This window comes from Podarcis raffonei, chromosome 2 (genome assembly GCF_027172205.1).
Source record: "Podarcis raffonei isolate rPodRaf1 chromosome 2, rPodRaf1.pri, whole genome shotgun sequence".
NCBI classification, from domain to species: Eukaryota; Metazoa; Chordata; class Lepidosauria; order Squamata; family Lacertidae; genus Podarcis; species Podarcis raffonei.
The window spans coordinates 50,901,794-50,955,048 of NC_070603.1; the positions used below are offsets into that span (position 1 = coordinate 50,901,794).

The 53,255-nt window shown below is 42.4% G+C and overlaps 3 protein-coding genes across 8 annotated transcripts; all 3 read right to left on the reverse strand.

Moving 5' to 3' along the window:
- Nucleotides 1–867: 867 nt before the first annotated feature.
- Nucleotides 868–4,484, reverse strand: LOC128407767 (sulfate transporter-like). The gene is made up of 2 exons (XM_053376556.1): nucleotides 3,855–4,484; nucleotides 868–2,943 (listed from the first exon to the last, which is right to left on the reverse strand). Exons 1-2 carry the CDS (start codon nucleotides 4,482–4,484, stop codon nucleotides 1,327–1,329), a joined length of 2,247 nt encoding a protein of 748 aa, XP_053232531.1. The 3' UTR covers nucleotides 868–1,326.
- A 17,204-nt stretch (nucleotides 4,485–21,688) lies between these two features.
- Nucleotides 21,689–32,701, reverse strand: SLC26A2 (solute carrier family 26 member 2). 5 transcript variants are annotated; one of them, XM_053376557.1, is made up of 4 exons: nucleotides 32,624–32,701; nucleotides 26,125–26,301; nucleotides 24,996–25,652; nucleotides 21,689–23,945 (listed from the first exon to the last, which is right to left on the reverse strand). In XM_053376557.1, the coding sequence occupies exons 3-4, from the start codon at nucleotides 25,638–25,640 to the stop codon at nucleotides 22,443–22,445; spliced, it is 2,148 nt and encodes a 715-aa protein (XP_053232532.1). In that variant the 5' UTR covers nucleotides 25,641–25,652; nucleotides 26,125–26,301; nucleotides 32,624–32,701; the 3' UTR covers nucleotides 21,689–22,442. The 5 variants fall into 5 exon arrangements, with proteins under 5 accessions (XP_053232532.1, XP_053232533.1, XP_053232536.1 ...); XM_053376558.1 differs by lacking the exon at nucleotides 26,125–26,301; XM_053376561.1 differs by lacking the exons at nucleotides 26,125–26,301; nucleotides 32,624–32,701 and adding an exon at nucleotides 32,481–32,613.
- Nucleotides 32,702–42,979: 10,278 nt separating this feature from the next.
- LOC128407772 (tripartite motif-containing protein 29-like) lies at nucleotides 42,980–53,055 on the reverse strand. 2 transcript variants are annotated; one of them, XM_053376572.1, is made up of 9 exons: nucleotides 52,439–53,049; nucleotides 49,970–50,065; nucleotides 48,032–48,265; nucleotides 47,907–47,929; nucleotides 46,844–46,980; nucleotides 45,354–45,384; nucleotides 44,273–44,304; nucleotides 43,661–43,729; nucleotides 42,980–43,059 (listed from the first exon to the last, which is right to left on the reverse strand). In XM_053376572.1, the coding sequence occupies exons 1-9, from the start codon at nucleotides 52,997–52,999 to the stop codon at nucleotides 43,040–43,042; spliced, it is 1,203 nt and encodes a 400-aa protein (XP_053232547.1). In that variant the 5' UTR covers nucleotides 53,000–53,049; the 3' UTR covers nucleotides 42,980–43,039. The 2 variants fall into 2 exon arrangements, 1 of the variants encoding a protein (XP_053232547.1); XR_008328889.1 differs by lacking the exon at nucleotides 45,354–45,384 and having other exon boundaries at nucleotides 52,439–53,055.
- Between the last annotated feature and the right edge of the window lie 200 nt (nucleotides 53,056–53,255).

Here is a 53,255-nt window from a genome sequence, read left to right on the forward strand (position 1 = left end):
TAGGTGCCACAACACTAAACACCCGGTTTCTATATTGTGTGGAATGGATCTCCTGATAACATGGTATCTGTAGGAGGCCCTCACATGCAGAGCACAGTGATCAACTAGCTATATGAAGCCTGACGCAATCTTTCCGTTATGCTGATCCCAAACTGTAGAGGGTTTTACACATGAAAACTTGCACCTTGAACTTACCCTGGTGGGTAATTGGTGGCCAATGCAATTCTTTGAACAGAAGGGTAACATATAAATGCAATAAATAAATAACATGAAATATACAGACAAGGGTTTTTTTGGTCTTGTTTTTGATTTCATTAGTGCATGAGAAAAGGAAGTGAAGTACTGCCAGGGAAATAGATGTCAAAAGATAAATTGGAATGTCTTTTTTAGAAAGTAAAGGAATTCCTTCAGTATTCAGATAGACACATCAGATTGCTAAAGCCTTCTGGTGTGGCTTTGTAATGCCAAGATTCGCCATGTACTCTTAATTTAAGACTGATCACTCTCCCTGGAAAATCATCACCCTTTGGCCTCCCACACACACCAATGTCACTCCATTAGCGCTCTCTTGCATGTCTCCATACCTTGCTCCTTTTTCTTTTAGTATCTACCCCCAGCCAATCTCTGATGCTCCTTTCCTGCACTGATGCTTTTGTTAGGCAACAAGCCACTGGGCATCCATGCACAACTGCTACCAGTTCCCAGGATAGCCTGCATGATCTGCATGGCAGACTTGACAATCTGTAGGGTAGCCGATTCCACTAAAGAAAGGCATATAAACTGACCCTGCTTCCTGCAATGCATCCACTGTTGGGTAGTAGGCCTTCCATCTTGAACTCTGTTTATTTGCAAAGCCTGTGTGAGGCAAGCCCAGACACTGAGACCTAACAAAAATGGGAGGGATGAAAAGGGAAATAACCTAAAACAAAACTCTACATCTGAAACAGAAAATCATTTCAAACATGTTTCCTTCTTTCACTCTTTAGATCCATCAGATCCACATAGTATCCAAAGGGAGTAAAATTGTTGTCCCTGATTATGCTAGTGGAAACCCTTATGCCATCGCCATGCAAAGTTAAGTGGTATATAAATTGTTGAAATGAGTAATAGTAAATAAAGAGGGACTGAAACCTTTGAGAAAACTACAGCATTATAATGTTGCTACCATCCTGAGTTTTAACAGTACTCTTGAAAGCCTCTTGGTCTGCTGCAAGAAACTGAATGTCAATGTCCTTTTTAGGTCATTCACAGCTATTGGGCATGTGCACCAATAAAAATAAGTATGAAACCATTTCCCAGTCTTTGCACATTCTGCCCCATCCAGGCCTACAGTTGCCCCTCCAGACTGGGTGTTATTGAGGTATCATTGTCTTCTTCAGGACTAAGGAAAGCATCCCCTGTCACTTTGCTGCCCATCTGCTGAGTTTGGTGCTGTTTCTCTGCAAACTGCACAGCAGCATGTATACTGTGGAAGGACAGCAGCTCCGTATCCTCCATCCCAGTAAGCCAACCACCTGCCTGGAGTAGATGCCGCACAGATGGGTTGCAGTTGGCCAGCAGGACCTGGATGCCAATCTTCTTGTAGTCCTGGCGAGTCTCCTTCAGCACACTGAGGCCCACGCTGTCTACAAACTGCATGGCGCCACAGTCAAGGATTAAAGTGTGCATGTCTATGGCTGGGCCAGGAGCATCTGAAACCGAAACCTTGGCAGCGTCTCTCTTGGTGCCCTTCAGGCAGTTAAACTTCATAGAAAAGCAGCTTTCGTTCTTGCCCAGGTTTGCTTTTGCTTCAGCCTTTCGCCGCAGGGCAGCAACCAGCGAAGGATTCACTCCTGTTTTCTGGAAAAGTGAACTTTTGAAATAGTCCTTGTTTGCGTAGTAAAGGGAGGTGTCGAAACGGAAGATCTTGATATTTGCAATGCTGCTGATCTCTTTGTAAGTGAACTGGTCCTCGTAGATTTCAGAGTCGTTCACCTTGCCGAGGAGCGTGGCTCGGGGCCTCTGGGTGCGGAAGATGATGCAGAGGAGAGAGAAGCAGACGCCTATGAGGAGGCCCAGCTCTGTAGTGATGAGTAATGAGGACAGCATGGTGACCCACCAGATCACGGTGTCTATCTTGCTGATCCGCCACATCTTCGGGGTGTCGGCAAATTTCCGCAAGGCCCCCCTGAGGTTAACGATGGTGATCACCCCCAGGATGCAGGTTTGCAGTGAGTAGAAGAGAGGGGCAATCCACAACAACACCAGGAGCAGCACAAACGCAGATACCAGGCTTGAGATCTGGGTACAGCACCCGGTGGATTCCTTCAGCAGGGTCTTTGTCAAGGCTGCGCTAGAGACAAAGCAGCAGAAGAAAGATGGTACGAGGTTCGCCATGCCAATGGCAATCATTTCTTGGTTGGCCCGAACTGGGTAGCCATGCTTCTTGCCAAATATTTCTGCCAGCGAGATAGTCATGGCAAAGCCGATGATGGCAATGGGCAGAGCATCAACTGCCAGGTTTGAAAGAAGGCTCAGATCCGGTACAGCAGGTTGCTTGAAACCAGTGGGAATGGAGCCACATATTTTAGATTTGTATCTCTTGTTGAAGTTGAAGAAATACGAAAGCAGGGTTGCCGCAATGACCACCAGAAGCTCCATGGGGAAAGGAGCCTTCATTTTGTCTCTAAAGTAGTTGTTGATCTCCTTCACTGGCACAATGAGGACCAAAGCAATCAGGCTGGTGACTAGGTCACAGATGTTGGTGTTGCCAATGTATCTGAATATGTCAACCCATGTGAAGATAAGAGAGCCCACTCCATCGTGGCGAGGGATTTTCAGTCCCAGCAGAAGACTCATTTGGGAAGTGAGGATGGTAAGGGAGGATCCAGTCACAAAGCCACTCAGGAGAGGTTCCGAAAGATATACAGATATGAAGCCCAGTTGGAAGACCCCTAGAAGTATCTGAAAGGGAAAGCAAGTTGCACTGATTAATCTGACTGGGTGAAGGTGCAAGAAGCAAATATCAGCACTTGCATTTGTTCTCTGCTACTCTCTGCTTGTTGTGAGAAAATCTCCTGTTCTTGTATTCTGGTTCACACGTATACATGTAAATCACTTGCATGCTTAACACCTGCCCCACCTTAATGTGTGAACTGGCCCCATTGTAAAGCACTTGAGCTTAGCTGATGTGCCCACTCTGCCAGTGGTGTTTGATCTATCTTACAGGAAAGTTATCACCTGGTGCTATTGTCATGTGCGAACTAGATCCACATCTGTGATCACTCAGAAACTTTAATAAAGGAAGAGGAGGAGGAGGAGGACTTTGGATTTGATATCCCACTTTATCACTACCCGAAGGAGTCTCAAAGCGGCTAACATTCTCCTTTCCCTTCCTCCCCCACAACAAACACTCTGTGAGGTGAGTGGAGCTGAGAGACTTCAAAGAAGTGACTAGCCCAAGGTCACCCAGCAGCTGCATGTGGAGGAGCGGAGACATGAACCTGGTTCCCCAGATTACGAGTCTACCGCTCTTAACCACTACATCACACTGGCTCTCAAGGAAGCCATTCTCTTTGTAACTTCATATCTAATTCAAACTAGAGTTGCATGCAAGTGGCCTCTCTAAGCCACAGAAATTGGAGGGAGGGGGGAGTGATAGGATCATTTCACCAAACTTCTTCAAGAGATGAAGGAATTCTCCAACAGTTTCTCAGGGGTCAGGCTCACCATTAGCCATGACAGTAGCACAGCTTCTCTTTTTCGCTTGCTCCTTTTGCAGCTGCAGCAATAACTGTGTTAGTTTGAATATAGAGTTTAAGCACCCTAAACATTAAGAGAGCACTTGTGTTGTAAGGATCAGGAAGTTATCTTACCTGGTAAAGCCCAACCAAAAAGGTTAAAGCAGTTGCCACAGTGATAGCATAGCAACTTTTGTCACAGACAACTGTCCCATTCAACGTGGCATTCACTGGTATGTCAGTCTCTAACTGGTATCCTGCTAACGTCAGTTGTCGGTTTACTGATTCCCCGATCATCAGGCAAAGGACTCCAAAAGTCCCAATGCAATTGTGGCGTGAGGTAGCCATGGCAAAGTAGATAATGACAGAGAAGAAGTTTGTGTAGAGTCCGTAAATGGGATCCTGACTTGCAAGGAGAGAGTAGGAGATGGACTGAGGGATGCCAACTATTCCAACCAGCATGCCGGAGATGATGTCCCCAAGCAGTTGTTCCTTGATACTGTAGCGGGGAAGCCACTCTACAACAGGAAACAGCTTAATGAAGACAGCAAGGACACTTTGTCGGTTGCACCCAGAATTCTCCCTGGCTTTCTTGATGAACTTCTTGACACTGAGACCCGGAGGTTCATGCTCTTCAAGCTTGACAGGCACATAATGAGAAGATGACTCTGGTGGTGGCATGCTTGGCATATCAATGCTCTGCTTAGGCATCTGGGTAGCAGTGCCATTCTCCATGGCTCCAAGGCAGCTGAAAGAGGGCAGCATGTGCACTATTAACTGAAGGTACTCCACTCATGCATGATTGCAAATGAATTCTTATCCAGCTAATGATGCACTGTTTCATACTGAGCAAGATTACAATCACAGCTCAGGCACGACCATAAAATGAACCAGCACTGATAAACCTTTGGTGCATAGTAGTCCAATCATAAAAGCCATTAATTGGTTGAGACATTAATTATAAGCGAAGGACCTCTGCAACTGCCAACATTACGCCATTATACAAAAATACTGGCCAGATATATTCACAATGACTATGTATGACACCAGCTCATCTTGTGCTACACAAGTGGTTGGAGGATAATATGAAACAGGCTTTTAAATAATCTAAAACTCTCCTTTTGCTTTATCAGTCAGAAACACCTGGAATGTGAACTGACATGCCAGACTGAAGGAAGACTATTCTTGGCATTTAGTGATAATAACAACTGGAAAGCCCCTTTTGGAATTTTTGTGTGGAAAGGGTAATGAATTAATTTGGGATGTCTGGGGTTGAAGACTGGGAAAATGTTGCCTAGCAGAATGAGGAACAGCTGGATATTACCTTGGAATACTGTTGGATACCATCCTGAAGTGAACACACTGAATATTTTGAATAATCTTTATATTGAATAATTATATTGAATAATCTTTACATTGTTGATAGAGAATCAGAAATCCTATTTATTTATTTCTCGCTTCTCTCTTTTTCTTTTTTATGATCTTTCTCTTTCTGTCTTTTCTCTTTTTCCTTTGCTATGCTTTTGCTTACATTTTGTTTTTTGATGTTCTCTATTCTGGGTTAATAAAGGTACCCACAGGAAGGTGATGGTTGGCAGGTGAAAGACCCTGTGGGAGAGGCAGGGAAGGGAAGATCTCTCAGGGTGGAAGCTCCCAGGGAGAGCCGGGAGGGTCCACCCTTTTCTACATGAGACAAGCGTTAATATCTAGCTCTGGGAGACGGCTTTATATTTTATTTTATTCCCTTTTTCTCCTTTTCTTTTCTTTTCTTTCTTCTTTTTTATTTTTATTTAGATTAGTTTTTATTACATTGTATGTTGAAAAGTTTCAGTAAAACCATTTGGCCCATTTTTATCAGATGATTATTATTTTTTGTCTCTTGGAATGATGAGATTTGCAAACAATGATAAGTAAATAGTTACTAATAATCTGTCTTCTGTAAATATTCATAGTCTTAGTGGACCTTTTTGTAATTGTTAGATCTTGGATTACTTGTAAATAATAAATAATAAATATGCATAAATCATAATTTATGGTTAAAGAAGTTGGCACTTGTACACAGTTTTTCTTGCATAGCTATACAGAAAACTTGCAAACCTTTTTTTTTTTTTAAGTTCAAGAAATATCACTTTGGATGCTTACTTCATCAAAACATATAATACTACTCATCCCTGATCTTAAGGTCTTTCTAATAAAACAGAATCACTAAGACACACTTTCTAAAAATAAAATGTTTAAACTTCTACTGTCTGCTGCAATAAAAAAATGTCTCTTTTGTCACTCATTTGGAGCCACCATTATAGTGGACGGCAGTGTATACAGTATATACTGGGGGAGGAGGGACTTTTAAAGAGTGGGTGGATTGGAAAGTACTATACACATGGTAAGTATTATTGGTATAATTCACAGATTCCCAACCCTGTTGAGTCAGGGGACACATCTGGAAATGTAAGAATCTCTTTGGCTCAACAAAAGACGCATTTCACAGAAGAGAAGCTGGCAATGCTCAGAACCCCTCTCTCAAAACAGCAGGTAAAACACCTACACACACCCAAAGCACCTTCCCCAAAGACAAAAATAGGGACAAAATGAGGACAATGTTTTACCAAGGACAGGTACCAGAAATCAGGCAGTGCCTCTGGTAAGTAATTGGTTATGCCTTTCTTCTCAAATGCAAATCACTTCTAGCCTTCAAACCCACAAGCTATCTTGTCCTGGTGGGGAAAATGAAGTAATCAAACCTATACAATCTCCAAACCTGCAGTGTTTGCTTCCTCCTCCTCTCGAACTGATCCCCAATTCCAGCACAAGAAGACAAGTAGAATTTGATCCCCTTCATTCGTCCTTTTATTGCAACTCCTGCCCAGCCACTCCAGAGGTATATTTTGAAAACAAACACCACTTAAATAGAATATTTTTTTATGGGAACCTGAACTATACCTATCATTTATGATTTCAAAAGTTTAAACAGTGGTGGATGATAGGACTGCCATGCTCTCCTGAGCTTGTTGGCTAAACAAAAGGGAATTGCTGGTGCTCAGGCGTCACTTCCCATGCACCTTATTGTATCTTTTCACCAAGGGACTAGGTAAGGGATATTGATAAGCTGATCCACTAGCCAGCACACACGGACTCAATCTGCAATCAATGCTAAGCCAAACCTTGGTTTAGTGCAAATGTGCAAGAGTCTGGGTTCACGGCCCTTTAGACAACCCAGCTGCAGGAACAGGGAACTTGTGGTCCTTCAGATACTGCTGGGACTTCAATTCCCATCAGCCTCAGCCAACATGGCCAATAGTCCACGCGAAAGGAGCTGTAGCCCAATAATATGCCCCCCCCTCAGGCTCCCCACCCATGTCATACTGTAACTTGACCTGTAGCCAAGCTTAAAGCATGAAATAGCAACATACTACCTCCCTTTTCCTCCCTTGTTTTCCCCATGTCAAAATATTAGTTGTAAGTTTCATGGGGTAGCTCCACACACACTGATGGCAAATAAATAAATCACATAGGGCAAACTAAGGTTTTAGAAGTGGTTCTTTGTAGAACCAGGATTGTACGTGGGGCTCTGAATTTTCCATGACTTCATCCATAGAGGGATGTGCAAGTGTGTAGGTGCGATGCCAAGGCTCCACGCCCAGTGCAACTGAACTGGTCGTGTTCCCCTAAATCCATCTCTGAGGAGGGGCAAGCTGGCAAACACTCAAACAGAGACAACTTTCAACCCGCCCCCAGTTGCTGACCTCTGACATGCCTACTTACATCATTTGCACAAAGCAAGATGGTCTCAGTTTCCTAAGTTCAGGTAGGTAGCCGTCTTGGTTTGATGCAGTCGAAACAAATAAACAAATTAAAAAATTGTCCAGTAGCACCTTAGAGACCAACTACGTTTGTTCTTGGTATAAGCTTTCGTGTGCATGCACACTTCTTCAGATACTTCGAAGTGCGCATGCACACAAAAGCTTATACCCAGAATAAACTTAGTTGATCTCTAAGGTGCTACTGGACATTTTTAAAAATTTATTTATTTATTTCAGTTTCCTAAGGTTAGGCTCAAGAATGTCTGGCACATCAGAACTATTGGCCAACAGAAGCCACATGTCACAGATCACTCCATAAAATGTACAATAATAAATACGTTTTTTTAAATATAACAGGGTTCTCACACAGGGTTTTCACACATACCTGATCCAATTGATCAGGTGTCTTCAGCCTTTTTCCAGACCCAGGACCCTCTTTTAACTCAACCATGCTTTTGAGGACCCATTTCTTAATCTTTTACAATAGATTTGCATGATGGTAGTGCTCCTGTGGTGGCCCACTTTGGATCAGGCCAGGACCTACTTGCGGTTCCTGATCTACCAGTTGAAGACCAGTGCAATAGATTTAACTTTACAAAAGCTAGTCAAAGTTCACCAGGGTTATCTGTCATCAAGGACATGTTTGTTTTCAGGGCAGTCTTTTAAAATACTGCTTCTGTGTAACCAGTATAAACTTGCTAAACGATGTAGGTTTCCGTTCTGAAACAAGTTTGTGCAGCGAAGAAACTGGTACCAACTTGAGCACGACAAGGTGAAAGATAGGACTCACTTGACAAAGTGTCTTCTTCAGTGGTATGTTTGGAAATATATTTAGAACAAGCAGGTGACTCAGCCCATTAATGCTTTTGCTCCCTGGGTTGGGTAGTGATGAGGACAAATTTATTATTATTATTATTTATTGAATTTATATAATGTCCTATACCCGGAGGTCGCAGAGCAGTTCACAGAACAAAATCAAAATATACAACCACGAAATATATAATCAAAATAAAAACAACAACCCAATAACTTCTGCCGCCGCCAAAACCCCCCACATTTTAAGAGGGCATAGGATGTCAATCAAATCAACCAAAGACCTGATTAAAAAGGAATGTTTTGCCTGGTGCCTAAAGGTGTATAATGAAGGTGAACTTCCTTGGGGACAGCATTCCACAGACGGGGAGCCACTGCAGAGAAGGTCTGTTCTCGTGTTGCTACCCTCCAGACCTCTCAAGGAGGAGGCACATGAAGAAGGGCCTAAGAAGGTGATCTTAGGGTCCGGGTAGATTCATATGGAAAGAGGCGGTCCTTGTGGTATCGCGGTCCTGAGCTGTTAAAGGCTTTATAGGTCAAAACCAGCACTTTTAATTGGGTCCAGAAACTAATTGGTAGCCAGTACAGTCGGACCAGGATTGGTGTAATATGCTCAAACCGTCTTCCTCCAGTGAGCTATCTGACCGCTGAATTCTGCACTAGCTGAAGTCTCCGAACCATCTTCAGAGGCAGCCCTATGTATAACGCATTGCAGTAATCTAACCTTGAAGTTACCAGCGCATAGATAACAGTAGTTAAGCTATCCCTGTCCACAAAGGAACACCAACATATTTAGATAACAGGAGACAGGGCAGGTGCACATCTAACATATTTCCCCTGTTGAAGACTGACAAGTTATTTCTGGAACTTAATTTAAAACCACCACTTTTACCATCATGAAACATGCCTATCATGGTGAACCTTTTTGGCCTGGCAAGCCAGCTAGTTATTTGTCTCCGACCCTATAGGCCAACATCATTGTCGATCCAGCCATTTCTCCACCTGCCCCACACCTGATGTCACATATTATGTCAAGTATGAGGTAGGTGGTCATGATTGGGGGGTAAATGGCCTCATGGGCAAAAGATCTCTGTATCTTTGGTATCTCTCCCCAATTAAAAGCAATGAAGTTCTCCCCTTGGTCCTTATATCCATTTTATCTAGACATATAATTTGGACCTGGGACTAGCCCTTTTTTCTCCAGCCCACACCATTGTACAGAAAATGGGACACAAAGCTGAAGTTCCCCATTTAGCACAAGTTCCCGTATAGCCACAAAAAGGGACGCGGGTGGCGCTGTGAGTTAAACCACAGAGCCTAGGACTTGCCGATCAGAAGGTTGGCGGTTCGAATCCCCATAATGGGGTGAGCTCCCGTTGCTCTGTCCCTGCTCCTGCCAACCTAGCAGTTCAAAAGCACATCAAAGTGCAAGTAGATAAATAGGTACCGCTCCAGCGGGAAGGTAAATGGCGTTTCCGTGTGCTGCTCTGGTTTGCCAGAAGTGGCTTAGTCATGCTGGCCACATGACCCGGAAGCTGTACGCCGGCTCCCTCGGCCAATAAAGCGAGATGAGCGCCGCAACCCCAGAGTCGGTCATGACTGCACCTAATGGTCAGGGGTCCCTTTACCTTTACCTTTATAGCCACAAAAACCCATTGGGGATGCCAGATGTCAAACTTAGAGTAAAGGTAATCGAGAGTGAAGGTAACTCAAGTTAAAAGGCATCTTAAGGTAAGGGTGGCATCAACAAAGCTGTCTCAATATAGTCTGTTTTGTAATTAAGGGGTAAAGCTCATATAGGCTGCTTATAGTAAAAATAGTACTATGTTGATCCATACTACTACAAACAGGGCTGGCCCCAGGATAAATAAAAGCCTAGGAGGGGCCCTGTGGTCAGCTTTGCAAAGCCAACTATAGGGTTTATAGGGCCTGGCACTGCTGTGATGTTGGGGACCCTGCTGCTGCCCTCTACAAGGAGCCATGCATGTGTGTGTATATCAAGCTGGGGGCCTTGAAGCCAATATATGATGTGCTTCATTTTTTTCCTTACATGGAGATAAGGGAATAGGGACCGGGTTATATCTCTCCTGAGCACCTCCTCCAGATTCCAACCCCCTTCTGGCAGAACTTCTTTGTCTTTCCTCTTCTTCTGGTTGTGGCCTGCTGCTGGCCTTCTCCACTACTCACTCAGTAATGATTCTTCCCTTAAGGCCTGGCTTCACATTACTCCTACACCTTTGCCTGTGGCAACTGCCATGGGAAATAATTCTCCAGAAATCTTAGGTGGCTTTCATTCACCTTGGGTGGTTATTGGTACACACAAGATTCTTACTTTGTGAAGGCCTGGGGCAGCTCAGCTCAGTACAGACACTTCCTGTTTGCCACCCTGGCTCAATGTGGGCAATAGATTAAAAAAAATCACGGCCATTGAGCTCTGCTTGGCGCTTCCCGCACTCCCTGGGCAACCACCCATCTTGCCCACCTGACTGCAAGGACTTACACCAGTGGTTCCCAATTAGCTAATTACTGAGGACCCCCTATTTTTCAAAAGCCAAGCCAGGGATCCCCTACTTTTGAAAATGTTGATAACTCTATGGGAGTTGCCTGTGCAAAGCAATTTTTTGAATAAAATGTGGGGTAGAACCTAATAAGCAAAGGATTTTAGGTATACTAAAAAACAGACCATAAAATTTATATTACCATGAAAAAATGACAAAGATTTTTTGGGGGGGGGGGAGAGAAAATTTTTTTATCAACAAGATAAGTGAGTCCCTTGGCAGGTGATGATGCCACAGACCCTCTGGGTGTGTTCCCCAGAACTCCAGGATTTCCTGGATCCCTAATTGAGAACCACTGACTTATACAAACAGATAACTAAAACTGACTTATACAAACAGATAACTAAAACCACCATTGCTCCATGGAGTGATATCTACCTCATAAATAAACATGGTCCAAGCACATGTAAGTAATGGTTTTTGAAATTAATAAACAAAAAGTGTACATTAATCCTTTGCATTGTCCCCCTCCCCTCAGCTTTTTACCAAGTGTATAATTCTGCAGCAGGAGCCTTCATCCAGACAGAGTGTTTGTCATGTGACTGGCCAACTGTTCAAGGGATTCACAGTCTAAAAAACAAGGAAGCTGGAATGGTGAGAGACTGAAATGGAAGCTTATCCTAAAGCCTGTCTGTAGAAAACATCATCTCTAGAAAACCATATAGCTCAGGAGTGCAATACCTCAGGGACCACATCTTCCCCTATGATTCATCATCAGAGGCCCTTCTTTATGTGCCTCATCCACAAGAGGTCCGAAGGGTGTCACCATGAGAACAGGCCTTTTCTGTGGTGGCTCCTCGTTTGTGGAATGCTCTCCCCAGGCAGGCTCACCTGGCACCTTCATTACATATCTTTAGGCGCCAGGCAAAAACATTCCTCTTCTCTCATGCTTTTGTTGGCTAATTGAGCAATCTCTAGCCTTTTAAACCAGAGAGTGTTATTGTTTTTCTTTGTTCTATGGTATGTATTTTTGTGTTTTTATATTGTAAACCTGATGAAGGTGTTAGCAATTTCACTCCTCCGATGCTACAGATGAGATTGTTGTAAATCACATGCCTGTCTGCAATGAGTCTGGGAAAGGAAGACAGTCTTATCTCTTCCGCTGCGGGTACTATTACACTGTACTTTCGCTTTTTTATTTCTGTTTGTTCTCTCGGAGCTGGAGAGAACAGACGCCATTATGCTTTTGTCTGTACAGTGTGTAAATAAATAGTAGATTAGCTCTATGATGTCTCACTCTTCTTGCTGTGTTATGCCAGAAGACTAGTGTACATATACCAGCTGGTATATGTTGCTAGCAAGCACACTGGAAGAGAAGGGAGATGCCTTTTCCAGAGCTGCGCGTACCGGAGGACGCTCAGAGGGTGCTTGAAGGCACCCCCAGGGCATTTTTCCAACAGAAGTGAGGTATAGAAATTTAATAATAAAGAAAAATAATACTTTGTATTTGCCCAAAGTGGGGTTTTTATGTGGAAAATTATCCAGGTATGCAAAGGAAAGGGAAAGGGCGTTTCCCAGAGGATTTTACATATATTTAAGGGACACAGATGGCGCTGTGGTCTAAACGACCGAGCCTCTTGGGATTGCTGATCGTAAGGTTGGCAGTTCAATTCTGTGCAACATGGTGAGCTCCCGTTGCTCTATCAGCTTCTGCCAACCTAGCAATTCGCAAGCATACCAGTGCAAGTAGATAAGTAGGTACTGCTGCAGCGGGAAGGTAAATGGTGTTTCTGTGTGCTCTGGCACTCATCACGGTCCTCTGTGTGCCAGAAGCAGTTTAGTCATGCTGGTCACATGACCTGGAAAGCTGTCTGTGGAGAAATGCCAGCTCCCTCAGTCTGAAAAGTGAGATGAACACTGCACCCCATAGCTGCCTTTGACTGGACTTAACTGTCCAGGGGTCCTTTACCCTTAGCTTTACCTACCTACATATATTTAAATGTACAAAGCATCTAGAAAGCCTGTGTGTGTGCAAAAGCAATATTGTCCATATTATTAAACACCTAATATGGGATTTGTGATGTCACAGAGATTAATTTGAAGAAATTTGGGGAGTCAGTATATATGAATTAGTTCTAATGCCCACTAGGGAATAATGTTACTAATTAACTGTGCATAAATTCTGTGTCTAAGAATATTATAGACTAAGGGTGCTTCCAGATTGCCACTATTTCGGGGTGGGATTCCATCACATCCTAGCAAATTCAGGCTGCACCATTATTTTTATGGTTGAGGATTGGTTTTCAATTGTTTTTGATGTTGCAACCTCACCTGGGAACCCGATAGTGAAGGGCAGGCAAATAATAATAGTAGTAGTAGTAACAACAACGATGATGGTGATGATTTGGAGCTCTTGTGAAACAAACTGGCTCCCTCCTCCAAAGACTGGGTGTTTGCCATCTAATCTCTCTGCAAACAATTCACGCTTGTCTGAAGCAGCCTAAATGTGCACACCTTTATTCTGTTCTGTATTTGAGCTGCATATCAAAATTGGTCATGTCACTATGGAGGTTATGCAGTTACTGAGTTCTTGATATACTCAATAGAACAGACAGCCAATTGAGAAGTACAAAAACACATTAACAGAGTTATAAAATATATTTTAATAGCAAAAATATTTACAAAGCGATCTTATGAAAATAGATACAAAATTCATTGTCCCGCTCGAGACTTTTAACAAAAGACGCTAGTACTGTATCTTAGCAGCTGGAGCTTAACATTATAGGAAACATGCTTGCACACACTTTGTGATTATTGCTTTGTTTTGCATTTTTGTACTTTGATAAGTCTTTCTCATATAAAAAAACATAAAGAGCTACCAATAAGAAGCAGCCATTTCACAAAGCCGTATTTGGTCACAATGCTACATCAATAGCAAATTTGGTTCTTTAAATTCCACAAGACGTTCCAACTTAGTATTTTCTGGATAACATAGCCAAGAGATGTAACCAAGAATAATAACACTTTGATATTGCATTTAATTCACATGGTGGGTATGGGGGGTGTACTCTGACAGCCCTCCCACCGTAATCCTTGCAGCTCTGTGATAGTGTGGTGAATGTGACTTAGGGTTTGTCTAGATGGACAAGAATGCAGGAGACCAAGTTAATATCTCTCCCATTGTCTTCCTATTTGCTATTTGTGCTCACAAATGCCTGTTACTTTCTGGTGGTTCATTTTTGTAGCAGAAGTAAAGAAAGAGGGGCATTTTCAGATGCCAGCAAGCCCAGCTCCTTCTCATGGTATAAGCAACCATATGCATAGTTCTACCTAACTAATTAAAGACATCAGTGAAGAGGGGAAAATACTTCCGCCTGTATTTATAGCCAGGAGCTACCGGTAGTCAAAAGAGAAGGATGTAATAGAGGTTCACTTAAGTGATTTTTGTATGTATAGAAACGAACGCTCAAGGCCTCAAAACAATGACGACTTCTCGAACGATGCTCAAGGAAAATATAACATTCAAGTAAAGGAGATCTCTTTCAAACTCATGGGGGATCATTCATCTATACTTGATATGTAGGTCATATAGTGTCTGTGTGTGTCCCAGTTATTTGTTAGAGTAGCAAAGTGATAAGACTATAACTATGTAATAAAAGTAGTAAACATTTGGTTCATAGAAGATTGCACTTCATAACAATTTTGTAAAGTACAAAGATCCAGTTCCCATCATGCTTTTTGAGATTGGCCTTATTATGTTTTTTCTTTGGTTTGGAATCAGTGCTTGAAATTTGAGGCAGGTGTCTCCTTTTGTAATTAAGTGACCTGGCGAACAATGGATGGAGCTGGGGTGGGGCTTGTGGATTTCACTAAGAGCTCCCTCTAATTTGAAGATCTCTTCCTGAGACAACTTGTTCATATACTCCTAGGGCGGCGGTGGCAGCGGCGGCGGCGGGGGGGGGGGGACAACACAGGCTGGCTCCATTTGATCTACTGGAGCAATGCCAGAAGAACCACCAGCCATTTCTTGGAGTGTCATAATAAATAATGGCTGATGAAGAGCAAACAGGAAAAGTGTTTGCTAAGCTAAGCTGCACGCATGTCAGGAACAAATATCACTCAAGAAAAAGAAACTCTCTCACCAGTCTCTTTCCTTTTTCAAAAACACCTTCACAATAAAATCAGATATTGAGAAAGAAATCTATATTGTGCAATAATGCCTCTCCATAAAAATATCCTTAATATTTTTGTTTCATAAATATTTCACATACAACTCTTCAGTTTAGAGGGGGAAATATCAAAATCCCTTTATCTTTGATAGCAAGAAGATAATGTCACACACACAATACTAAGCCGCTGGAAATTTCAGAGCAAATATTTGCATAGCTCACTACTGTTCTTCTAAAATGACACATGCACACACAAATCTCTGCCATGTACCCTGAGAAAACAAAAGATTTTTTTCTGCCAGACCTTTTAACTCAAGGTATCCTATGGCATGTAAGTGAATAGCCCCGTAAGTGTTGGAAGGCTGATCAATTCTATATTCATTTTCATTGTGGTATTTCTTTTAAAGGAAAGTCTTGGGACATTCATTTCAGAAAGCTGTGATTGCTTAATACAGATCATTATAACATTTCACATTATGGATACTAAGCCAGTAATTTGTCTTGAATATTCCAGATGCAAAAACAAAGTCGGTTTTCACCTTAGAGTAACATTTGAATTATGATTGGATAATTATCTTCTAATGGTTATTGGGATGAATACTTACTTGTTTCAGTGAGCAGAGATATTCCATAAGAACATTTCTGAAGGGGTCCAATCAACACATCTACTATATTTCAGAAAGGACACTAGTTTTTTGAACACATGGCTGTTAAACAGTCTGTTGCATACTGATAACTTAGATCTCTGAGGCCTACCAGGAAGTAGCCAGTAAATGTCACAAGGCCATAGGGAAGGGTTATGTTGGTCTTAAGTCAACATAGCAAATAGACTTTGGATTGGTTCACATGTAACACTAAACCAGAGTTTTGTATTACACAACCAAAACTCAAGCTCACGGGCAGTATACCGTAGTTTGCCTGATAACATGTAACAACAAACTATGATTTGCCACAAACTAGGAAATAACAAATTGAGCCAAGTGTTAAAGGAGAGAGACTAGCAGTAGCAAAACATTGTCCTTGCTATGTTTGAACAGAGGACTGAGAACTTGAGTGCTGCATAGTATCTCTTTTGATTTCATTGTGATTATCAATGCAAACAACTGAGCAACTGCTAGAATCTTATAGAAAACTTTGTACAATTGTTATGGAAGACAACTGAGGATTTTCAGTAACTATTGCCCAGGAGGATCATTATATTTGTGAAGAAGAACTTGGCAGTGCTGTGGGTATTCTGTAGAACTGGCACCCCATAAAATCAAATTTTCATTTTTGTTCAAAAGAGAGATCTATGGCTGCAGTTCAGGCAAAGTCTGATAAAATCTCAGAACCCAAAGAAAGCCCTGATCAAGTTTCTTCACTGTTTAGGGGCCTACTTAGCCTTTCCCCCTTTGTGTGACTCGCACACAAAAAATGAAAAATAAAGCAATTTTTAATATATTTGCATAGCTGCAAGATTTATACAAGTTACAAAATTTAGTATGTAATGGTGCAGTTTGGGTTACTTTGGTGCATAAGCTCGATTACTATTCTCAAAAGCACAGAAATATCCAGGTCCTAAGGCTTAGAATGATCATCTATTATTTTGAAGTGAGATTTAATTTCACACTACTTAAGAGGCTTAGAGCTTCATAGTAATAGGGCATTCCGGGCCCTTAACAACAATGTATTGTAAAGCAAAAGCAAAGCACGCCACTGGCAATCTTCCACACTGTAAAACACTAAGCACTCAAAATGAGAAAATTCTAAAACATCCCTAAGGGCCAATCCTGGAACTCACAAGGGAAAGAGAGCTGCTGCTTCCTAATGTTTCCTCTTCCTGAGAATGTGTAGTTTAACACAATGTGACATCACATCCTCTCTCTGCGTAAGGAAACTCACATCACACATTGGCCACATTTACATGTTACAATGAGTGGGAACCCCCCTTTTTTATTACTTATCATGGTTTCTTGCAGGGTTTGGCAAGCTTTTAAGGCCTGTGGGCACATTTACAAACTGGAGAAACTGTCACAGACACCACTCTCACACCACAACCAAGCATGCGCTGCAACTTATTCCACTGGATGCAACAGAATGCTTCTTTCAAGCCAAATATCAGCAGGGGGGGGGAGGCCCTGTGGGTGCCATGGAAAGCCTCTGTGGGCACATTTGGACTCACAGGTGCTGCGTTAGTAACATCTGGTTTATTGTGAATGAGCAGTGTGTTGGCACATGCTGCCCAGTTGTTGCCACTTGGCAGAAGTAAGATAAAAAGCAGGAAAACCTGGTATGTCCAAACCAAAGATCGCTGTTTGTTAATCTCCCACTTAAGCCATGATTACTAGTCAATGCTAAACCCTGGCTCATTGTGGCACGTGAAAGAGGCCAATTGTGTTATGGGACAGAAGGGATAAAGAAGCACAGAAAGGTAGCCGCTCCTAATCTTTTAGTTCCAGAAAAATATAGTATCTATGATCGCAACTTATGCACGTTTTAAAATGTGCGACTTCAACTTTACGCAGTTGAAATCATGCAAATGATATGCACAGAAGACAGAGAGCTCCTTCTTGCGCAGGGTTTTCTCAGAACAGAAAGAGGTTTTAAACTCTCAGTCTTGCTTATGGGGCTCTGGGAGGCTCTCGCAAAATCCCACGGGAATTCAGATGACCCTGCAATAGCATCTCGGAGAGAGCATCCCCAGAGCCCAGCGAGCAAGGTGAAGAAGAACGACCAGGGGAGGGGAATGCTGTCAACTGGAACCACTTGAAATGAGCAGCTTGCTAGGCTGTTCTGCCTTCTCTCCCTTCCTCTCAGGTCAAGGTGGTTCTTAAGCAGCCATCACTTGGGGCAGGAAGCATACACCACTTTGTGCAATACGTTGTATGTAGCAGAATACAAAGTAATATAATATAGCATCATCAATTTGTATAGCATGAATTAAGTCACAGAGCATGCCCCTTTAAAAGTGCTTTGAACTGTCCCCAGATAAAAAGATATATTAAACATAGAAAGACATAACGGCTCCATTTACTGTCACATATCATGCCTTTTTTGGAAATATGCCACCCACTGTTGTTTTTGCCAAAAAAGCAAACATAACATGGCATTAGACACACAATGTAACTAAAAATTCTGTTTATGTGATTAAAAAGAGGAAGTGTTTCGATCAGGAACAGTTGCATGCACACTTCTAAGTATTTATGCTTAGAGTCTTGTAAATGCCCGATTAAAATTAACACCACAGTAACTTACTGAAATTGCACACATAGTTCAAGAAGTAAAATCTGTTAAGTTATTAAATGCCAGCACTTATGGTGCATTAGATACATTAAGAGCAACAGAAACTGCTATAAACAGCAGCTGTAATATGAGAAAAGCTAAATTAAGAGATATTTTAAGTTTATAAGTGAAGCTCTGTGGATATTAATTTCCATAATGCCCTGCTGTTAAAATACAGAAAAGTGCTAAAAATGTAATACTTCTTGTCACTCCAGCTGGCAAAGACCATAATAGGACCTTTTGGCATTAAAAAGGCTGAAGTCTCAGCGGGAGAAATCTGTATTGTTCAATTAAAAGTTCTTCTGCTTGATGAAAACTTGCATATTGTTGAGCAGATTGTACAATCTCATACACAAAATCTGGCTCTGTAAAGGGTATTGCCGCATCAAGTAGAACTCACATGCAAAACAAGGCCATGAAGTCAGGATCAACAGCTCCGATTTACGTCAACAAAGCCACATTAGTTTGGCCCAGAAGCAGGAGCTAAACTTTGAAATAGGAAAAGCAGTCCTCTCTATCTTGGGATGGGAAAGGTTACCTCTATGCCAACTCTTTGAGACTAAACCATGATGCTACATGAAGATTGATAGCAAAACAAATTGAGTTCAGCAACACTGCAGATTTGAGGGGAAGTGAAGAGCCTGTCATGCCGTTCATTTTTCTAGCTGTGTTAATTCCAATATATGGTGGTCTCCTAGAATTTTTTTTTAACCCAAATCAAACCAGGACATGCAGCACACTTAACTGGGACATGTGGATCATCATAATAAAAGTAATACAGTCAAGAAGGAATGGAAGTACTTGAATGAAAGACAAGGTTCTAATGTAAAAAATTGGCTGTGTCTAGAATGACCTCATGAATGGAAAAGGGGAAATACAAATATCTATATATTAAGATGGAAATAATACTGAAATACAGATAAAATATAAAATGTGAAAGGAAGTGTTGTGAGTGATGGAAGTCTATTATTACTATTATTTTGTAAAATAGTGTTTATTGTATTGAAATATTATACTTTTCTTTATTCTTTTACTGACTACTTTTCTTTGCATTTCTTTTTCTTCTCTATTTTTTCTTTCTTTATATTATTCTTTATGCATGGTTTGGTATTGATGTATTGATGTATTTACTTGGCAATTTAAAAAATTACATTGAAAGAAAGAAAGAAAGAAAGAAAGAAAGAAAGAAAGAAAGAAAGAAATTCCACAAATTTTAATGGAATTAATGGTGAGAGTTAAATGAAATCCATCAACTGTTCTGCTGGACTTCTTTACTCCTGAATGCAGTATGTAAACCTGCAGAGCACCTTTATGCAGTGCTGGATTTAGGGTGGTGCAGGCAGTTCCCCTGCATAGGACACCAAGCCAAAGGGAGAGCAACAACAACACCGACTCAATTTTACAGATATCTACACAAAGTTAGGCCCTGGTCAGACGGGCGACTGAGTTGTGAGGGGGGGGCCAATTTAGGGGGGTGCCACATTTTGCCCTCACTCAGGGTGCCATATTACCAAAGTCCAGTCCTGATTTATGGAAGACAGATGCACTACTGCCTTGAAACTACTTCTCATCTTAAGTTTCAGAAGTTACTGGTGCACTCCTGCATACAATTCTCATACTTCTATACAAAGCATGGGAAAGAGTCATACATATGTATACCTGTTTCCACAAAGTGACTGGCAAAATACGCTCACATCCCTTGGAGGGAAATGTCTCAACTTTGGAATTCCTGTCTGCAGTGCAGCCATAAAAGCACAACTCCACTGTTGGGAAAAGGTCACTATCCTACCTTAAACATCAAACTTCTGTATGAATTTGGTAAACATGGTGGGAAACTACAGCAAGGGTTATATGTTGTGTATGTGTTACTTCTTTTTATTACAAAACCTCCTGAAGGGGGAGCCCCTATGACACAGAGATCGAATAACTGATGTTTCCCTCACCAAGTTAACGGAAATTATATTCCTATGAAGAAAAGGAAATGGTGTCACAAGAAGGAACTGTCAGCATCCACAGATGGCTTTCCTAAACCACTTTAGCCCTTTTTATCTCAGGGGAATTAAGCCAGTTGGCTACCCAGCTTCTGCTTAAAGAGCTCTCATGAGAATCCATCAATACAGTCTATTCCCCTGCTGAAGAGCTCATATCATCAAGAAGTTCTTCCTAATGTTTCGTCTACATTCTTTTTCTTGAAATTTGAACTTCTTGCTTCAGGTCCTACTTCAGGAAGAAGTCTGCTCCATTATCTATACAACAGCCCTTCATGTATCTGAAAGTGGCTATCATATAACCTCTTAAACATCTCTTTTCCAGACAAAGACACCAAACTCTTTCAATCTCTCTGTACAGGACTTAGTCTCCAGGCCCTTCACTTCACCATCTTTGCCACCCTTCTCTGGACATGTTCATTTGTCAATATCCCTAAATTGCAGTGCCCAGAACGAGACACCGTATTCCAGGTAATGTCTGGACAAAGCAGAATAGTGCAACCTAGAACTATTTTCACCCCTTTTGAAGAAGGGGAATACGTCTCCCTACCTATTTTCTTGCTCACTCAAATGATTCCTAATTGTGCCTTCAATATCTCTCTTCTAAAATTTTCTTCTCCTCCAATATGTTCTATCCATGGGATTGTACCTGGTATTTCTCTATACTAGTAGAAATCAAAACAGCTGACTATGTTCAGCTTTCCCTTTCCTCAGTCTCATAAATCCCTAAGTTGTTTTTGTTTTTAATTATGCAAGATTATCCTCCCTCCAGAACAAAACAAAACCCCTCATTGCAACTGAACTTGCACATTCCCAATCCAGTATTTAAACAGCTCCACCACCACTAACACGTGATGGAAACAAATATTTAACTTAAAAGTGGCGGGAAAGTTTTATTATTTCATTCTCATTTGCTTATATTTTACATACCTAACCTGCAAGAACTTGGAAACAACCAACTGATTTTATTTCTGCAAAGACATTTGGGTCATGAACAATAAAAAGTGCAAAGAAACTCTATCCTTGTAGAATTGTTTACTTTATGCATTATGTAATAGCAGTTAACTGACAAAGAAAAAAGACTACTTACAAAATGTCCTGTAACCTGCTCTGATTACCCTGCAGCCATCATCCATTGGTTTTCTTAATAGAAGGGCCACTGCTTTATTTACCAAAGGAATGTCTGAGAAGTTGATTAAGTATCCAGGTTGTTTCATACACTATGAATGACACAACCAGAACCCTCAGTTATGAAACAGCTAACAACATGTTCTTTCCATTGTTTACAGTCCTAGTAAAGGCACTTATGACTGGCTTTAAACAGCAGAAAGTTTTGACCATTTTCTTATCAACAGGTTAGAACAGGACACATATTTTTCCCCCAGTAACTTATCGGACAGATCAAGGGGTAAGTCAGCAAGCAACTGCTCTCCCCAGAATGATTAGTTGAAAATACAAATTTGATCAAATGGCACAAGCTTAGATTTTAAGGTAAGTGAATGGAACGAAAGTTCCCTATTCCATCTTCCGCCATGCTACTGCCTGGGCCCCCTAAAAAGCCTCCTCACAGTATCTGGGGATTCTCCTGAATAATGTGAGAGCCTGCTGAGGGAGGGGAGAATCACCTCATATTGGGCAGATTTCCACTCAATCTTAAAATATTCTATCCTTCCCCAGCAGCCCTCAGTACCTCATCTACTTTGTTCAGAAGGGGCTCCTGACCCTCTGTAGATAAGCAAAAAGGACCGAAAACCTTCCTTCCATTAACTTCCTGTTGTTTAGGATCCAAACCATATTTATTATTTCAAGGCGGGGGGAACCACCCAGAATGGCAGCACTATTTTCATACACCAAAGTGGGCTTCAAGGCGAGGTGAAAAATTGGGGACATGAAAACACTAAAAGGAGAAGGGACTGTGACTATGAGGCACATCTGGTGTTAAAGAGTATTTGTTCTGCTTGTCTGTCACGAGAGCTTGTAGACATAATAATCCACCTTGCCTCTCACCTTCTTAATGTTGTGTCCAACAGAGCAAAATTAAAGCATCAAAACTTCTTGTACAATCCCACACCATATGAATAAAATAATTAGCCCTTTACTTCTGTGCGAGTGTATGCCCAGCATCATCTCTCTCACACACAAGTCTGCCATTACCTGAATTTGGCTAATATTCACCATTCACTCTTTAGTGAAATTAGCTTTCGGAGGCGCAGAGCCCATGCTTCCCGTGAGCACAAAATGCGTATTCCACAGCTTGGTGCACACTATGGAAGAGGAATTGTTCCTCCCTTTTAAGGTACTCCCCTCGGTCTAGGGATTCCCTCACAGAGGGACTGCACTGAGCCAGCAGCACTTGGATGCCAATTTCCCCATAATCCTTGTGAACCTCCTTGAGCGTGTGGATCCCTGCTGTATCTAAGAACTGCACCGCACAGCAGTCAATCACTATAGTGTGAAACTCCAGTGGGTGAGTGACAAGCTGTACTGAGACCTCTGCCTGGTTTCCGTTGGCATTGACCATTTTCTCACTAAGCTTTCGCTTTTCCGCTTTTCTCTTTGCTGCCAACTCCCACAGAGGGTTGACTCCAGTCTGCTTGTACAGCATGGACTTGAAGCTCTCTTTGTTAGCGTAGTAGATGGGTGCTTCAAAACGGAAAACCCTGATCCCTGGTTTCATCTGAAGGTTCCTATATTCAGGAAGGGGTTCATAGACTTCAGATTCTGGCACCCAGCCCAGTAAGTGCCCTTCTGGTCTCTGCGTCCTCACAATGACACACAGCATTGAAAAGCAGACCCCAATCAGGAGGCCAAGTTCAGTACTTATCAGTGCTGAAGATAACATGGTGACGAACCAAATCAATGTGTCCACTTTGCTTAACCGCCACATTTTGGGCAGGTCACTGAATTTCCGCAAGGCTCCTCTGAGATTGACAATGGTAATGACCCCTAGCACACATTTCTGGAGGGAATAGAACAGGGGAGCAATCACAAGGAGGACTAACAAGATGACCAAGGCAGTCACCACACCGGAGATCTGAGTCCTGCAGCCTGTCGACTCTTTGACAAGTGTCTTGGCAAGGGCTGCGCTAGTAGTGAAACAATGGAAGAAAGAAGGGATGATGTTGCAGAAACCAATGGCATACATTTCCTGGTTGGGTTTAACTGTGTAGCCATGCTTCTTGGCAAACATCTCAGAGAGAGAAACTGTGATGGCAAAGCCAATAATGGCTATGGCCACTGCATCCAGAGCCACACTGGGAATCAGACTCCAGTCTGGCGATTGCGGTGGCAAAAACCCGGTAGGAATATGCCCAGAAACACTGGAGCCATACTTCTCTTTTAGCTTCCCAAAATGAGATGCCAGTGTGGCTACCACTAACACCACCAACTCAGTGGGCATGGGCGCCTTAAGTTTGGATTTGTATCGCTCGTTCAGCTCTTTAGTTGGGATAAGAACAAGAAGGCACAAGCAGCTGGTGATGAGATCGCAGAAGTTGGTCTTGTGGATGTTTCTGAATATGTTCATCCAAGTGGTTATCAAGGAACCAATGCCGTTGCTACGGGGAATGTCTAAGCCCAAGAGGTATTTGGCTTGTGAGGTAAGGATGGTGAAGGAAGCACCTGTAACAAATCCGCTGAGCAAGGAATCAGAGAGGTACACAGAGACAAAGCCCACTTGGAAGAAGCCCATGGCAACCTGAAAAGAAATGCACCAAAGATCAGAAGACAATTTTGCAACACAGGATGGAAGAGTATGACTAGACAATGCATACATTATTTCAGATGAAAGTATCAGTTCATAACTATCCGTTATGATGGGGGACCAGTTAAAATTGGCTTGTGTTTGTTTCAAGTTCTTTACAGAATTTCTTTCTCTTTTTGGCTTTTGTTTATTAACCTTTTTGGATTTGCAGCTTTTCCTCTTTTCAATATTTTATTTAAAAATTTCAAAAAAGCACCATGTATATGGGGCAAGTGTGCACATATAGGTATGCACATGTGCATATTAAATTGGGGCTGATGATTTTCTTGTAAGGAATGCATTTTATATTATTTAGTTATGTGTGTCTTTACACTGTTATTAAATATTAATCTGAGTTGTCTGATGCCACAACAAAGTTTTGACTCTTGTGATGAGTTGGCTGGCTCAAGCCTGTGTTAGACCTGAGGATTTGTGGTGGTTAACCCGTGTAATGAAATAGTCTGGGTATGTGGGTTGGTTGGGGGTGTATGCTTCCGTTTTAGGATAACCACTGCTAAACATTACAGCCAAATCCCAAACTGTGGTTAATCTTAAATTTGGTTTGTTGAAACAAGTCAGCTTCTGAACTATAGTTTGAAGTTGCCGTGTTTCAACAAACCATAATTAAAATTTGTCAGTTTGTTTAGTTCATACAACACAGTAGCCTCCAGTTAAACTAAAAACAGAAGAAAATCTTTCAAGCTCCTCTTCTCAGTCACAGGTGGGGGCAGTATTTAAGCCCCAAAGTAGCAACTTTTCATTTCCCATCAACTACAGTTCAGCATTACATCTGAACCAACCCAACAAGGTAAAGGGCTAAATGGGGATTGGAATCTAACCATTTTCTTGCAAAAACAAAATTCCAAATCACCATGTACATGCTTAATTACAAGGCTGCATTGAAACTTTGGTACCAGTCTGTCACCAACCTCGTCTTGGAAGGCAATGAGAGGAAAACTACAAGAAGCCTATAAAACAGATGCCCTTTGGATTGTCACCTCTTACCTGGTAAATGCCAGCAACGAAAGTCACCGTGGCTCCAACGCTAATTGCATAGCAACTTCTGTCACATAACAAATGTGATGTCTCATTCACAGTCAAAGGCCCCAGTGTGCTGTTATTTACGGAAAGATGCATGTCTGAGTTATAACTACTAGGAACGTTTGATGCCAAATCATACCCAGCTCTCTGTACTTCACGGTCCACTACTTCTCCTATCATCAGGCACAGTACACCGAAAATGCCAACAGAGATGTGACGGGAAGTTCCAAACAGGAAATAAATGAGGCTTGCAAAGAACGACGTATAAAGGCCATAGATAGGTTCTTGGCCAGCCAGCAGAGAATAGGCAATGGACTGCGGAACCAGCAAGATCCCCACGATCAAGCCAGACATTAAATCTCCCAAGATGTTCTCTTTCAGGTTGTACTTGGGGAGCCATTTCAGCACTGGGAGGAAGCTGAAGAGCAGGTCTTTGGCAGTAGCTGGGGTGCAGGTGCATTTTTTCTTCACTTTCTTCAGCACGTGTGCCTTGATGTCTGTGCTCTTTTCTATACGTTCTAGGCAGATCGTGCGACGGCTGTTTGGTGGGCCATCATTTACTTCTGCCATCTCAAACCCTGAATGGACATGATTGGCTTCTGCTGCCATCTTCAGGGCTCACTAGAACAGTGGGGAAACAGAAGGAAAAGAAGACAGAATTATTTTTTGAACCAACATACAGATTTCAAGCTTATTAAAGCAAACACAACAAGTTACCTGAAAAAACTAACAACTTACCAAAGAAAAGCAACAACACCCTAGCCTGGGTCAGAAGCAGCAGCAGCAGCTCTAAGCCTAAACAGTTCCACTGATACACAGGAGACATGAGAGTCTCCTATGGAAGCAGACTTTACCACTGACTTCAGTGTTGGAGCCAGGTACACGTGTGCAGTGGGCGAAGGCAGCAATAGAGACATCTAGTGTTAGAAATTCCCCAGGTGCCAGGCACATTTTGCAACTGGCGCAGGTCCAATTGCAACCACATGGAGATCTCTGCATGCCAGATTGGCGACTGACATCTCTATCTGGCTGGCCCTTCCAGCTTTCTTAAGCAGGTAAGCAGAATAGCTTATTTATTGCATTTATATCCCACCTTGTCACTTTTGTCTCTTGCTTCTATGGAGATCAGGCTAGCATACACAGAATACTCTCTTTTTTATCCTCAAATGAGGTAGGTTAGGCCAAGAGCCACTGATGGTTCCAAAGCCATTCAGCAACAGAGCCAAGTAGGGATCTGGGCTTGGGTTTCCAAAATGAACACTATGCAACACTGGTAGGAAGAAGAAAAACTCCCAATCAATTTATGCAGCTGAAATTCAACTACTTTAAAACAAAATTTGTATTGGCTTTAAAGGTTATGACTGACACCTTAAATCCAGCTTTGTAAAAGGGTTCACAATCCCAAAACCAAGGCTTCAGTGTCGAACATACCTGTCCTGTCTCCATGGTCATTTTTTCCTACCCAGCTTGCTCCCTGTCCTTCTCTTTCCTTACGCATACACCTCTCTGTTAGAAAAGCAAAGCTATAGTATAGGCTACAGCTCAGCTCAAAGGACATTTGAGACACTTCCCTCCACACACCAAAGGGAATAGTGTAGCCTCAGTATAAAGCCCTATATTTCAAAGGCTCAGTTCTCACTGGGTCAAGAAGATGAAGTTAGTGGCCAGCTTCTCAAGCATCCTTCATAACCACTTTTTCTCACTGCCCTTCTCAGCAAGACCAAATGACAAGACAAGAGACCTCAAGAAAACAACACCATTTTAAGAAAGAATATTAAAGGAATAGTAGCAGAGTGAGAGTAAAAGGAACTTTGGAACTATTTGCAGACGTTCTTTGCAATATTTGCACTAAGTCATGCCTTACAATGCTCTTATATTGTGATTTGTGAGTCACCCAAAAGCTTTAAAAAGCCCTCATGTCCAGGATGGAAGAGAGTCAAAGTAAACTGAAAATGTATAATGCTGGCCAAATCAGATACAGGTAAATGAGAGTCTTCCCACTTTCCTTTCCCTGCAGCAGATCCTTGCGTTTTGTCAAAGGCTGCTTCTAAAGTTTCCTTAAGAATCAGGAGCATATAGTCCACTGTATCACCATTATCAATTACATTTATATTCCACCTTTACTGAAAGGCATTCAAGATGGTGTACAAGTTCTCCCTCCTCCCATTTTCCCCCTTACAACAACCCTGTGAGGTAGGTTAGGCTGAGAATTTAGTTACTGGCCCAATGAACTTCACAGAAGAGTGGGGATTTGAACCCAGGTCTCCCTTGGTCATAGTTCAGCACTCTAAACACTTCAGCTCTCCCAATCCAGAGGTAATGTGGTACACTCTGAATGCACAGCAGTGCTTCCAAAAGTGGTCTCTAGCAGAGTGTGCTGGAGGATTTGAGTCCTCTGGATTCAAACCTCTGGATCTGACTCCACATCTCCACAGTATGTTTAGCAATAAATCATATATGTTACATTTAGAAAGCTCACTAACATGGGCATTCATATTCGAAGACCTCTTCAAATATGAAGTAATCGTCACTGTAGCTTCTCAGACAGCCTGGAAGCTATGATTAATTCCAGCCAGAGTGCCTGTATTAAAGAGCCTTTATTCTAGCTTAGTGTCCTTGAATGCACACACAGCAAAACAGCTGTATATTCATCCAGCGAATGTTGAAGAGTGTCTAGACTGCAGTAACAGACTTCTGTCCTAAGGGGCGGAATGGCTTGTGAGAAAGCTGCCTGGCAATGAAGTTGGCTTGCTCACATTACACTTCAGTATGTACCAGTACACTTTCATTTTGTAGAGGAGAAAGTATTTTTTGGGACAAGCAGTTAATAGTTTATAACTGTACTTTCTCTACAGTATACAAACTGTCTTACAGCTTTTGTCAGTAACTTTTAATTCCTAAAGATATGTTAAGTTTAGCTAAAATTTTCACCCTTAAAATTTGCCCCGAGTAGCCTGAGAAATGTTAGCAGGAAAACACCAGGACTAAGATGTCCATGTGATGAGTCAAGAACCTCACCTGGAAGTGCTTTTTCCCAAGAAAGGGCATCATTTTGCCTAAATGCAAAATAGCCTTTTAAAAAACCACTACTCATTCTTAGCAGGCTGGCCATTGTTTATTTTTCATTTTCTTCAATTTAGGTATCTGGAATACAGAATACTTTTTTAAAAAGCATAAGGCAACAAGAAAAAAAAAAGATGTGATATTATTTCATTTCTGTAGATTTGTTTAAGGGCATTAGTGACCCTGGACCAAAAAGTTCCAGTTTTTTTCACATTCCCACCACAAATGTATAAATTTTCCTTTCTCTCTCTTACAATGTGAGCATCTACCATCACCTCTTTCCCCAGTTTTGTGAGATTTCCATTCGCCCAGTGCCACTGGAAATCCACTCTAATACAATTTGCTCTTTAGTTAGTAGCTAAATATGCTGCATATCTATGCTCCATTTCTTTTTAAAGGCTATTTCTGTTTCTTTCGGTTTATACAATGTCTTTCTCTATTGGAGCACAATCACAAACCTCCTGTTTCAATGTGTACTATTGTCACAGTTCAAAATTACTCATCTGAAGCATAATCTGACCATTTAATTTCTACACTGCTTAATATATTTCAAAATATCTCTAAGCAGTGTATGGAAAACTAAAGCAGCAAAAGACAATTTAAACAAAAATATTACAAAAAACACACAATTATATATAAAAATGCTAATTAATATAGGTTACAAATGTATATAAATAAATAGCAATTCATTTTCCTTCTAACACATCTTCCCTCTTAGTCTCCGGGTTCTCACCCAGGGTCCAACAAACTCTCACCTCACCCACAAAAGTCTCAATGAGAAGAGTTCCTGGAAACAGGGGGAATCACCCTAGTCTCTCACTCTAGACTTGTTTTTATGGGCAAGCCCAAGGTGGATGGTAATTCCTCAGGCTGCCTACAGCTGTGTCTCATTTAAGTGTCGCATTCTCCATACCCGGCCAGTTCCAGGTGCAGCAGGTTTGTTGCACTTCCCAGAGAGTCCAAAGGATGGGGAAAGGGCCCCCCTTCACTCATAGCTCTTTCTTCACCCTCTGTCCTCTCCTCTTCCTCCTCCTCCAGCTCCTTGAGTCTGGGTCAAAATAACACTAAGAGGTCTAACGGATCCACTGACCTGGTAACTATTCAAAGCAGAGGGCCAAGTTCACATAAGCAGCTACCTGCAACAATTTTCATGCTCAGATCAAGGCCTAGTTCAAGGAAAGCATGCGACCTTCACAAACAGCCTAGCTAGGGCTTCTCTCATCTGTGACAGTTATATTGCAGAGGCAGCCTAAGTGTTGCGTATTACCTGACAAAGAGACGTGGGACATCCCACATCTGAATCGCAAGCATGGTGGAAATGTGCAACTTCCTGCTTCACACATGAGCACTGCTCCAAGGATATTTGTGCAAGTTTATGTAATTCTAGGGGTTACCTACATTTGGCTGATTAAAAAATGCTGCTGCACGAGATGAATAGAAAGTACAGGGGAGCAATCAAAAAGCATTTGATCTGTTGTTAAGATCAAATACCCATTTAGTTCAGCATCCTGTTCTCACAGTGGCCAACTAGATGCCCATGGGAAACCTGCAAGCAGGACATGAAAGCAACAGCCCCTCCCCATTTTTTATTCCCCAACAACTGGTATTCAGAGGCATATTGCATCCAATACCGGAGGCAGAACACAGGCATCTTTACTCACAGACCTCCTTGACAGCCTTATCTTCCACGACTTTTAAAGTTATCCAAGTTGATGGCCACCATCACTACATCTCTTGGGAGTTATTCCCATAGTTTAAACTATGCGCTTAGTGAATAAGCACTTTCTTTTGCCTGCCCTGAATCTTTCGACATTCAGCTTTATTCTAACATTACGGGAGAGGGATAAAAACTTATCTCTAATTTCTCAATGCTATATGTAGTTTTAAACACCTGTATCATATCCCCCAACAACTGGCCTTGTTTCCATACGAAAAGCCCTAAATGTTGTAACCTTTCTTTATAGGGGAATTGCTCCAGTCCCTTAATCATTTTGGTTACCTTTTCTGAACCATTTCCAGCTCATTTTGAGGGATAGCTCTGCATCAGGGCGGGGAATCTCTTCCAGCTACTGAACTGGACCCTGGTTCTGCTGCCCCAAATTGGACTACTATGACAGGTGGACAGGGCAATGATGTCAGAAAGCCCATTTTTCTATTGCTTGAATTCAAGCCACACTGCAAAGAAAGATTAATGTGGAGCTTGAAGTCAATGCCAATCAGCTGGTCAGTACAGTTCAAGCCTTGCTTTCTGCAAGGGGATGCTTCTGCTAGTTACATGGGGTGGATAAAAGCTAACACAATGTCATGTCACACATGTATTCTTTTACTGTAAACTACCATGGAGAAATGTGATAGCCTTTAGTATCCTCATAACATGAAGTTTGGACCCCAGAGTTCATGGCTTGCCTATGACCATTCAACAAGTTCATGAGTGAATAAATCTACATTTGTACCTGACTGCCAGATTAATGTTTACGATTATGACCACATCACCAGTAAGACCAGGTGTAAATCAAACAGCAACACAAGCCCATAGAAATAAGACAAAGACTCCTATAGATTTAACACTAGGGATCCACACCTCCTACTAACTAAACCTCTGTGCTTGACTGCTCTCTTTTATTTTATTATTCCTACAACACTTCCTCACTAAAAGACCCACATGTACCTTGGCTTTTCCAGGGTAAATGTCATTGTTCTTCCCTTCCTCTTTTAGACCTCAACCCTGCAGGCAGGATCTACCTTTTATATTTACCTACCTATACAGAGACCTTGCTCAGTTCTTAGGACCTTCAGAAATAAATAACAAAGCTTCCAAAATCTGTATTTCAGATTTGACAACAAAGGCTTGGCTTACTAAGTCAATTTCCCTTAATACAAGCATTCATAGTTTGCCTTTGGCATCATGTGCCTGAAATTATGCATGGAAAAAGTTAACATGAATAGGGCTATACACAGAATGCAGTTCTTTTTCTATGACCACAGAATTTGTTGCAACCACGATGCTTATGGAAATTGCTGCAGTCCGATCCATGTACAAATATTTATCCACACAAGCTGCATTCCAAGGCTGGACAGTGACTGCTTTTGTATGGAGAAAACTGACTTTATGAATCAACCCTAAAATATTGGATGTAAAAACACCTGGATATAATAATGGGGGATCACACATATCCAAATACCCATGTTTATAACTGAAGCTTAACATCTTCTTCCAAAGACTCTGTGAACCACTCTCTCCACAAGAAGAGAAAGAACACTAACACTGTGATCAGAAGCAAATGTTCACAGGTAAATCACACATTCCAGAAGGTAGCAGTAAGTTACAACAGGTCCATTCTTTTTTCACCAGGCCAGGCCCTTGGCTTCCACTACACGTCATATGATAACTAAAACCACACTTTTTTTATTAAAAGAAGTATGCATCCTCTGGAGTGATGTTATCCAAACTTTCCTCCAGAGTCCCATGTATTATAGGATTAGATTCCAAACTTGTCACTCCTGTTTAAAAGATGCTCAACTATTTTATATTCAAATAGATCTTGAAAAATGTCAGTCCTGTACCTTCCACAGCCGTTCTTTCCCCCTGCACAAAGGTCACATCAATCTCAATCCAATTTCTGAAATGTTCCTTCTTGTCTGCCTTGAGAATCTACTTGAAACCTTTATCTTTCTCTCCCATTACTGAACTGTGCATGTATTGCAATTTCATGACTTGTTTCAAACATTTACAAGGAAATGGGAAAAGCAGCAACTTCTGTGACTGATGCCTTTTGCCCCACTTCCTACCCTGACATCCAAATTGGGGAATCTGTGATCATTTTTGCCCGGCTACAGGTGAGATGTGTGACTCTGAATCCCACTTTGAACACTATATATTAGAGAGGATGGGGAAAGAAGCACTATTGATTTACCTGTGCTTGCTTTTGGAGGGTGTGAGAGATTATACAGGGCAAACATTCCAATGAAGTGGGTGTGTTATTCCAGTTCTGAATGAATGATAGACCCAAACAGATATTTCAAAACCTTTTCTTTCACAATCAGGTTCCCTTTTAGTCTTTTAAATATAAATATATATATATATATACACAATAAGCAGTATATAAATTTTCTTAAATAAAATAAATACTATTAAACGTTAGCCACTCAAACTCCCTCTAGTGAGGGATGAGAACCGCCAAAAACACAACGACAATAATGAAGGCCAAGGGTGCTAAGTGCTTAACTGCATAAATTCAGTTTAAACAGCAGCTGCTGAATAGAAAGATGCTTTGTTAAGACTGGAGCACTCCCGAGTTTTTAGACGAATATGAAGCGAAGCAAAGAAGACGAGGCAGCAGGCTATCTTACTCCCAAGCCTCCCAAAAGTGCTCAGAAGACCCTCACCAAACTCAGCCCGAGGAGAGGATGGGCTGTGGATGCGCAAGAAGCTCCTTTCAAGCAAGAAGACACGACCCCCAAGTTGCCTCCTGCTGCCCCACTCCAGACCGCCCCTTCCCAACCGAGATACCCTCCGAGGAGAAACGCACAAGCTTCAAGAGCGCTCTTCTTCCGCCCCCTCCAGCCGCCTTTCCTCTCTCTGCGCTCCTCTCCACGCGGGAGACTCAAGCTCAGCTCGGCTCGCGGCGGCCTCCTCGCTTCCAAGAAGCGGCGGCGGGACTTGCTCGGAGTTCCTGCCAGCGAGCGGCCCGGGGAAGGAGGAGGAGGAGAGAGGGAGAGAGGTCCCGCCCGCGCCCTGCGAGGCCGCCGCCCCCTTGGCCGCCAGCTCGGCGACCTTGCAGAGAGCGGCCCAAGGCTCCGGTCAGGCCTTGGCCCGCCTCGGCCCGCCTGCTGAGAAACCTGAGCAGGGAGGCTCTCTCCCTGTCCGGGCGGGAAGCAAGAAGACGCGGAGGCGGCGGCGGCCTCCGTGGTCTTTTGACACGGCGGTGGGGACGGGAGGCGCGGAAGTACTGTCAACTTTGGATGAAAAGTAAAACTGAATCTCTTTGAGTGCCTTCAGCCTCCCCTCCTCCTGCCCCCGGCGAGGCCTTATTAAGGGAGCCGTGTGCTTTTAGCTCAGCCTTAAGCGGGCTTACTCGGGAGTAAGTGACCTGACACACCTTGCGACTTGGCAAACGTTGCGAGCTCTCTCTTGCAGAGCAGTCCCATTTAACTTTATGCCGAACGGCCCGCGTTGCTTGGCATGTGACCTATACAGAATTAAGATTTAAGAGCGCAGCATCCATCAAATAATTTCAGAGTTGTATATCCAAATTCAATTTACTTCTTTTAGCCAGGTCACTGTTGTACCCATTTCATATATGCGCTTCTGAGGCTGGCAGAACCAGGGGGCGGAAATGGGGCTTGAGCCCATATAGGCCGACTCTGTTATCACTGTACACATACACGTGCTTATAATTTGAGATCATTTGCAGCAGGCTTGCACAATTTGTGGAGCATATTTGAGCATTGGCAGAGGCTCACTAAAGGTTTGGTGGAGCTGTTTCTGCCTGCCTGGGACGGGGGGGGGCAGGGGGGGTGAGGTCGGGCGGAATCAGCCATCTGGCAGCCCATAATATTTCATTGTTACTTGTCTGGCTTGTATCATGAGTTGTATGGGGCCGATTGAAATGCTTTGCAGATTTATGTGGTCATGCTTTGAACAAATGTTAAGACCTACTTGACTAGGCAGCACAGTGCAGTCTCAGTGCTGTAGCCTCAAATGCTTAGTGCAATGTTTCTCAAACATGGGAGGAGTTCGTCTTAAATTAACAGCTATAAACAGCCAAAGGTGAGGATGCGCCCCAAAGTGTGGCTCATGACTCCGCAGGGATTATTGAGAGGAAAGACAGGAGATGCAAAGTGGCAACCTCTGCAGACTTGGGTGTTTCAGGATGGTGATGAATAATGGCATGGGGTACATAAGAATGCGAATAAGGACTAGTTCACTCAGGTGAGCTGATTCTTTTCCTCACCTATATGCAAATCACGTGCAGAATAACCTTGGAGTGAACCAGCTACACACTGGGGCTGTAAACGAATATGGTGTACAGCAGCCATCTATCTCTTGAGGGAATGCCACTGAAATTGAGTCAAAACACAGTGGAGCAAATGAGTTGCCTGGGTAGCATGTGGCACTTCCATGCCTTTCTTCCTCTTCTCTTACAGCACAGAATCAGAATACTGGGAAGTGTTCCCACATTTCTGGGCAAACAGGCAAATTATCCCTGTCTTCCTGGCAGGGTGGATTTGATTTAAATCAAATTGAATCACTAGTCAGTAAGACTTGATTTAAATCATTTTTACAGAAAGGTTTAACCTTGCTGGCATCCTCTGAATATTTACAACCAGAGGAAGGTTTCGTTTTTGGAATAATAAATTTTCAGAGTAGTTTTTACAGTTACATCAAAAATTACTGATTTGGTTATACTATCAGAAATACATAGCCAGATAATTATGAAATTATTGTTTATATTTGGACAACTTTTCTGCTGTACTTTATTGGAAGGAGAAAAATAATCATTTCCTTAATAACAATTTAAATAATTTATTTACAGTAGCTAAAACAACAACATTATAGCATATGTATCCATGTTTGTTAACCAATGTGGTTATACGATTTTTTTAAATTAAAAAAACAACAACCTTAGACTGAGTTTTAGCACACATGAAAAACTGTAAACAAATCCTTATTTCCTGATTAATAGACTTTGGACTATAATGTAACTTTAAAAAAAATATTTTTAAAGAATCATTTATTTTTATTCACCCTGCTTCCTGGCAGCACAGCAGTAGTATATAGTGCCAGTTGCCTGGGTGACTCTTACTATCTTCTCAGCAGCTCACGGGACAAGTTTTAAGAATTGTTTGATTAGGCTGGAAGACATGTGCCGTTTGATCACACCCCACCGAGATAATCAGGCAACTATCTTTACCTTCCAGTGCCACTTTAGCAGCTGTGAAATTTGCAAGCAGTCATAAAAATGCAAATAAAATGCAGGGTGTGGGAAGGTTCAGCCATGAACTATGCACTTCATCATCCACTCCCCCTTGGAAGTATTGGCTCAGGCACTTCCCTGGAGCAACCCAGCCTGGCTGACACTGGAATTTCTCCATGCATCTCTCTACACAGAACAGGGACATAGGAAGAAAATAAATGGCCGTCAGTGTTTGAACTATCTGCTGTTGGCCACAGATCTTTCATAACTCAAATGAAGCTTATCTCACATCGCTTTATCATCCAGGACTCACATTTCCATTTTAAAACGGAACTGAAATATTTACCGAGGAAAGAGGAAGGTTGGAATAGGGAAAAGTAAGATAAGAAGGCAAGGACCACTGTTTGCCAGACCTCTAGGTCAAGCTTCCTCAAACTCTGCCCTCCAGATGTTTTGAGACTACAGTTCCTATCAGCCCTGACCACTGGTCCTGCTAGCTAGGGATCATGGAAGTTGTAGGCCAAAAACATCTGGAGGGCCGAGTTTGAGGGTCGCTCATCCAGCCTGAGAGTGACTGACCTCTGTCTGATGCCAATGGCAATTAAACACTTGATTTGAGTAACTAACCTTATAGCATTTCCCCTGAGGCCCATATCACTGCTCAACAATACTGAGATAAATGACATTTTTAGAGTTGAAGAGACAAATGGTAATTTTATAATCATGATGGGAAGTAAGCAAATGGCCAGCAACCCTGAAAGATGAGGACAAACCTTAACACTGCTAAACTTCTCCGAGCAAGGCCTGGAGCTTCTGGAATATGTACAGTAGTTGTGCAAGCATGATTCTGGCTTTGGCAAATGGATATTCAGATAGTACCCCGTGGCTTCCATTCAGGTGGCTTCCTTCCACCATAAAATGGTGCATGTGTAGCATTTGTCCCTTAACTGCATTAATAGTTGCGTTCAGCTTGAAAGAATAAAGCACTACTGTGCATCACTTACTTGGATCACTTAAAAAAAATGTGTTTGTTTTAATTTCATTTTAGGCTAATACTGTAAATATCTTCACCACTATCCAGCTAACAGATTCAGTAGCCTTCTCTGAATTCATGTGCTTAATGGTTGCCTCCCACTCAGCAGAAGCAGATGACACAACTGAGTCACTGACACTAATCCGGGGGCAGGCACAGGGGAGGGGGAAATGACAACAATACTACTGATGAATTCAGACTTCCGAATTAGTTGAAATGGACTAATCCTCTTAATTTAAAAGATTAAATGTATACTGACAAAAAAGATTAAAACTTACGCCTAGTGCAGATTTAAGGATATTTTCCTAACTTTTCAAATAAGAAATTATTAAATTTTCACTGAGATTACATAGCACAGTTTGGCATTTAAAATGCTTTGCTTTTTTGGGGGGGGTGTCATTTGGTGCTTTGTCTTTCTGTTATTTCGGTTGTTCATATATCCTGGCTGCGCTCCTGTCTGCTGCTCACAACAAGAGATTCCCCCTCCCCAATTTGCATATGTGCAAGTTTGCATATAAGTACAAGTATATAAATTTGCATGTAAGTACAAGTTACAGCTGAAGCCCAAATACATAACTATGCAGTACCTGGCTTAGCATACTGTGGCGCAGGCTTCCTCAAACTTGGCCCTCCAGATGTTTTTGGCCTACAACTCCCACAATCCCTAGCTAGCAGGAGCAGTGGTCAGAGATGATGGGAGTTGTAGTCACAAAACATCTGGAGGGCCGAGTTTGAGGAAGCCCCACTGTCTTGTTATGCAAGGTGCTTGTACCTGGGGGGTGCTAAGGATGCTGTGGGACTCGCAAAGCCAGCCAGCCTGTATGCTTGCTGCTGCAGTCCTTTGATGCCTTCTCAACCTGTATGCTTGTAAAAAAGACTATTACATAGGCACCACAATTTCCCCATTTGCTCTCCTCCCCAAAGAGCCCAATCCAAAGTATACCTGCTGAAACATCCCACTGAACTTCATGGGACTTACTTCCAACTAGGACTGTAGCCTTAACCACGTGTAGTCTACCCCCAAACTGCCTAGCACTTGAAGAAAGAGGAACACGGAAGCATACTGTTGCTTCATTATCTCCAGTTAACATATATATTGCTAACTGTTAACTGAAGAGGAAAGAGAATATCTGAATATCTGCTAACAGAATCTGAAACCAAGTAAAGGTCATGTCTTAGGAATATTTGTGAGCCACTTAAGGTACTTTGTAATGCTCTGTTTCAGTAACGAGCAGGTCAGAAGAACTGAACAAGAAATAGATCAAGAATGTAAGAATAGCCTTCTGGATCAGGCCGAAGGCCCATATTGTCCAGCATCCTGTTCTCACAGTGGCTGGCCAGATGCCTATTTTAACAGAACCATGTACTTAATCATCATGTGTTTTCTTGAGTCACAAGTGGTTGAAGGCCCTTCTTTCCTGCCCAGGCAGGAGGCTGGTAACTTGCTGCCCATTAAGGCGCTCTTCCTCCCTGCGGCCACCATGACAGACACTTTATCTTACCCATTTCATTATGTATCCAAAAGACTCTGAGCTGATTAAATTTTATTTGTACAAAACATGGATGTCTCAAACTCAGTACTATCTTCAGTTTGCAAACTTTAAAATGACACAATTAAAATATTTTGCTATATTACGTCTCATTATGAGCCACCAACATATGTAGGTGAATTAGAAACAGTGACAGTGCCTCCCTGGAAACAGAACCAGTTCTGCAGTCCCATGGTGCCTCAGATGGCAGCAGCAGCAGCAGCAGTAACACATCAGACTCTGAAAAGACCCAGCTGATGGCTGCTCAGTTTGAAAAGGCCTTTTTCGGCTAGGAAGATTTTACTTACCATTTTTTGTGTGGAGGTGGAAGGAGAAGAGCACAAAATAAAAGGGCCGGTAAAGGTAAAGGTACCCCTGGCCATTAGGTCCAGTCGTTGCCGACTCTGGGGTTGCGGCGCTCATCTTGCTTTATTGGCCAAGGGAGCCGGTGTACAGCTTCCGGGTCATGTGGCCAGCATGACTAAGCCACTTCTGGTGAACCAGAGCAGCGCACGGAAACACCGTTTACCTTCCCGCCGGAGCGGTACCTATTTATCTACTTGTACTTTGACGTGCTTTCAAACTGCTAGGTTGGCAGGAGCAGGGACCGAGCAACCCCGTCACAGGGATTCGAACTGCCGAGCTTCTGATCGGCAAGTCCCAGGCTCTGTGGTTTAACCCACAGCACCACCCACGTTCCAAAAGGGCCAGTTGTATAAACCAATTGGCATGTTTAGCCAGCCAATGCAGTTACACAAGTGATAACAAAACCAATCTTGCCTAACAATTATAATGAGCTTGAGTGATGATACCCCTGGGAAGTGTTTCTGAGAAATCATGTGGGAGTTTAAAAACAATGCCAAAATACCTTAGGCAAGCTTGCCTACTAATGCCATGCCAGATACTTGACTCCAGCTTTCTTGCTCCCACATGCCGATCTTAATGCAATGTTATACCTGAATCTGCTTGGTTTGAGAAATATCCACAACTGCAGCATGAAGTTCATTGTGTGTTAAATCAAAATAGGAATGACTTCACCAATGCTGGCCAGATAATTACACCAGATCTACAGTACTAGAAGTATATAAGAAGAGCCTGTTGGATCAGGCCAAAGGCCCATCTCGTCCAGCCTCCTGTTCTCACAGTGGCCAACCAGATGCCTGTGAGAAACCCACAACCAGGGCCTGAGCACGAGAGAATCCTCCCCTCCTGCAGTTTCTAGCACCTGCAGAAGCATTACTCCCCCCAGTCATGAAGGGAAAGCATCGCCATGATTGCCAGTAGCCTTTGATGGGCTTATTCTCCATGAATTTGTTCAATCCTCTTTTAAAGCCATCCATATTGGTGGCCATTTCTGCCTCCCATGAGAGTGAGTTTCGTAGTTTAACCAAGCACTGCATGAAGAAGCAATTGTCTTTTATCTGTCCCGAATGTTCAAAATAGCTGCCACATGCTTCTCCTATATTGAGTCTCTGCTGGTAGGACCATCCATCAAGTATGTCACACATCAAAATGGCGGCAAATCAAGGATTTAGAATTAGTTAAAAGGAGACAAAATACGAGAAGGAAGGTGGGGAGTTAATTCTCTTAGGATACAACTTCAATGGGAAAAGGCATCCTGAAATATAGGCAAGGGTGCATAATTTAGCAGGATGAGGGTTTTAGTGAAGACAGTTGACACTCTGTGGAGGAACTGAGAAAGGCAAGACACATAGGTTTCAACAATTCTGCTTGCCACACTCAAGTGTGATGAGCAACCAACCTTCCTCCCATTCTGAAGGTGCCGAGGTAGGGAGAGATCGCCCTGGCAGTTGTGCAGCAACCCCTGTTTTGTCCCCTGCTCCATAGTTGGGAGGAGGGCTGGAGGTTGTTTGGCATCTCTGTGACCTAGGTGCCTGGAGAGCCTTGGCCAAACTGGCAGCATTCTTCACTTGCCTTTCCTACTCCTGAGTAGGAAAGGTAGGGATGAGAGGGTAGGACACCATTGTTTTAAGGCCATTACCAGTGGGTGGGGGTGGTAGCTGGTGACTGTAGCCTTTGGCTTGGCCAACAAGGCCAGTCAAAAATTGTAGACTCCTGAAAACACATCTCGTCATTCATTAATATCTTGGCAGATTTACTCAGTTTTGTTCTATGCAGCATCCATCAGAATAAGCTTTCGTCTTTCTTTTAAAAGCTTTGACGGATGAATGATCCTCCACACAAGAACTGTATTTGTTATATGGAGTCACAGAGTCACCTGTCCAAATGATGATTGACTGAAACTGTGTGTTCAACATGATGCAACGTGAACTGAATTTTTTTCATCTCTGAAAAAGAACTCAGAGCTCCCTTTCTGTAAACAGCTAATTTTGCAGAATCGCTTGAGGCTACAGAGCCTTTGGTTATGACAGGTTTTGGTGCTGTAATTAATATGACAAAATGATATGAAAACAAAATCCCTGCACTACATAAATGTAATTTGAGAATTGCATTAAAAATCATGTTGTATAAAAACAACCAAGTATTTCTAAATGCTCTGGGAGGAAGACTGTTATTGCCAATTATAGAATTAGAAAAGCCATTAATTTAAAATCTCAGTCTCAATAGTATGGATGCAGAAATTTGGTTTAATTAAGAAAGATGCTTGTATCTTCAGCTCACCCACACTGGTGGTGCCCAATTTGTAACTACAAATGCCAAAAGCATTTTAATTCATGGTACCACTGAATACTCATAAAGCAAGTTTGGCTCCCTAAAGTATGTGTGAAATATTACTGAAATATCTCTTTATAGTTGTCCAAATATATTTTAAGAGGCTGCTCCGGGAAACATTATTTAATGAACTTTTGTGTGCCAACTTAATCCCTAAATTCAATTTTAATTAAAACAGTCTAGGATTAAAGATAGCAGGCATTATCCCTCGACACTGAATTAATCAGAATCAGAGGAACCATTCCTCAAAAGCTTGTTTTCACTCCACATTCATAGCAGTGTTTTGCAGCTATCCAGCTATGTCTGCAGATTGGTGCAGTAGACTTGTCTCTGGGCTGTACCATTCCATCCGGTCAGTGAGGGTGCACAGGATTCAATCCTCTATACAAAAAAATCAAAAAAAATCTGTACACTTGCAAAACTAGATGGTAGGGGAAAGGGTTCTAGTCTACTCTTCTCCCTCACATGTTCAGTTTTTTGTGTGAGTATATATAAAGGAACATTTAGTCATGCGAGTCCCTGACTGCAACTTGAAATGGTAGGTCCAAGAGACAGGTTCACCTGTGTCAAGTGATGCATGTAGAGGCAAAATAATCTTAATTTCACATATACGTATATCTGAGCTGACAGTAGCCAGCCAGGAATAAGATCTTGTGGTTGTGGTAGATAGCCAGATGAATATGCTGATTAATTTTGTAGCAGCTGTGAACGAGGTAAATTCCATGCTAGAGAACATTAGGAAAGGACTGAAAGCAAAGCTGCTGATATAATGCCATTATAACAAATCTATTGTGCAACGACCACAGTTGGAATACTGTGTACAGTTCTGGTTGTCTCGCTATGATAAGGATACTGTAGTGTAGGAGAAGTTTCAATAAAGGGCAGCCAAAGTGATCAAAATAATTTGTTGCTCCCTCTGACCTTTTTGTTGTTGTTGGCTGAAGATCTCCAGCATAGGAGAAACAAAGCTCCAAAAACAAAGAAGGTATTCAGGCGTTGCTTGGGCTTCCTGTTTCTACTGCAGGTAGAGGCCAGAGGTGAATAGAAATATTGACTGACCGGCTTTTTTGTTTTCCTTTACTGTGCTGATCTCCCCAACTGTTTTTCATCTTGGTGTGGATCTTAGGTCTCAAATGCCATGTGTGCGGGAATTCAGTATCACAACTGCAGCAGCAGAAGCCCTGGGCAAGAATCCAGTATACGTCCTCAAAAGATGATAAGGAAAGTGCAAGCCAAGCAAGGAACTGATAGTGAGGTTCATGGCACAGGTAGTGCTTAGCTCAGGGTACAGTTCAGCTAGATCTCTGGACTCTGTAAACCTCTTGGCATACATGTAGTTTGTGGAAATAGGAAACAGGAGCTTTCCAACTGGCCTCATGCATAAGGGAACTCATGCATATGAAGGGATGAGATGAAATGCTTAAAATATTAGTTCTTCTTGAAGGATGTTTATTCACCGCAGAAACATAGGCTCCTTGCTCCACCTATTCACTGACCACGAGGTTCTGCTGATTTTAGTATTACATTTCTCCAGCAACATTCCCCCCCCCCCTTCCTCCCTTTAAGAATTTAAGACTTGTTAGGATTTGTTCACTGGGGCTTTTATTCACAGATTGTTCACCATGTACATAATTTCAGCACTTGTTTTCATTAGGGCACTTTTGCAATCACAGTCTAACCAGCCCTCTACATTGAAATGGCCATATCAGTCAATTTTAATGGAACATTTTTTAAAAACCCTGACAGACAAGGACCATCAACCATATGCTTAGAACGGGTTCCATATTTGGGGTTCTTCAGAGGACACCAAACCGTTCTGTCCCCAAGAACCCTGTTCTGAAACCCCTGGCACAGTGACTTGCTGTGGACACAGAAGTTCCTAAGATCTTCCAGAGTTTCCACTCCCAGAAGGTGCCCCCTTTTACTTCTGAATGGAGGAGAGTGGCAGATCTGCATATCCAGTGATCTGGGAGGGGTTCTGTTTGGATGGGAATGGGAAGCCAATGCAGAAAAAGCACATCAAAAGTCAACAGAGCATATTTTAAACTGCAGAGAGCTAAATGTGAATCCAGCAGATCAGCAATACACATCTTCTCATTGAAAGGACTTAATGCTATGCTAATCACCACCCAAGCTTTATTTCCATCACCAGAGATTGACTTAATTATGCAGGAGTTATGTTTGCAAGGCAATGGATTCCATTTGATTTGCTTCAAGCGAACAATAAAAGCAAAAAGAATCACCCAGCACTTTTAGCTTTTCATGCTGTCAAACAAATTAACACAACTATACTCAATACAAACAATTGCTTACCAAGAGGGCTGCAAAGCAGAATCTAAGGGGAGTTGTACAGCACATGATAACAGAGTTTGGAGTCCTTCAAAGAAAATGTTTTGACAGGACGGCACAAAGAATTTTGATTGGCTGCTTATATGTTTTGTTCAACATTTTGTGGTTCCATTATTATTACACACATCAAAATACAGGGAATGGGAAACAAAAGTAGTCCAGGCATTTCCCAAGTCACTCACAAAAAACTATCAAACAGATTCCGCCCCCTTCAAACACTAAAGCCAGCAGGTAGAGTGTGCCTACTCTACCTAAATGAGCACCCATAGAGTGCTTTTTCTGAACTGAGACATTATCAAATCCCACTAGGTTTCTTTTGCAACTCAGTTCCACCAGACAGCTCCAAAGCATTGCTCCTGTTTTGTATCTTAGTGTTTCTATAGCCAGTGAACCTGGGTGAGATCTTGTTTCTTATTAGTTTCATCATTTCTGAACGTCTGCACCTTTAGAAGAGGAAGAAAGGCTGCTATCATCATCATCATCATCATCATCATCATCATCATCTTTTCTAGCTGCTCATTATCAACACTTTTAAAAAATCCAAGCCCAGAACTTTCCACGTTTTTCTTCTCTCTTCTAAGCCAAGTCTTCAGCTCATAATGAGAGGCATCAGTAACCTGCTACTGCCAGAGTGGGCAGAAGGCAGTTGGTGGACCACTGGCTAATTTCTGAACAGAAGCAGATTGAATTTTATGGTAATGAGAGAAAGTTTGGAGTCCTAACTTGGACAAAGCTTTGAAAGGGCCCTGCATGGTGCTCTAAACAAGATAAACAACTGCACCAGATCTAGCTACACTCCAGCTGGAAGTAATTCATAAAGATCACTTTAGGAGACACAAAAGGAGACAAAGCTGTGATTCCAAGTATCTGCAGGGCAGACAGTACCAGCATAAGCCATAAGGTTGCAGCCTACAATTTTGAAAATATTGTTCCTTAAGATTTTTATCACTAAAAAGTTGTCAAAACATTGAAATAGTGGGGACCTTGGACAGACAATTCAGTTGTCAGTTGTTCATAGTTCATGGTTTATTCTGTTTTGCTTACCTGCGTTTTCTCCAGATATATCCCTAGTCATTGGTGGTGGTGGTGACGGGAAGACTTTGCAAATCACATCTGATTGAAACAAAAGGAACAGCTAGTTGAACGTGCTTATCATTAGCAGAGGGCAATGAACGTCATAAACCCTTCCATGTACAGCTATTCACACCTAGCCTGATAAAATACACTTCTCATTTAATTCAAGTAAGTGTTACATTTATTCTATCATTGTAAATGTTCCATAATATTAGAATACTAGGAGTGTATCTGCCTTGTTTGGTGTAACTCTAAAAGTAACTTTGCATGAAGTTTGGTATAAGAGCCATGAGCACATTTCAAAGCTGCAGTACGTCATGGAATTTTTGGAAGAGACAGAAAAAGCAGGCATATTTGCTTCAATATGAATAGCGGCAAATGCTTTTACAAAATTGTAGGTAGGTCTACAGTTTGCTACTGGTTTTGAAACAATTGCATCCCCCATTTAATAAGTTTCCTACCTGCTCTATCATCACATGGTCTGAACTACATTTTATAAGGTGTTGGCAGCATAATTTTGGAGAAGGTGAGGTGACATAGACTGGCATCTTGAAAATTAGTAGTGATGTTTCAAACACCTACCATCAAGCGAGAACTCAGCAGCTGGGATTGTCCTTGTGAGAAAAGAGAATAATGGGTATCAATTGAAAGAAAAATGTAAGAGGAAGCAGCAAATGAAAAGTCACACAAAGATGGGAAAACATCCTAGAAATCGTAACACTACAACTGCAATGCTTTCTGTACTTACCTGAGAGTAAGTCCCATTGAGTTAAATGATATTGACTTCTGAGTAGAATGCATAGGATTTCATTGCACTTTGATTATAGCTTTTTACCATCTCATTGCATATATCTTGTGAAAAGGGCATTCTGCTGACTTAATTCAGATTTTTAAAAGGCTTTAAAAAATTGCTTTAAAGGGGCAATGTAACCTGCCGACATGCAAAATGCAATTTTCATACCCCTAAAACACACATTATTCACCTCTTTGCTAAGCAAAGTGTTGCTCTAGACATATGTCCCATTGAATTCAACAGCACTGCAGCATCGACTTAAAACACAATGCATTTCAACAGAGGTGGTTCACACAAAGCTGTTGTCATTCTTGGTCAATGGGCTGGGGGGTTGCACCCTCTGCATGAGCCCAGTGTCCATGTGGACAGAATAACATACATAAAGAAGCCTGCACATGTATGTAGGCATGATACATACTGTGTACACAGATCATGCAAATCACACCTAAGCAGCATTTCTTCACTCCTTGTTCCTGGTGTAGATCTTCACTCAGCCCTTCTTCCCTGACAGGGAAGGAGGCACCATTTTGCAGCTTGTCTCAGGTGCAAAAATGTCTTGGACTGGCTCGGCTAGTGTCTAAGCTTATTTCAACACTAAATAGAGTTACATGAATTGCAGGAATCCTGTCCCACTCTTGGTCTCTTTTTTTAAAATATGTGGATTGCACTGTGTTTTGTGATCCTTCTTCATGTGTTTTATCAGGAAATAATCAACTAGGTTCTTCTTTTGTGAAGAAAGGTATGGGGAACCCATGACATTCATCTGAAGTATTAATTCCTGTGCTGTTCATTTCCTAAACTGAAGCACAAATGAATGGAAAACCCAGTGCTGGATGTGAGGAACAGACTGAAAGACAAAAAGGGATTTACCTGCTCCACTGTGTTTGGCTAATGATTTTACCTATGAAGAGTAAGAAAACAGGACAAGACAGCTGATTCATGCAAAACCACTCTTGTAATCAGGAACTGTTTCTGCAAGACCCATTTCCAGGACAGATTTGGCATGATGAGGTTTCGGAAGCAAACCGCCTCAAGAGATCCCTTAGGTGTGATTCAGCATGTCATTTGCGAAATTACATTCAGAACAAGGTAATGAATCATAACACCAGAAGAAGATGCAAGCTCAAGGCAGGTAAGACTTGGATGTTCTCCTTGCTTTAAAGCAGGGGTAGCCAACATAGTGCCCTTGAGTTGTTCTTGGGTTACAATTTCCACCATCCCTGGTCACTGGCAGTGTGGGATGGGCAGATGGGAACCGTACTGGCATCACGTTGCCTACCTCTGCTTTAAGGAATCCAACAGCACACACCGATGGATCAGTCTGTTTCTGGTCCATGATTTTGCATGTTTTCATTCACAAGTTTGTTCTGAGTCATTTCTAAATTAATATGTGAATATGTTTTTAAAACTCCACTCTAAAGTTTGAATTTAAATGCATATTTAAACCCAGTACATAATTATTAAATACAGAGTTAAATAATTTAAATACATAATTAAATAGTATTTTATCACAAAATGAGTATTTTATCTCAGTGAATGTATTTCTATATGTATCTTATTCTGAAACAGGTGTCCTAAATGCATTTTGGTACATGTTTGAGCCAAGAACAGTACTGCAAAATCCAGAGAAGTGTGAAATCTGAAGCAGACATTTGAGTGAAGCTGTTTGCTTTTGGAGAGTTTGCCATAAGGTCCTGGAGAAAAAGTGAGGCTGACTCCTTTGAGAAGATAATTCTCTAGCACTCACCTATGTCTTAATATTTCCAGTTTGTGTGGTTAATAATAGCTAGGTTTAGTCCCATAAAGGTGGTGGCAGGAGTGTCTAATAGTCTCTGTCCCTTAGCAGTTAAATAGCTCCACACCAGCCCAGGACCTGACCCACATACCAGCAGACAGAACCTTCACATGCAGTCAGCTATGAGGATAAATGAAATGTCTAATAGGGATTCTGCATCACCAAACATTTGGAAGGGATAAAATATCCAAAAACAAACAAGGTAAAGAAAATCTGTCCCACGAGTCCCGTAGTTGTTATACTGCTGTGACCGATCATCAAAATCTTTTTAGATAGATTGTAAAGGTTATTTAACCTATATTATATTTTGTATCTTTGAGTAAACAGATGAAATTAGACTATGCCCTATAATCAAGTCAATGAAAAATGTGCAGCATGGAAATAGGGTAATTCAAGTTGCTATATATAGCAGATGTGTATCTAGCAGGAGAATGTGCATACTGCTTGTGCACATATATCAAAGTGCATTATCTCTAGTTATTACTCACATATCAGCATATTCACTGTAACTTATATAGCTTACTTAACACTGCTGGGGGAGGTGTTCTTTGGTACGTTCACTTACCATGTACTACTTGCATCAGGGCGTCTAGGTTGGAGATATACATGGCTGTGTGACTTCTGACATCCTGAATGTCTGACTGATCCAGATGCACTGTCAGCACTTCCACACTGTCATTGCTGAAATTCTGTTTCTTAATCCTAGCATGTACAAGAGGTCATTCAACCAACCATGCAACCAAACAACCTACCAAACATCACCCCTGATTGTAATGTCTGTCACTCCTAAGGGTAAATACTAAGTTAACCTATGGATTGAAGAGGTTGTGTATGTCGTTGCTTTTGAGTGAAATTCCAATGGTGCCCTTGCACTCACAGGAAGGGGTCTGTTTTGGCAGAGTTGTCCACTAATGGAAGAGGTGGGGAGGATATTTTTGCTGATTTCCCCTGTCAGGGGCCCCCTAATGCCAACCAGGATGGGGCAGAGATGACAGGATGCGGAGATTGGGGGTAGGGAAAGATCAAGCACTGACTTGGATGAGGCTTTTGCCCCATAGTTTCCAGACACCACAGAAAAGGAATGGGAACCATCTGAGTCAGTCCCCATTCCATCTTCTGAGTGTGAGGTGTGGGTTAACCAGACTCATATACCCAACGTGCTTGTCCAATTAATGCATGAAGGGGTTAATACCACAGAGTAAGCTTAGCTATGTCATTTTCCTTACCTTGGGAGGAAATAGGTAATTAAGCCTATTGTCCCCCTCCCCTACATGAGAAGTGTGAAGAGGCTTGAACTGGTTGCTCCAGCTCAACCGCACGGCTCTCACCAGCCACTCTTGAGTTCCTGTACCAATAATCTAGGAACTAGATGCCACATATCTTTAGCACAATTATCCAAAATGGTCCCGTTATTGCTACTGAAGAGGCAAAAACACATTCCTGAAGGTAGGGAAGCTAATACTTTCAGAAGATGTAGGCGGAAGAGAAAAGACTCCCATCATGCCATGCTTCTCATTACCTGGCAATGAGTCCATTCAGTGGACCACCATATGAAACCATGTACATGTGGAGAGCAGTGTAGTCTATGTGACAGGCAAACAAAGGGGAATGTGTGATGTGCAACTTACCTCTCTTGGGCTAGCTGAAAATCCTACAGAAAGAAAAAAAGAAATTGTTTTTATTGCACACAGAGAAAGGGGGGCATCCAGCAAATGAGACTTTGCTAACTTGAAGGGGGGAAATAGCTGCTCACCTTGAGGAAGAGGCAAGCATCTGTTTTCTCTGTTAGTGCTTGTAGCTCCCGAAGGCCCTGGGCAGCCATGTCCCTCTTGTCTGCCACTTGCTTCTTCAGAGCTGCCATGTCAGCCAGCTGCTTTTTCTCATTGGACTGGATGTCACCTAGGATCTGCTTCTCCTTCTGATCTACCTGAGACTTGATCTCTTGGAAGATTCTGGAGAGCTGATCTGTCAACGTTTTCTTATTGTTCTAAGGAAAGAAAGATGGCAACTTTTTATTATAGTTGAATTGTTGGACTTAGGGCATAAACCCGGGGTGTCTTGAGCAATACTTCCCTATCTAGGCTAAAACGGATCGTTAGCTCCGTGGTCACAGTCCCTCCCCTGTTCATAAAACTCCCTTAGGAAACAACCATTATTTTAAAAGGTGTGGAGACTATATATGTCAGATAACATTTTTATAGTGAAAAATGACATATTGCTTCCGCAAAACAGGCCACCAAGCTATCAAGTTTATAGCTCTCAGCAACCTCCCAAGTATGTTGCCAGTTGCTCTGAAAAGCACTGTGGGCATCAGCCCCTCAGAAGATCACACCAAAGTATTCTTGCCTCAGTTATCCTGTGGCTTCTGCCACTGAGTAATGTGCAGTGCAAACTTATGCATATATTCTCAAGAGTAAGTCCCATGTAAGTGTGCATAGGACTGCAGCTTGAATGTCAACAGAGCTTTTTAATTCCCAGATCCTAATACAACCTCCCCCAACTTGGTGTCATCAGCCTCAGCTAGCCTATCTCTGCTGTCTGGTGCTGCTGGGAGTTCTGGTTCAGTTGTAATGGTTCACCCACTGCCCCCTTTCACTGAATCCTTGTGCCTTGGCTGGGATCTCTTGCCTGTTCCCTGGCTTGACTTGGGCTTCCTTACCATTGGGTGCTCTTTTTCTCATGCCCTGCTGGTTTCCCAGCAAAAGTAGCACCAGAGGCTCACATCTTGCCAGTCTTCTGTTGTGGCAGAAAAGGTTGCCTGATATGCAGGGCTGTGCAGAGGCAGGGGGTAGCCCTTGTCCTGGGCCTTGGAGAGCTAAGCTGGCCCAGCCACTGGCGGAGGAAGAGGAGTGTGGGGGGAGCGCACCACCCCTGGCAGCGCGATCCTGGTGGGGTGCCATCGCGGCTGCCTCCGCCCGTGCTGGGCACCACACCACTGCAGGCAGTGTGCCATGCCCCCAGGACACATGCCAGCCCCGCCCCCGCCTGCTCTCCACTCCCCCCCCCCCGGTGCCAGAGCATGAAGCTCCGCCACTGGGCCCAGCTGCTTTTCTGTTTGAGTTTTTAACTTTATTCTAACAAGACTCCCACCCCGAGCCTCAAACCAGCTCTGTGTGGGTCTGTGATATGAAGTGCTGCCTTGGAAGCCCCCTAGTGTCTGTTAGTGGTCACACACTCTTAACCAGGGAGAGACCATGTTTTTGGGTACTTGTCCCTGGTAAACTACTGTCTTTATTTTGTCCCTAACTAGGCTGTTAGGTAGATTTTAGGGATGCCTTAAACAAAAACTGAAAGTGCACATGCACATGCACTAGAGTTGTCATTTTTTTTAAAAAACCCAGTCCTTCCTCTGAGGTTAAGTTTCTGAAGAGGGTGTAGAAACACATGCCTGTCCAGACAGTAAATAGAGTGTGCACTAACTAAATCTGTGTCCATGTGTGATAGATAGATAGATGATAGATGATAGATAGATAGATAGATAGATAGATAGATAGATAGATAGATGATAGATAGAGACTGTAGATGGTCAGGTAATAAACCTTCGGGTGAAAAGAGTCACTGGCCAAAAGTTTTGCATAGTTAAAATGAAAAGATTGGGGTGCTGGATGGAGAAGCATATTGTAGACACATTCATTATTTTCCACCTGGGACCTGAGAGTGATGCATGGCATCATGAAGTTACAGCACAAACCTTTATCTGATCCTCACTTTTCTGAAGCTGTAAGAGTGTCTTCTTTGTGGCAGTTTTGTATTCCTGCATTGATTTCATAATCCGTGAGAGAATTGCCTGATTAAGAGAAAAACAGAAGGGAAATCACAGAACTGTACATTTCAATAAGTTTATTTGGTAGATTAATCAACCACAGCAGAGGTTCCAATACCGATCCGTGGGGGACTCTACTTTCTACTTCTTTCGATTTGGAGAACTGTCCATTTATTCCTATTCTTTGCTTCTTGCAACTTAACCAATTCCTGATCCACAAGAGGACTTCTCTTATTTCTTGACTGCTAAGCTTACTCAGGAGTCTTTGGTGAGATAATTCGTCAAACATTTTTAGAAAGTCCAGGTATGCCATGTCAACCAGATCACCTTTGTCTATATGCTTGCTGACACTCTTGTTGACACCCTCATGGATTTGTGAGACAGGATTTTCCCTTGCAGAAGCCATGCTAGCTCTGCTTCAGCAGGGCTTCTTCTTTTATGTGCTTGGTTAGTTCATCTTTAACAATACTTTTCACCAGCTTTCCAGAGACTGACGTTATGCTAACTGGCCTGTAATTTCCAGGACCCCCCCCCAATTCCTTTTTTAAAACTGCCGTTGCATTAGCTACTTCCCAGTCTTTTGGTATGGAGGCTGATCCGAGGGACATATTTCTGTTTTGAAGACCAGCAATTTCACATTTGAGTTCCTTGAGAACTCTCAGGTGGCTGCCATACATCCTGGCAAGGATGCTTGTGGTTGCAGTTTGAGAATGGATTGCTCATTGACTTGGAAATAAACCCCATTGAACTCCATTTGTATGTTTGGGCTGCCATGATGGTGAATTTCTGCTTTATTTGTCTTTTCAAATATGTTGGGTCTTCTTCCCAAGTAGCTAGACTCCTAATGATTTAAAGCACAATCAAGCATGCAATCAAGTACACAGAAGTGTTCCAATAATAAATAATAATAATAAATTTTATTTATATCCCGCCCTCCCCAGCCGAAGCCGGGCTCAGGGCGGCTAACAACACTAAAATAGTGCAACATTATAAAAACATTATAAAAATTAATTAAAATCAAAATTGATGGCAACCATAAACTAAAGTTCTATAAAGATTGCCAAAGGAGGGAGTCAGGCTGCGCCCTGACCAAAGGCCTGGTGGAACAGCTCTGTCTTGCAGGCCCTGCGGAAAGATGTCAAGTCCCGCAGGGCCCTTGGCTCTTGTGACAGATCGTTCCACCAGGTTGGAGCCGCAGCCGAAAAAGCCCTGGCTCTAGTTGAGGCCAGCCTAATCTCTCTGTAGCCTGGGACCTTCAAGATGTTTTTATTTGAAGACCGTAAGTTCCTCTGCGGGGCATACCAGGAGAGGCGGTCCCGTAGGTACGAGGGTCCTAGGCCGTATAGGGCTTTAAAGGTTAAAACCAGCACCTTAAACCTGATCCTGTACTCCACTGGGAGCCAGTGCAGCTGGTATAGCACCGGATGAATGTGATCTCGCAAGGAAGACCCCGTAAGGAGTCTCGCCGTGGCATTCTGCACCTGCTGGAGTTTCTGGGTCAGTCTCAAGGGCAGCCCCACGTAGAGCGAGTTACAATAATCCAGTCTGGAGGTGACCGTCGGGTGGATCCAAGGCTTTTCTGTCCCCATATCCTGGTCAAAGTCCCACTAGCCTCAGCAGGACTTGTATTTTTTATGTAATTTTGTAATTTTTTTATGTAATTTATCTCCTGCCCTTCCTCCTGAAGGAGCCTAGGGCGGCAAACAACAAGCAAAGAGCAAACTTGTTCTTCTAGAAGCAGGCTGCAGGTTCTTACAGAAGGCCATAAATTAAAAGCAATAGCATTAGTTACCACTAACTTTTTTGCAAAATTGTCCTCTAATCTAGCAGGGGCTGTTGATAAGATATTCCCTGGGAAGGGCTGTTAACATGCAGTGGACGGTTTGTTAATCTTGGCTGGCACAGTGCCATGCTCAGAGGGGGAGAAAAAGTCAATGATCAATGCCAGGAACTGTAATGCACAAACACATTGTCAAGCACGGAACTGAAGATACCTGCAGAAAGTGCTGAGGCTAAGCAAGGTCTATAGGTAGTCTCCACTGTTGGTTTGGTGTCATTTCTCAGTTCAATGGGACCTTCTGGGTGAAAAGCGCATGCTCTACCACAGTGAGCTACAGCCCTTCCCCTGACTACATATTTGTATAAATACATGCCTCACCATTAGAAAAACACCCCACGTATAATTTGCTACTCCTTAGTTATCAGGCTTTGAATGCTACTTGATGCTTGATGTTTTTTGCTTCGTTTTGAAATAAATACTATTTATTTCAAAGTCTTGCAGGATCCCTTTCTTTACTTCCACATTCTGACACCCGTTTCTATTTAAAACATCTCTCTCTGTTACATTTAATTGGAGGACCTCTTTGGAACGCTCCATGCCTGGTTGAAGCCCCTTACCATCTGTTTGTCGTACTCGTCCTTCAGGGCGACGACGTTGTGGCTGCTGTGGGAGCCAGTGGTGGAGCAGGTCTTGCAAACGCACACCAAGTCGTCTTGACAGAAGCATTCCAGCAGCATGGCATGCTCTGGGCATTTCTTCTCCTCCTGGGCCCCAGCGGTCCCAAGAGCCACCAAGGCATGGTTCTTCTGGGTGGCCTTCGAATTGTGTTTCCTCAGGTGGTCCCGGCACAGGGACGCCTCACAGGTCAGACACTTCTTCTCCGCTGAGTGAGGTTTCCCTAGGCAGAAATCGCAGGGAATCATGATTCTCCTTTCTGTGAGCTTCCAAGGAGGCTTTTCCTTCTGAGGAGGCAGCGAAGAACTGGCAGCTGTCTGTTGACAAGCTGGCATGAACCTTGAACACAGGGTAGGAGGTGCTGGCTTTGGACTCCTGCACTGTGTTCGGTATGCCCTGGGCAGAGTCCTAAGAGAACTCCTGCAGCCCCAGCTCAGGGACACAGGACGGCCATGTATGCTGTGTGTCACCATGTTCCAGCAGGTGGTTGTTTCAAATTCCATTGCTGTCTCTCTGCCATGGATCCAAAATCCATGCAGACTAGCTAAGCTCCAGTTCAATGAAAGGAAACCTGCAGGATTTTTATTTTTATTTTTTTAAAAAAAACATTTCTGTGCATTTGGCACAATAGACTCAGCTCTTCCAATGAAGATATCTACTATTTTATTTATTTGGTGGTTTTTTTTTAAATTTAAAGATTTATACTCCGCTTTTTTTGGAACTTCCTCCACAAGTGACTTACAATCTCCAAGAAAACCA

Bases quoted from the DNA above. Each gene is read 5' to 3' on its own strand.
- LOC128407767 (XM_053376556.1), bottom strand. From the start codon at position 4,484: ATGCTGCCCTCTTTCAGCTGCCTTGGAGCCATGGAGAATGGCACTGCT. The intron at 2,944-3,854 runs GTAAGATAACTT...TTTCCCTTTCAG, and splicing joins TTTTGGTTGGGCTTTACCAG to ATACTTCTAGGGGTCTTCCA.
- SLC26A2 (XM_053376558.1), bottom strand. From the start codon at position 25,640: ATGGCAGCAGAAGCCAATCATGTCCATTCAGGGTTTGAGATGGCAGAA. The intron at 23,946-24,995 runs GTAAGAGGTGAC...ATTTCTTTTCAG, and splicing joins TCGTTGCTGGCATTTACCAG to GTTGCCATGGGCTTCTTCCA.
- LOC128407772 (XM_053376572.1), bottom strand. From the start codon at position 52,999: ATGGAATTTGAAACAACCACCTGCTGGAACATGGTGACACACAGCATA. The intron at 44,305-45,353 runs GTAAATCCCTTT...TTTTCTCACAAG, and splicing joins AGCCAAACACAGTGGAGCAG to GACAATCCCAGCTGCTGAGT. The intron at 43,060-43,660 runs GTAAGCAAAACA...CCTCTTCTAAAG, and splicing joins TATATCTGGAGAAAACGCAG to GTGCAGACGTTCAGAAATGA.